Raw genomic sequence first — 72,089 nt, 5'->3', positions numbered from 1 at the left:
GAACCCACCTCCCTCTCACACGAGTGAAGCAGATAAGTATTATCTCAATTTCACAAATGGGTAAACTGAGGCACAGGGAGGCAAATTGTCCTGCCCAGCAAGTAGGTGGCACAGCTGGGAATAGAACTTAGGAATCCAGACTCCCATTTCCTTATTCATCAGGAACAAAGGTTTGAAGTCTAGAAACTAGTTTGTCAGAGCACAATTAGTCATTGCAGAATAAACATTGGGCTTGAAGATGTGATTAATTATCAGTGTCAAGGGATTAAATAATTCTCTAATGATCCCATTGTAATTTAGAAGTACTCTGTGTCATGCTGGACCTAAATACTGCAGCAAGCCCTTGGATTCTGTAGCTGCCTGATGTAGCAGACTGGAAATCTCGGGGCCATGCCATTTAAATTAATAAGTAGAGGGGTTGTAATGCATTAAATGTTACAGTGAATCACACAGTCAGTTAAGTAGCCCCCTATGTTATGTACTTTGATGGCAAATGACATTTGTTTTACTCTTCCCCCAGGATTTTGTATTGACCACACAGAACTGCGTTGTAGACATTATTAAGGGGGAAGTTGGAGGTTTTAGCAGCTCAGCTTGGGGGGTCTGGTATGTAGGGAGTATGTCTACACTGCCTTTGGGAGTGAGCTTCCCAACCCAAGACCACAGCCCCATGCTAGCAGAGCTCATGCTAAACGCACTAAAACTAGCTGAGTAGGGGTTGCAGCTCAGCCTAGAGGTCACACCAGGCTTGAGCGCCTGAGCTATTTTGAGTGTGCTAGCACAAGTGTGCAGACCCAGGCTAGGGGGCTCGCTGTCAGATACAGTGTAGACATGCCAGGGGAGGCAGGTTGGGATTGCTTGTGAGATAACACATTGGTTGACTGATTCTGCTAAAATGATTAGCAGTGAAATAGTTAATGTCCACATTTAATCTGCCATCTTCAAGATTTCAGAGACACTGCCCCATTGAGACAAATGGGGCAATTCCTATCTCTCAGAGCTTTTGTTTCCAGTACTCTGCTGCCCCAGGAAGACATCAGGGCCTTGGTTTGTACTTGGTTCATAAGGGTTATACATGTATTTTGTTTAAAGGAAAGCTTAGATTCTGGAGTACGGTGCTCTAGCAAGGGGCTGATTCTGTGTCAGATTCCACTACTGCAGATTCACAGAACTCATGAAGTATTTCCTACCAGGAACAATGTCCTCTGAGTAGGGGGTCTTAATGTGGTCTTCAGGCAGCACGAGCTGCAAAAGCTGTCAGAAGCATATGCATGCATGTAAAGGGATCTATCCCCCCTCCTGGTGAGGAAAAAAAGGGGGAGCAGGTGGAGGGAGGCCTGATGCCAATTTTTTTTTTTACAATAGTTTATCCTCTATGCAAGTTTTAGCAGCCCCTGAAAGGAGCACAGAAAAATTCTTCAGCAGACTAATTATCTGGGAAGCTATTTTTCTTATTGCAGACAAATGTGCGCTGGTGGCGAAAAGAGTCTGATGAGACAGCAGAAATGTATGGCTCCTAATGAAGATGAAAGCCCCTCTTCCAGTTACCATGCCTGGAAAACATGTGAAGAGGGGAAGGGAGGGGAGAAAAAGACAAAGCTACAGCTGCTCAGAGATATTTTAGAGTCTCAACTGGATTTGCAAAAAAAATCTTTTGTTTCACTGGTCTGATTCTACAGGCCCATTCCTCATACCTGATGCTGCTGATTCTGCATGTAAAGGGTTTATTTTAATTAATGTATTGATTAAAAGGGTTTATTTTATTTTATTTTATTTTATTTTACATAGATAGACACATAGGTTCTCTGAGAGGAGACATGAAGGGCTGTTCAGCTTCTAAGATTGAAAATTTCCACTGATCCTAAAGACCTTGAACACTGCAAAGCTTTTACAGATTGTCAGTTCATCGCTGCAATCTCCACTCCACTTGTTATTTTATTTGTGGAGAACAAACAGTCTATCACCTGATAAGGTTTATGACTAATGCTGAGCAGCTACTCTTAGGAATTGTACAAGAGACTCTCTTGGAACTTGCACCAGGAAGCATCCTGGCTTTACTAAAAGAGATCTGTTACAGGATAGTAAGACATTAATATACTAGCCTTTTCCTCTGGAGACCTGACTTCAAGATTGGATTTCTTGTCACTAGTGAAATGAGTTTGTCAGTTTGTCTTCACTCAGTCCATCATAGTCTCTTGGGGATGTCACATGCATGTCAAGATTGAGGCTATTGGACAGTTTCATGGGGAGCCAAGACTGGAATTGCAGGAGCTGTTTCATATCAGGTGTGCGGTGCATTGATAGAGTTACATGGGAAATCTGGCAGTGTACTGTCTCTGGTGCTACAGATCAAGACAGACATTTATAAGAGCCCCAAATCTCCAGAAATGTATTTTATACACACACACACACACACACACACTGTACATCATGGGACTCAAAGGACCCAATAAATCAGTTGTTTAATGGACATGGTATTGTGCCTAATGATGGTGAAGGAAAATTATAACCAACGAGTGAAATTCTCCTGTCAGCTATAATGATGAAACTCATAGTTTCATAGATACTAAGGTCAGAAGGGACCATTATGATCATCTAATCCGACCTCCTGCACAACGCAGACCACAGAATCTCACCCACCCACTCCTGCGAAAAACCTCTCACCTATGTCTGAGCCATTGAAGTCCTCAAATCGTGGTTTAAAGACTTCAAGGAGCAGAGAATCCTCCAGTAAGTGACCCGTGCCCCATGCTACAGAGGAAGGCGTAAAACCTCCAGGGCCTCTTCCAATCTGCCCTGGAGGAAAATTCCTTCCCAACCCCAAATATGGTGATCAGCTAAACCCTGAGCATATGGGCAAGATTCACCAGCCAAATACTACAGAAAATTCTTTCCTGGGTAACTCAGATCCCACCCCATCTAACATCCCATCACAGGCCATTGGGCCTATTTACCATGAATATTTAAAGATCAATTAATTACCAAAATCATGTTATCCCATCATACCATCTCCTCCATAAACTTATCGAGTTTAATCTTAAAGCCAGATAGATCTTTTGCCCCCACTGCTTCCCTTGGAAGGCTATTCCAAAACTTCACTCCTCTGATGGTTAGAAGTCTAAACTTCACAATGACCAGTTTATATCCATTTGTTCTTGTGTCCACATTGGTACTGAGGTTAAATAATTCCTCTCCCTCACTCATATTTATCCCTCTCATATATTTATAGAGAGCTATCATATCTCCCCTCAATCTTCTTTTAGTTAGGCTAAACAAGCCAAGCTCCTTGAATGTCCTTCCATAAGACAAGTTTTCCATTCCTGAAATCATCCTAGTAGCCCTTCTCTGTACCTGTTCCAGTTTGAATTCATCCTTCTTAAACATGGGAGACCGGAACTGCACACAGTATTCCAGGTGAGGTCTCACCAGTGCCTTGTATAACGGTACTAAAACCTCCTTATCTCTACTGGAAATACCTCGCCTGATTTCCATGCTCAGTGTTTAGCGGTCCCACTTCTTCTTTCTTTGTCTTCTTATTATTTATATGGCTATAGAACCTTTTACTATTGGTTTTAATTCCCTTTGCAAGGTCCAACTCTACTTGACTTTTAGCCTGTCTCACTTTATCCCTACATGTTCTGACCTCAATAAGGTAGCTTTCCTTGCTGATCCTTCCCATCTTCCACTCCCTGTATGCTTTCTGCTTTTTCTTAATCACCTTTCTGAGATGCTTGCTCATCCAGCTTGGTCTACAACTCCTGCCTATGAATTTTTCCCCTTTCTTGGGATGCAGGCTTCCGATAGCTTCTGCAGCTTTGATTTAAAGTAATCCCAGGCCTCCTCTACCTTTAGATCCATAAGTTCTTCAGTCCAATCCACTTCCCTAACTAATTTCTGTGGAGTTATACTGGATTGAAACACTGCAATTGAGAGCACAATTTGACCCAATACGTTGGGGGATATTTGAGGGTGGAAAGAAATCCTCTAAAGGTCTAAGTTTTCTCAAAAGGATGATTGCTGGTACTGTCATGTATTATTTGCATTGTGGGATTGCCTAGGAGCACAAGTCATAGCCCACGTCCCCCATGTGCTAGGTGCTATACAAACACAAAACAAAAGGGAGGTTACTACTCTAAAGAACTTACAGTTGAAGTACCGGTCTCTGACAGGGCGCTATCTATAGCACCCTGGACACAGAGGTTGCTGCAGCACTAGGAAGATTGCAGCTTAATTGAAGTCAATTAACCAGTTTCCCTTGGGGATTACTGACACTTGGGTGACAGTTGCTGGGCTAATGAGGCAGTTGGCTCAGTAATTAGGAGGATAAATATTTGGGAGGAACAGGAACTACAGGGGAACTCAGAGAGTGAGCCTGGGAAAGGCGAGTGGGGAAGTCTCCTCTCGTTGTACGCCTGTGGTATGTTCTGTTATGCTTTGAAATGTGGTGAAAAAGAAACAGCCTGCGTGTGCTTGTGGCTAGGAGACCACAAGAACAGGCTAGGCAGCTTTACTCGCAGGGACATCTTGTGACAAGGTCATTCTGTCTATCAAACACTGAGCGCTCACTCAAGCACTGGTAACGTATAGGCCACATTCCTTTATTCTGAACAGGCAGGATACTTTCTGGCTAGGAACATTCACTTGCTAAGAAGAGTGTCCTGGAGAAGCCTGTTTAAAAAGCACAGCCTTCCAGTCACATCTCCTGCTCAAGTAGTTTACTGCCATTAAAGTAAGCAAAGAGCACTACACAGCAACCTCTTGCCCTCTTCCCTGGAAGCTGGCCTTTGAGCTGTGGAGCGTGGCTAGAAGAATCATTAGAGAGTGATAAATCAACCTGGAGCAGGGATAACAGAAGCCCTGAGCTGCACACAGCAGGGAAACAGGCTCAGAAAGAGGTCATGATGGAGAGGTGAGGGGGCAGGACAGCATCCCGCTAACATTTAAAAGGGAATTAGATTAAAAAAAAAGGGGGGGAGAGGAAAAAATGCTCGGAGATGTGGTGGGGGGCAGTGGAAAGCAAAGACTTTAATTTGAAATAGAAGCTATGATTTCCTTACGGCTTTATATGCCAGTGCTAATACACACAGTTCTGTCACTTCCAGGCACAGCCATCCCTGAGTGTGGAGGCAAGAAGCATGCTTCTTCCAAGCTACATGCCTTTGTTTCCCTCACCCCCTGAACCGTTGTTGGCACTAGGAGGCTACAGGGTTGAGTATCGGGTAAGTGCACAGATACACAGATGAACAGTATGTGCAAGGCTGTTGCATTGGGTGTGACTTTTTATGACTGTCCTCTATTGAGTTTATGGACTTACAGGATGTTAATGAAACATTTAAAAAAAAATCCTAGTTAAAATTTAGGGCTGCCAGTTAATCGCAATTAACTCATATGATTAACTCAAAAAAATAATTGTGATTAAAAAAATTAATGATGATTAATCGCAGTTTTAATCGCAAAGTTAAATAATAGAATACCAATTGAAATTTATTAAATATTTTGGATGTTTTTCTACATTTTCATATATATTGTATTGTGTGCTGTAATTGAAATCAAAGTGTATATTATTTTTATTACAAATATTTGCACTGTAAAAATAATAAACAAAAGAAATAGTATTTTTCAATTCACTTCATACAAGTACTGGAGTGCAATCTCTTTGTCGTGAAAGTGCAACTTACAAATGTAGAATTTTTTTGTTACATAACTGCACTCAAAACCAAAACAATGTAAAACTTCAGAGTCTACAAATCCACCCAGTCCTACTTCTTATTCAGCCAATCGCTAAGACAAACAAGTTTGTTTACATTTACAGGAGATAATGCTGCCTTGCTTCTTATTTACAATGTCACCAGAAAGTGAAAACAGACATGGCACTTTTGTAGCCAGCATTGTAAGGTATTTACATGCCACATATACTAAACATTCGAATGCCCCTTCATGCTTCAGCCACCATTCCAGAGGACATGCTTCCATGCTGATGACGCTTATTAAAAAAATAATACGTTAATTAAATTTGTGACTGAACTCCTTGGGAGAGAATTGTATGTCACCTGCTCTGTTTTACCTGTATTCTGTCATATATTTCATGTTATAGCAGTCTTCGATGATGACCCAGCACATGTTGTTCCTTATAAGAACACTTTCACTGCAGATTTCACAAAATGCATAGAAGGTACCAAAGTGAGTTTTCTGAAGATAGCTACAGCACTCGGCCCAAGGTTTAAGAATCTGAAGTGCCTTCCAAAATTTGAGAAAGACCAGGTGTGGAACATGCTTTCAGAAACCTTAAAAAAGCAATACTCTGATGCGGAAACTACAGAACCTGAACCACCAAAAAAGAAAATCAACCTTCTGCTGGTGACATTGGACTCAGATAATGAAAATGAACATGCATCGGTCTGCACTGCTTTGGATTGTTATCAAGCAGAACCCATCATCAGCATGGATTCATGTCCCCTGGAATGATGGTTGAAGCATGAATGGACTTCTGAATCTCTAGCGCATCTGGCATATAAATATCTTGTGATGCCGGCTACAACAGTGCCATGAGAGCACCTGTTCTCACTTTCAGGAAACATTGTAAAAAGAAGCGGGCAGCATTATCTCCTGCAAATGTAAACAAACTTCTTTCTCTGAGCAATTGGCTGAACAAGAAGTAGGACTGAGTGGACTTGCAGGCTCTAAAGTTTTACATTGTTTTATTTTTGAATGCAGTTGAGATTTTTACATAATTCTACATTTGTACGTTCAACTTTCATGATAAAAAGACTGCACTACACTACTTGTATGAGGTGAATTGAAAAATATTTTTTTTGTTTTTTCAGTGCAAATACTTGTAATCAAAAATAAATATAAAGTGAGCACGGTACCCTTTGTATTCTGTGTTGTAATTGAAATCAATATATTTGAACATGTAGAAAACATCCAAAAATATTCAAATAAATGGTAATCTATTATCGTTTAACAGTGCAATTGATCGCACTATTAATCGCAATTAATTTATTTAATCACTTGACAGCCCTATAAAATTAAAATACCCCTAGTTAAAGTAAAAAACAGGTTAGGTAAATTGCTTCCAATATCGGCTTAGAAGCCAGAGAAAATAATGCTGAAAGTAAGCTTACAATTACATTTATATATACATACATATTTTAAATATAGCCTGGAATATTGATTTCAAATATTGCAGATATTGAAAAACTTTTGAAATGATTTACATGAGTTCTGTTAAAAGCAAAAAACTGTTTCAATCCCATGCTTAGCCAGATGGGCTGACAACATATATTCAAAGGCCCTCTCTGAGAATTTGGCAGTAGGAATAGAAATCTAAGTAGACTAGGGCGTACAGCAAAGAGGAGGCTCCTACGGTCTAAGCCTTGCTGTGCCCATGAGTCACTGAATGTCCTCTCATGAGTCACTTGACCTCTTTTTGTGCCTCTGTCAAGATCTAGCTGGAGCGTGGTTAGATGCTGTTTGTGAATCACACTTTCCTAGGGGATGAAGAAATTACAAAAAGAACAAGACGACAGTGGTGACAAATAGAACAAATCCTGACATTTGCTTGAGAGCAGATGCCTTTTTTTCAGAGAGTTGCAAGGAAACCAAACACCAAAAGTGGAAGTCCCCAAAAGGGAAATATTTTCTGTTGCAAAATGTGGATGCACCTATTACTTGTGCAAAACAGGTATGTCCCCCTACATGCACCCTCTTGCACATGTAAATTGTGTTTTTCACACTCAGTGGGGCACATGCATTTTTGGCATAACTTAAGCTCCAGTGTGGGAGAGATTCTCATTGACTTCAATGGAGTCAGGATTTCACCCTTCAACTTTTTGCTCTTTCACCTTGGGCCTGAGGAATAAAATGAAGGCCTATTGTGTGGCTATTCAGAGGACACCAGGCTCCAAGGGCTCCCAACCCACATATACTGTTTCAAATGTTTTAAAACATATATTACATAAGATGTACATATCATTCCATATTTGTTTTCATTATCACTTTTTCATGTGGATTTATTGCTCCTGAAATAGACTGAATGAATATCCTTGGAGACTGAACTCCCCTTAATAATCCACAAAAGAGATACCGGCATGCAGTAGCAACGCAAACTTTTCCTACAGCTCTCCATAACAGAGCCTCCATTCTGATCTGGAAGCACAACTGACTCCAGGACATATTTAGTCTCTGGTCTGTCTCCTGAGAGGACTGACAAAGAGGCTAGTTACTGACACTTGCAGTGGTGAAGGTTTTCTGTGTGTGATGTAGGAATTGGATTGATATTTTACATAGGCATCAACTGATAATCCACTGAATGTTTATGACTACTAACCAGTATGGGGTGGCCAGCTGCTCCATATTACGTGGTAGGACAATATCAGCACTGAGGATATTTGTAGCCAAATCTACCATCTGCCTTCATCAGCATTGGTTCAGTTTTGGCAGCTTTCTTGACATGAACTTATTATTAAAACGGAAGACCAAGAATTATGAGGAGTGTTTACCAAAAAATGCCACTTCACAGCCATCCATCACCTGGGTGCCAAATGCTTCAGTAGTATGATAAGACCGCCAGGGATGGACATAGACTAAACATCCAGCCAGACTATCTGAAAGACCTAGCTAGAGATCGATCTGAGTGGTGCCTGATCTGTAAGGAGGCTACATCCCTTTAGGATTTGCCATTGTGATGATGAGTAAGGGGTGGACATGAACCAACCTAGAGATAAAACTGTCTGACCACACTTAGCGTCTGATGGATCTCTCAACAAAGGGTCTATATCCTATTACCAATACCTCCATGAAATCTACAGCTGGTAGAAAAATTTTGAAATTGGCAATTTCAACAGTATTGTCCATTGGAACAGTGAATGTCAATGAAAAAATGGGATGATGTTTTTCACAAACATCTTTACTAAAATTTCTTCTCATATTTTGATCAGCTGTCTTGAAATCCTGCCTTCCTTTTCACCTTATTGCTAGAAATTGCCAAGATACTTGACTACGAAAAGATGCTTATGGTATTCTTTTCTTTTCTTTTCTTTTCTTTAAATTGAATCCTTACAGAGATTTTAACAAAGAACATGGAACATAACACAGATTGTTTTCTTTCTTTCTTTTTTATCCTTACTAAAATACAGGAAAGAAAAAAAAGAAAAGGGAGAAGAAATGTTTCAGTCATTCTTATATCAGAATGGATGGGCCTGTGTGCACCTGCCTAAGCCATTTGGTGGTCTGAATATTTTCCCTGTGTATTTGCACATTTCTCATCACATAAATCAGAAATTCACGCTTGCATTTGACTGGATTCCTCTATTTCATTCTCTTCCCCACATATTGTTTTTCATAATATGTCATCCTCTAAATATCCGAGAGTCATTCCATCATTGCTGGCTCTGATATCTCCTTTTGCTGTCTCAGAATAATTTCTTATGCCACCACTAAATGAAATGTCCTTTTAAATCCACTGCCCCTTTGGTCTGACTCGCTCAGTGGTGTCACAGTGGATGTCTTTGTGATGTGCATTGGGGATGAATTGTGATGCCATAAACATTGGGATTCTGACAGCCAACCCCAGAACACCCCAGAATCTCTTACTTTCTCTCTCTATCTTTCTCATGCTCTTTCACCTAAGACAAAGGAACCAGGCCTTTGACTTTAGGGAGGGTGGGAGCCTGTCTTAAGATTTTGGTCAGCAATGTTGCTGGGGAGCAGGTGGTAAGGACTTTACCTTGATACTTGAAGTCCAGTTTGTTAAGTTTTAGCTACCAGAAATCATCTTATCTTTATTTCTCTTGTAACCATTTCTGACTTTCATGCCTTATACTTGTACTCACTTAAAACCTATCTCTTTGTAGTTAAATAAACTTGTTTTATTTTTTTAATCAAAACTAATCCAGGAAATGTAAAACAAATCTCCTTAAACCAAACTGCTTGATAACTCCAATTAAAGTAGCAAACTGTTGCATATTAACCCTTTACAGGGTCTATGGACCTCTAATATCTGAACTATCCAGGATAGGGCTGGACAGTGCAGAACACAGGTTCTGGGAGGAAATTCAGGACTGAGAGTGATCTGGGGTCACCCTGCAAGTAGTTACCAAAGCTGATGGAAGCCAGAGTGTTGCTGACAGGCTGGTGGGGTCAGGGTTGCTAGACGAGGACTGCGGTTATACACAGACATGGTTATGAGTGATTCCAGGTTGGGAGCTGCAAAAGTAAAGCATTGTGAGGCACCCAAGATTATGAGGCAGGTGGTGACACAACCTCTCACTAGTCTGGGCAGAAGGGGTTAAAAGGTGATAGCGCTGCTATGCGATACTTAAACTTCTGAAAGGTGTGTGACTTTGTTACCACACAACATTTTGATTCAAAAACTACAATAACATAAAATTAACATGTTATACATTAAATGGATTAAAAGCTGGCTAACTGATAAGGTCTCAAGATGTAATTGTAAGCAGGGAATCATCATTGAATGAGTGTGTTTCTAGTAGGGTCTGGGAGGAATCTGTTCTTGGTCCTGTGTTACATAATTTTTTTGTCAATGATGTGGAAGAAAACATAAAATCATCACTGATAAAATTTGCTGATAACACATAATTGGGGGGAGTGGTACATAGTGAAGAGGACAGGACGCTGATACAAAGCAATCTGGATTGCTTGGCAAGCTGGGTGCCAGCAAACAATATGCATTTTAATATGGCAAAATGGAAACATCTGATGTTCCACTGACATCAGAATAATCAGCATCATAATAGTAGGATGCACAGAGTACATGATGGTTTAAGGAGTCTATCATGGTGGCTTCTTGGCCAACTGGGATGGTTCTCACATTGGTTGTGAGAGCTCTCAGAGAGACATCATGAATCATGTGTACGTTTTCAGATATCACAGGGATGGGTGCAGTATAAATACAGAATAAAATAAAATAGAAGATCTTATAGGACCTGCCCCAAAGCCACCTGAAACCTATGGGAATCTTGCCATTGAAATCAATGGGCTTTGGATCAGACCCATAAAGAGATCTCAGTGAACTTGCTTTGCCTAATTTTGAAAGCTGGAGAGGCAAGGCCCTTCCATTTCTATACCCAATATGGACTCCACTTTAATTAGAAGAACATGTTGGATTTATTTTTTTCATGTATCACCCTGGAAAAAATATGGACAAAGAAAAGTTTTGCAAGCTCAAACCAGTTTACAAACTCAGAACAATGGTTCATGAATCTTGCAAACCTCCAAGTTTTCTGAAAGGAGGGCAGCTGGTCTTTGGTGCTGTCATATACCTAAAGAAAAGCCCAAAGCCATTATAAGTAAAACCACCTGCTAGTCAACAGGTGGTGATGAGAGAAAAGATGCATAAATAATCCAACAAATGGAATTCCCTGGTGGCATGCTCATGCTCCTCTGAAATCCACCACATGAGTTAAACCAGTATCTCCTTGTAGCATAGACTATGGGTGCCACCTCTTATTCTGACCCAGACATGACATCAGTCTTTATAGTTTCATAGCCATGGGCAAAATGCTTAAGAAAATCCACACTGGAGCTTTGTCAATGGAATGAAAGAAGCACTGCTTCTGTATGGCATTGTAGCTTGGTTTGTGGTTCCTGGATCCCTGTTCCTAGAGGTCATCATCTGCCCTAGATAAAATGTTATTAATAAAGACCTGCTGTAAATGTGATTTTCACCACTGACCTTAATTGCACAGGTCAGAAATGAAAGCAGTACACCATATGCCAGACATTAAGGTCTTGAGCAATTCCACTGCAAATGTTACACTCCCTGGATTGGATTGGATCCCAGCCAGATTGTGCTCACTGAAAATTATAAATTGCCTTTTTCTTGCTGGCAATGTGAAAAAAAAAAAGGTAAAAGGGACATTGCTTTGTTGATGAAGATGCACAAGGCAGAGTTCACGCCGATGCAGTGGATTTAGCACAGATTATGAGAAATATTTTAATAGGCTCCACAGCTTCTTTGAGCAGCCTTGAAGAAATCGCTGTTCCTGAAAGCTGAGGTGACATTAAAGGAAAGGGGTCTTTGCTCACTCACTCTGGACATCTGAATTGTGCAGCTCTTTCTAACATGCCCGTGAACGGTGAGGTGCAAAACAGGATCTATGGCAGTTTATAGAGGGTGGCACTGTGGTAAGCTATGATTGTCTTTTAGAGTCCTTTTCTTCTGAAGTATTTATGATCTCTACACGCCCCCTGGCTACAATCCCTGCCCAGGCTCTATTTCAATCCACTGTCCATCCAAGCCTCATTTGATCAGGTTTTCTCATCTCTAGCTATAATGACGATTGAGTGATGTTAATCTGAGAGCTGCAGGGAGTTGGCGGTTAGAGAGTTGAACTTCAATGAACATTAACCCTTGTGGGCTCTCTTAACATTTAGATCCAGACTTTGAAATGAAAACGAAAATCATTCTAGTGCTTTTGTCATCTGTGGGGAATTCAGTCATAGAAATTAAAGATGGAAAAGACCTTTTAGATCAGTGTGTCCCTCTGTCATTGTGTCAGTATCTACAAGGTTATACTATTTCTCTTGGAAAAATTAGGGAATTATTATACTCCAAGGTTGTTGTTTTTCTCTTAGACTATTGTGGGGGGTGCCAAAAGGTGCTAGATACTTTCCAAACACAGAGAGAGACAGATTCTCTGCCTGAAAGAGTGCATAGGGATAAAGAGAGACAAAGAACAGAGGAAAGAGGTGCAACATACAAACAAAGTGATCAGGATTCTGTGAACATGGCTTATTAGTAGATCTGGGTGAAAAATATACTTTATTTTCCACTACAAATTGTTTGTTTTTGGACGGGAGTGAGGAATTGTTGTTTGTTTTAGTTGAACATATAGGGCCAGATCTTCAGCTGGTGTAAATAAGCATAGAGCCATTGATTTCAATTACATCTTTGACTTCAATGGAGCTATGCTAATTTACACCAATTGTAAAGATACTTTCCCTGTCCTTCTTTCATCATTCATACCTCCTGTCTTCTCCTCACAGCAATTCCCAGCTTCATTTCCACTATCCTTAAACCCCCTTCCCTTTCAACATTTGACCCCTTCCCTTCACATAAATAAGCAGTTCACTTAGGCTATGAGATCAGTCCCTTCTCTGAGACAATCCACCAGTGCAAGATAAAGCATCCTGAAGGATGTTGTAATTTACACTGACGCCATCACCTCCAAGGTTGCAATATGGCAGCCTGTTATTTTCTGGGCATAGGGATGCCTCTGCACCAGTGGCAGGAGGTAGAAGGTATAGGAGCTGCTATGGTGGCTCTCTGCTATCCAAGGATCTTGTATAGGAGATCACACAGGGCTGGAGCTGGCTTTAGGGCAGCTTTATACCAGCAAAACACTGCTGCACTACCCAAGCAAACCACTCCAGCTCTGCCTAGCATTCCGTGGCTGCATCTGAAGAGTTGGCCCATTCCTTATTATCTGAACAACACCAACCACATTCTAGCATTTTCAGGCAGGTGCAAAGATAAGACTCCTGTTCCAAGGAGCTTACAATCTAAATACACAATATATATCAGGTTTAGGCCTGGGCGTGTGATATAAAGCATTGTGACTGAGCAGTAAAGACAGCATGGGGTCTAATTACAGTTTTACTCTGATTTTGCTGAGTGTAGAGTTTTGCTGAGTGTAGAGTTTTGTTGATCAGTCATCGGATTAGCTGCCACTTCTCTGGGACTAGAGATTATAGGGACGAGACTCATTGTAAGGAAGAATTTGGAAGGGGAGAGAATCAAGGTTTGGCTGTCTGGGTTAGGGAAGGGGTTCCAGGTGTCTGAAGCTGCATGGAATAAAGTCCTGAGGTGAGAGTGGGAGAAGGACACAGGGCCAGTTAATTGATTCTTGATTATTGGTCATTCTCAGCCCTCTGCAGGGCTTTTTTGCTGGTGCTCTTGTTCATCCATATCTGTATCAGCCATTCATAGCCCCGTTGAAGAAAGAAGGCTTCTTCATCACTGCTTCTGTCCATCCATTTAGATCAGTGGTTCTCAAATTTTTGTATTGGTGGCCCCTTTCACATAGCAAGCCTCTGAGTGCGACCCCGCCCTTTATAAATTAAAAACACTTTTTAATGTATTTAATGCTGGAGGCAAAGCGGGGTTTGGGGTGGAGGCTGACAGCTTGCAACCCCCCATGTAATAACCTCATGACCCCCTCAGGGGTCTCAACCCCCAGTTTGAGAACCCCTGATCTAGACCAACTGTTCTCCATCATGGCGATGGCTTTTGTTCAGAATCTCAAGGTCCTTGGAGCATGGAGAGGGATATGAAGATGCTGTCACACTAGACTTGCTCTCTCTCTCTCCAGTGATCTTAGGTTGAGTCTGCAAGGGATTGATGTTTGTGGTGGCCTCACTAAGGGGTATACAAGGTACTACATTGCAAAAGATCCTTTTCCCTTGTCATTTTAAAGGAAGTTTCAGCATTCAGAGATTGATGCCCGCCAGGCTACCATGACCAAAGTAGGACTCTGGGATCACTGCACACCTATACTAGCTCCCTTCATCACCCACGCTAGCCAACAGGTCTGGCTTTGGGAATTTGAGGCTTTTCTATATAGAGTGGCGTTGCAGGGCTTGCCCTTTAAGGGGAGTCAGATGCCCAGCTTGTGACAAGCTACTGAAGGGAATGAGCCAACCCAGGTCCACCTGGGCATAGCTAACTACCTCAGCAGCTGGAAAGCAGTTAAATAAGTAAGCAACACTTAGGCCTAATAAAAGGCTTAGGAGAGCTCAGTTGGGGAAGCACCTGAGGAGAAAGGGAGCTCTGGAGGAAGGGAAGTTTCCTAGGCATCTGAACTAGGCAGAAATGCTGCTCCTACAGCAGAAAGAAAAGCAATTACAGACCTCTCCTGACAGGAAGGCCTGGGAGAGACCGTGCCCAGAAAAGACCTGCAGATCTCTCCAGGCAGCAGGGTCATCTGAGGCCTTATAGCAGGAGGAAATGCTGCTACTGCTGGAGCCCAGGGACTTCTGGTTTAGGACTTTTATGTTTTATCTAAGGTAAGAGCCTTTAAACTGTCATACAAATGCTCCTTAGATACACTGCTATAGAATGTTTGGCTTCTCCTTGACTGGGCTGTTAAAGGGACCTCATTGTTACCTCAGAGAGGGGGAAACTGGGGCAGTATACAGCAGAACCGTACTCCACCACAAAAGCGTGCTCGGGGTGGAGTGGGGGTGATGCCCTTTTTGCAGGCAGGGTATCTTTTCAAACACACCTCTTCTTCGTCTTCTGTTCAATGAACTCTCACAGCGACAGGGTTTATAGTCCCACCGTAAATCTGCATCTCACCTAAAAACTGGGGCCCCTCTATGAATCAGACACAGTTTTGGGGGAGGATCCCAAGAATCATCCCTGCCAGCCATCCTACTCTAGACTGTGGAAGAATGGCACCTATCAGCCCTTCGATATTAGGGTGATGGATGCTTTAACAGTGCAATGGATGGATGAGAGGAATTCTTCCCCAGGCTGAAGGAATACAGCATCCGATTTTCTGAAAGGCTAGAGGCACGCTCATAGCATTGAAAAGAAGCCCTCCATGGACACACACTGACATAGTACCAGTGGACAATTAGCTAGCTTCAAAAGGGCTTCCTACACAAAGGAACTCAAACTTGCTCAAAAGGCTGAGATCTCTCTGGCTGTACTGGGTCCACTCACTTTGTCATGCTGTGTCTTTGCAACTTGCTTTATAGTTTCCCAGTCTCTCAGCCCCCTTTTCACTCACCTCACAATCTAAACCACAGCACCATTTTTCACAGCCAGCTCTCCTCCTTCTTCTCCCCACCCATGCTCACCGCACAAGTCTTGATGCGTTACCTATGAAAGGAACCTCCTCCCCAAATTTCTTTTATGTTCCTGAAGCATCTGAGAAGAGCGAGAGAGAGTGAGCAACATCCAGGTTGTACATGGATCATCTTTTGAAAGTAAAAATAATTTAAAAAAAGATTTCATTTGAACATAACCGTTAACTGGCTTCTTCACCTAATTAGATGTGGAAAAGTTGCCAGATGGACACAGATTTTAATGATGGCTTCATTCAAAGTCTTAGAGGATGGGCTGGATGTAAGAGATAATTACCTTGACTTTTAGATGGAAAAGGCTTCTATTTTATTCTGCTTCTCTTCCCCTTCTCCCCCCAACCCCACTTCCTCAGTTCATTTTTAATGAAAGAGAGGAACAGTGAAATTCAAAACATCAAATAAGAAAGGAAGGTTCATTTAATCTCTGCTCAGCGCCAGCCCAGAGTGACACTTCTGAGAATTAATTTGATGGGGAACTTGTTTGTTCATAAATTGTCAAAAAATGGCATTCAGAATGTAACTGGCCCCTTATCCCCGCACTGTACAGTGGGGAGAAACTTCAGGAATCAGATTAAATGCTACAGGGGCAAAAAAATGAATTTCCTGACAGAATTAGAAATAAGGAGTGGAAATGCCTCTCACATAGACTGAGTCTCTCTCTCTTTCTCTCCTGTTCTCTCACATATAATTATAACATGGTGTATCCAGAAGGGGCACAGATGCATGTGCACAAAAGCATGCTTACCTGCATGCCTATACTATACAGGGTGAAGTAGAGGAGGGAGCTACACAACAGCCCACTAGCGGGTGTAATGTCAGACAAAGTTGAATGTGATCATGTCTCCCTCTAGAGGTTAGATGCCCACATGGGATATAGGCTTCAGCACCACTAGAGCCAATGGGGTTCTCCTTTAGCTCAAGCAAGTGAGCCTGTGTTTTCAGGGCAGGAGGGTCTATGCTCTGTCCTCACAAGTGGTATGAGTGAGTGAGCACTGCCTGATCCAGCCTGTCACCCCCTGCCTACTGTAGTGATAATACTTTGGCATTTATAGAATTCCTTCCATGTGGGAAGGTATTTTCACCTTCTTGTCAGGTAGAGCTCTATTCATATGCCATTCTGCAGGAAGAAGAACATAAGCTACTGAACAGTTTTGGGACTTACCCAGAGTCACAGGGTGAGTCAAGAACAAAGCTACGAATTGAACCAAGGCACTCCCCGTCCTATCTGCATTAGCCACAAAACCATCTTCCCTAGTTTTACCATCAGTGTTTTCTCTCCTACGTTTCCCTCTGCCCAACATCTCCTTGGTTCTCCACCATTGTCTCCTTCTTTGCACACCGCCTCCATTTCCCCAGTTCTTCTACCTGTAATGGTCCAGTCTCCTCCCCATAACTCTGCCTCTCACTCCTTTCACTCCCTTGCATTTCATCATTACCTGTTCATCAGCTCCTGGCTCCTCCCCATGTCCTGTCCTCTTCCCCTGCCCTGTGCTAGGAATGCAATGTGTGGCTGTTGCTGAGGGACAGGTGGCAAGTGAGTGTGAGGCAAGCCACGCTAGCCCCTGCCTCCTTCCTCAGATTGTCTGCACTAAGAAATATAGTTGATGGGTGGGGGAGGGGGACCAGCATTGGGAGTGATCAGAAAGGGGGGATGAAGCTGTGGCTGCTTGCACAGCAGCCCACAGAGAAGTTCTTGTTAGATGGAGGAGAAAACCTTGCTTCCTTCCTTGCAGCTTGTTTTCTGAGGGACTCTCCAGTAGAGCTGAATGAATGCGCTGACGGCCGGAGCAAAGCTCTGACTGTCACCCCCCCTTTGGTGACACTGGGCACGGATGTGCACAGCAGAAAAGCTTGCAAAAAAAAGGCTTAAATAGTGTGAGGACAGAAAATAGTTCTAATGAATCAAGATTGTATGGTTTAAACTGAATGTTGTGTACAGCTCTATTGCATATTCGAACACACACTTTAAGTCATATTTCCTTCAATTCAATTGGACCCTTGTGACTGACACTTAAAAACACATTTCAATTAAAGCCTGTTAGCAGCATGCACACTTAGGCCTTTAACAGGTCAAACGCCTATAAATATATCAAGCAAAGCAATTTCTGTCTTCTAATCTCATTTTCTTGAAAGAAGCCTGACTCTTTGCCAACAAACGCCACCCCGTCTCCTCCTGTGAAATCTGAGCATCCAATGGAAAAGCAAGAGCATGCACGAGAAGTATAGCTTAGCAGAGCTGCTCTGTACAGACTTATTTCATAACCTTTGTGGTGATTCAACAGATTTGTGATCAAGGGGGTAAGGGGTATTCAGATACTGCTGGTGATAGGCAAACTATATACACTCCAAAGATTCTGTATGGGAAAGGACCCAAAATTTTACTATTAGACATCATAGTATATCATGGTAATGGGCATTTTAGTAACACATCGGATAGATGAGATGTATGGAAAAATTAAAGGGTGAATAGGTTCAGCATAAGAACTCACCATGTGGTATCTGAGTGACTATACTAGGAGACAGATGTTACAATGCCATTATCTAAATAATTGAGACCTACTGTGTCTGCTAAAGGAAACTGGCAACAACTTCAGAACAATCTTTCTAAAGATTTCAGCACCTATTTCAGCTAGAAATCCCATGAAACTAGGTTTCAGAGTGGTAGCCGTGTTAGTCTGTATCGGCAAAAACAATGAGGAGTCCTTGTGGCACCTTAGAGACTAACACATTTATTTGGGCATAAGTTTTCATGGGCTATAACCCACTTCATCAGATGAAACTAGGCTTTCTCATGAAGTTTCAGTAATTCTAGTGCTAGTTCCAAGTAGAACTACAGAAGAAGGTTTACCTAAATGAATGCTAATGGGGGTAATGTAAGGAAACATCTCTGAACTTTCACAGTTGTACCCCTTCAGGTCATTTCTAGAAACAGAGGAAAGAATTCAAAAAGGGGGATTGTTGTTTTTCCCCTTGTTCACCTATTTTGTTTTGGAATGAAGTCCTGAGATATTCAGGGCCCAATCCTTGTGGCTGTAACCCAATATAGCTCTGATTTCAGTGGAACAACACCAATTAAACCAGCTGAGCCTTTGACCCTTTGTCTTGAGAAGAAATGGTTACGACTTGGTAGATCCAGGTTCAATCCCTAGCTCTGCCGCAGACTGCCAATGTGACCTTGGACAAGTCACTTAGTCTGCCTGTGTCTCAGTTCTCCAAACTGGACTGTGGTTTTACAAATAGGATAATAGCCCTGACCTACCTCACAAGGGTGTTGTGAGGGAAAATACCTTAAAGACTGCCAGGCGCTCAGATTCTATGATAATGGGGGGCCATATAAGTACCTCAGACAAAAAGCATCTTGACTTTGTCTTTTTCTGTACTCACTAGAGACATGGGCCCATACCACAATGTTCAGAGACACATCACTGTCCAAAGTTTATCTAGGTTTGTTCTTTTCATTATACTGGGAGGGGCCAGTCACAACATCCTGATCCATATAAAGTCTGAGGGGTTTTGGCACAACCTCTAAAACTGAAGTGAGAAGGGCTGAGGTCCTAGCTCATTCGCTGTTGAGTAATGATCAGGCATTCCCTGCTCACCATGTCTGAAACATTGCTAGCAGGTTTGATATATCTTTCCCTGTAGAGTGAATCTGTGCTTTTGTACAGAGGGCCCACAATTGGATCGTCTTTGCAAAGCAGCATGGTTATTATTAGTCACTGCCAGAGCCTACCTGTTCCCAGTTGCCTTGAGAGTGTTCAGCATTTCGTATGAGCCATGTGGCCAGGGGCAGAGTGCCAGAATTGTTGACAGAGCCTTTCATTGTGTAAAAGGGACCTGTAATGAAACTGAGCCGCTCTGTCACTGCAGAGATCCAACCCACCACTGAATGTCTGCTTGACAAAAACCTCAGCACGGTCAAAGGGTAGCCAGGGCAGTCAGTTATTAGAGAGACTAGTGAGTTGTGCCCACAGGAGAGACTGGCACATAAGTACTCAACTCAGCCAGCTGCCTGGGAATGGCAACTGAGTTTCCCTCTTCCTCCTGGGAAGTCTGAAGCTGAGGTTGAAATAGGAAGAGTTAAGTCAGAACCATCTGCCCAGGCTCCTGCGTAACGATAATGACTAAGATTTGTAAAAGTTCTTTCAAATGTTACAAAGGGTATATGTAGGACTTGCTGTGAGTGCTAGTGAAAAGCAGCAACCTCTGGTGTGGTACACCAGAACTGTTTAAAAGCGCCCAGGAAAACTGCACAACAGTTTGGGACTGGATCAAATTGAAATTTCAGGAGGGATTTAGGAAGGCAGAATGTAGTCTGGAGGTTGGGCAGATGTGACAGGGCTGCAAAACACTATCTGTAGCACCTGGGCACTGAGGTTACTACAGCACTGGGAAGATTGCAGGCTTAATTGAAGTCAATTAACCAGTTTCTGCTGGGGATTACTGACAGTTGGGTGACAATTGCAGTGCTAATGAGGCAATTGGCTCAGGATTGGGGAGCATATGTTTGGGAGGAAGTGGGAAGCAAAGAAAGGGGCTCAAAATGAGCTAGGAAGAGGAGAGAAAGCTGTGTGAAAGTCTCCTCCTGCTCAATACCTGTCATTCCTTCTGTTGTGCTTTGCCCACGTGGTGAAAGGGAAACAGCCTGCATGTGTTTGTGGCTAGGCAATCACAAGAACAGGCTAGGCAGCAGTACTCACAGTGTAGGTGAAGGGCCACATTGTGACAACTGGGCACTGTGGTTAACACCCCTACTCCTGTGAAAAGTGCTATGTGAATGTTAACAATCGTGAGTGGAGAAAACCTCTGTCAGCACACTACTCCCCAGTGCCCTGCTGGGGATTGACTAGGCACTGGTTCAAAACCACTCCAGGCATCATGCTGGGGCACTGACTCAACATTGACTTAGAGCACTCCCCCTTGAGTGATCAGCATCACTTCTATAGGGACTTTACTAAAGTATCCAGATCCATTCTCGGGCTCAGAGAAAACAGGGTAGTTATTTCGTGGAATCATAGAACTAGAAGGGACCTCGAGAGGTTATCTAGTCCAGTCCCCTGCACTCATGGCAGGACTAATTATCTAGACCATCCCTGACAGGTGTTTGTCTAACCTGCTCTTAAAAATCTCCACTGATGGAGATTCCACAACCTCCCTAGGCAATTTATTCCAGTGTTTAGCCACCCTGACAGGAAGTTTTTCCTAATGTCCAACCTAAACCGCCCTTTCTTCAATTTAAGCCCATTACTTCTTGACTTATCCTCAGAGGTTAAGAAAAATAATTTTTCTTCCTCCTCCTTGTAACAACCTTTTACATACTTGAAAACTGTTATCATGTCCCCTCTCAGTCTTCTCTTTTCCTGACTAAGCAAACCCAATTTTTTCACTCTTCCCTCAGGTCATGTTTTGTAGACCTTTAATCATATTTGTTGCTCTTCTCTGGACTCTCTCCAATTTGTCCACATCCTTCCTGAAATGTGGCGCCCAGAACTGGACACAACTCCAGTGGAGGCGTAATCAGCACTGAGTAGAGTGGAAAAATTACTTCTCGTGTCTTGCTTACAACACTCCTGCTAATACATCCCAGAATGATGTTCGCTTTTTTTTGCAACAGTATTACACTGTTGACTCGTATTTAGCTTGTGGTCCACTATGACCCCCAGATGCCTTTCCGCAGTACTCTTTCCTAGGCAGTCACTTCCCATTTTGTATGTGTGCAGCTGATCATTCCGTCCTAAATGGAGTACTTTGCATTTGTCATAATTGAATTTCATCCTATTTACTTCAGACCACTTCTCCAGTTTGTCCAGATCATTTTGAATTTTAATCCTATCCTCCAAAGCACTTGCAACCCCTCCCAGCTTGGTATCGCAAATTTTATAAGTGTACTCTGTATGCCATTATCTAAATCATTGATGAAGATATTGAACAGAACCAGACCCAGAACTGATCCCTGTGGGACCCCACTCATTATGCCCTTCCAGCATGACTGTGAACCATTGATAATTACTCTCTGGGAACTGTTTTCAACCAGTTTGGCACCCACCTTATAGTAGCTCCATCTAGGTTGCATTTCCCTAGTTTATTTATGAGAAGGTCATGGGAGACCATATCCAAAGCTTTACTAAATCAAGATATACCACGTCTATTGCTTCCCCCCCATCCACAAGGCTTGTTACCCTGTCAACAAAAGCTATCAGGTTGGTTTGACAGTTTGTTTTTGACAAATCCATGATGACTGTTACTTATCACTTTATTATCTTCTAGATGTTCGCAAATTGATGCTTAATTATTTGCTCCATTATCTTTCGGGTACAGAAATTAATCTGACTGGTCTGTAATTCCTCGGGTTGTCCTTATTTCCCTTTTTATAGATGGGCACTATATTTTCCCTTTTCCAGTCTTCTGGAATCTCTCCCGCCTTCCATAACTTTTCAAAGAAAATCGCTAATGGCTCAGATATCTCCTCAGTCAGCTCCTTGAGTATTCTAGGTTGCATTTCATCAGGCCCCAGAGATTTGAAGACCTCTAATTTGTCCAAGTAATTTTTAACTTGTTCTTTTCCTATTTATCCTGCTGGACTGCAGTTCCTGAAACCCAGCCATTGCATGCCATGTCCTTCCAAAATCTACACCCCAACTACACTGCATGCCACAAAAATCCCTCTCTCAAAATCTTTAGCTGGCAGAGATGTGTTTTATGTATTTCACTTCCTTAATAAAAGGAGGTGGGTGGAGAAGTCCCAAGGATGTTAAGTTTCACTTTATTTGTTTAAGTGACTCTTAGATGTACAACTTAACACTTGTGGACTCTAAATGTGCTTGAAAAGGGAAAAAAACACTCAGGGTATGTCTTCACTAGCCTCTGGATCAGCAGGCAACAATCAATTTATCACGTCTAGTCTAGACGCGATAAATCAACCCCCCCCCAAGCGCTTTCCTGTCAACTCCTGTACTCCAGCACCGCGAGAGGCACAGGCAGAGCCGATGGGGGAGCAGCAGCAGTCGACTCACCGCGGTGAAAACACCACGGTGAGTAGATCTAAGTATGTCGACTTCAGCTATGTTCTTCACATAGCTGAAGTTGTGTAATTTAGATGGATCCCATCCCCCTAGTGTAGACCAGGGTGATTCTCTGGGCCCTTTTCTCCTAAGAACTGAGCCTCTCCTGAGTGAGTTCCCTGAGCTCACATTAAAGCCAAGGGAACCAAGAGTACTCAGCACCTTGTATGATCTAACCAGGAATCAGAACTGCAATGGTCAGACAAAGACTGGCATGGTTGCATGAGGTGACAGCTATGTTATTAGTGATGTTGCTCAGAGAGGGTGATTCCTTGTGTGCTGTGGCTTCTGTCCTCGGCATAATGACCATATTTCTGCTCTCTAATTATTTATTTATTTATTTACTTATTTGCTTTGAGCTAGGCCATCAGAGTGACAAGCCGAGTCAACGAGATGGTTCATCATCTTCCTATCTCTGCAATTTTAATTCAGCAGATTGCTGCCTTGCATGTGCGTGTGTGTCAGCACCTCTTGCGCTTCTCTGACACATCACCTTTCAGGGAGCTATCATTTTTCATCTGAGATTATGGACAGGCATTTGGGAGAGTGGCCTCGACCAGTGAGGCAAGGAGAAGTCTGATCATTTTTATGAACTGAGGGGTAGAGTGAGCCATAAAATATGTCAAATTACAGCCAATACTTCCCTGTAAGAAATACACCTGTAAGAAATTAATGGGTTTGGATTTAATAGAGCGGAAGATTTACCAGCCTTTAAAAGCTTAATACCAGCAGCGGGTGTTGGGTGAAATCATCTGTCAGTGGCTAAGAGGTATGAGCTTTCTTATTCTCCTCATCCTCATGCAAATGGCAACAATCACAGATTTAGAGATCCACTGATGTTTGCTGCAGCTTGTTAAGATAGTCATAGCCGGGATGGGGGGAGGGATGCCTTCTGTGTTGGGATCTGTAAAGATAAAACCAGCCCATGAAAAGAGCATCTCTCTGCAGCATTGACTTGCTCTCACTGACAGTGGAAATATTAGATTGGAAGGGGGAGTTCCAGTGATCATCTCTGTTAATTACCAGGTCACTTGTTTGGATTTGCTGCCTGCTTCTTCCTCTTCCCATTCTTCTGAAGTAAATATTGCTTTTGAAAGCTTTTCCTTTCTGTTTCTGTCCCCACGGTCAGCCATCATGGCTCAGGTGGACTAGAAATGCACCTTTTAATTCTTTAAGCAGAACTACTCTGGCTCCAAAATGTTGTGTAAACACAGCAGAGGTCATCATGCAGGTTTAGAAATATTGGGGGAACACCCACCTCCTGGGAATACCCACCTCCGCTCTGATAGAATGCATGTTAGACACCACCAATTTGCTGTCAGTGCATTTGATCCTGCAAGGTGTTGAATTGCTTTCACCTCCCAATGTCTTCAGAACTTCACAGCAGGGAGCTGGACAGTGTATTTACTATCCTGGGCCTGTCAGGGTTTATTTTAATAACTCCCTTTTGTGCAGTAAAGCCCTCAATACATTTTAAGCCTTTTTTTTTTTCTTTTTTTTTTTTTGTTCATCTGTGAGTCAAGCATCTTCTCCCTTCACATTCCCTCTGGAAACCTCACCCAAGAAAACTGGCTTCAGGACTTGATCTCTACCATTTACAAACAAATTGGGCTATCCTCAAAGATTATTTCAGGAGAATTTTAAAGGTTATGTGGAGGGAAGCATGCATGTGATTTATCTGCTGATATACTTTCAGCAACAGATTGTAGGGAGCTAAAAAAAAAAACCCCACCCAAACAAACAAGCAGAATGTAAATAGGATAAAATAAACTCCTGGAACCTTGGGATTCCCCCTGTCTTGCAGAAAGGGATTGCCTGTTTTAAAAGGAGTTGGTGTTCTTCAGTGGAATTCACCCTGCAGAGCAAGATAGAATCGTAAGGCTCCAAGACTGTTGGAGCTGTCCATAAATTACATAATACATTTTTTGGTGATTTTTCAAGACCTACCTATCCCCTTGTAATACTTTGTAACACTGAAATAAACATGTAGAACTAAGGCTCCACCCACTCCATAACACTTTTTGTAATTTTTGGACAGTTCTGTATAGAAGTTAAAGAAAATAAAATCAAGCTCATAAAGAGACATGTGGTGTTATTTTAACGACACAGAGCTTGAGGAGGCCCTATCTTGGGGCTCTCCTATCAGGTAAAAGGTGGTCTTTACCATAAAGAGTTCACAAAGAACTCAATCAAAGAAAAGGCCAGAGGTGAATTCAGGCACCTGCAAAAACATCTGTTCAGGTAAATCTCTACCCAATATCAATCAAAGTCCAGATCTACAACACCACTGTACAGAAGAGAATGCAGGATATTAAGAGTCAATAATGATAGTTTATGGCTGTAGTCAATAGAGATATCTCAAGAGACTTACTGAGGTCTCATTGGAGAGTGAAGATACATTAGACATCATCTTCCCAGCTCACTGATCAAAAAGGGATCTCTTCTGGGAAAGTCCTACAGATTTTCATGGAGATAGGGACAATAGAATTCTATTTAATTCCCAGTGAATTAAATGAAGTATGGTAATCTTTCTGTAGATTTTTTTTGAGCCATAATTTAGTACTCTATATTAGGGATATAACTTTTAAGATTGCATTCCTCAAAAAAACTTCAGAAAATTTTATAATTTTCTAATGAATTTTATAGGACTTTTCTATAAGGGATAATTTACAAAAAGAGTGTACTTTTTATTATGAAGTTGTAATTTTATTTTATTGCTATTTTAATGATGTAGTGAGCTCTGGCTTGGGAAACACTCAGAAAAATAATTATGGTTATTTATTATTATTATTATTGTTTTAATATTTATTATTAACATAGGAGTGCTTTCACTGAGTGATTCCTTGTTCTTGTATTATGGGACAGGATAAATAGGAGTCAAATTAGTCTTCTTTACATCATTTTATTTATTTCTTATAAGTATCCCTACTACATTTCTTCTTGGTCTTTCGAAATGAACCTTAATACAGATGATTGGTTCATCTATTTTGTACGCAGAGAAGCGCAATTCTGCCAGAACTGACTGGTGCCTGGTAAAAAGAGACAAATGTTACAGAGGACAGAGACTTTAATGAACTCTCAGCAGCATTCTCAAGACCAGAATTGAACCATACAAAGCATGAACCGAAATGAGATGTGTATCTAATGACAGGCAAATATTCACTGGACTAACAGAATGGTCTGATGTGAAATGATGAGAATGTAACAGAGCTGGCTGAGGACACTGCTGATATTATTGGATGGCACCAATTGTACCATATGGTCCTTCTATCCCATTCTCTTCCACCGCTGAGTGAACTGCTATAAGAGACCCTCATCTTTCAAGTACTGTGCCACATTCCTTGTTGAGGATGTTGCCCTTGAATACAGCCAGTTTAGGAGTAAAGCTGCCCCAACCACTTTTTACGTTGTTAAACAAAATTGTGCTTGGATGGAAATCTCATCCCCCAGGCTTATTCACTGGAACAAAACAAGACAGCCACAACTCGAGGCAGAATTTAATTCTGTGATAACAAAGCTGGAAAGTGCTTGACCATCTTGTCTAGGCTTTGACATACCAATGTAAACTTTCTCCACCTTCAGTGCCACTCCAGTAACTGTGACATGCTCGCAGGTCTGCTATAACAGCTCTTCTCCAAAAGTTCCAGTGTCAATCAGGTCTCTCATCAGTACTTTCCATCTGCCTGTCCCTCTAGGGCAGCAGTTGGCAGGATTGTGGTATGGACAGAATTGCTGAACTAAGTGGATAGTCTGCTTGAAGGAAAGGAACACTGAGTGGATTGATGCCAGTTCATGCCCCTACTGAAAGAGTGATAGTAGGATTACAGTACAGTAAAGCTAATGAAATCCAAAGGCTGTGCCCACAGAGAAGAAGCTGAATGAAGGGAATGGTGCTGATCTACTGGGTGGAGGTGTGAGGCTGGAGTGAAGGATAGTTAGCAAATATCATGAATAACAATGGCCAAATGTTTTGTTAGCCACAATTTCAACTGAAAAGGCTATGGTATGCAAATCACCATGCAAATCAGGCTGGCAAAGGCCAAACAAGCACCAGGAGTTGCCAAAGGGCTTGACAACAGCTGAGGCAACATGTTTCGCCATGCCAAACAGTGCCAGAAAAGGGGCAGACAAATGGTCCTGGAGGCGACTTCACCCTCCGTGAAGTGAAACATGGAACTGGTCATTTGGCAGCACTTTGGTCTGGGCTCCACGTGGGTAGCTGGACTTGATTTGCAGGGCTCATCTGCATTAGGTGCACCCACAATGTGCGTTTTCCCTAATAGACCAGAACCTAAAAACGTGTCAGCATGAAGCACAGATAAAAATGTGTCCTAGTCCTAACTTACTGGAAGACAGTAATAGGTATAGATGTGACATGTAAGTTGGATGAAAATTGCATTCCATAGCTTTTTGATACAATTTATTTATACTTAAAAAAGGGAGACTTCATAAACACAGGGTGAAAGGTTACTTTTTAATTTATGCTTGAATAGCCATCACTTCCTCTCGTCTGGAGCAGTGAGTGTACTTCAAAAGGTTCAAACCTTTGTGCGAGGCGCACTGGGTCTAAAACCGGGGTTTGCAGGTTCCCGGGGTGGAACCCACCTCCATGCTGTCATCTAACAGCTTTGGTAAGAGAAACACTCAGCACGTTATGAGTCCTCGGGGTTCACCCAGACCCCACAGGATATGCCACCCCTGGAAGTCCTGATTGACAGGCCATTCCCAATTCCTTATTGGGCCATACATCCTATTTAAACCTGGGGAGGATACAGGAAGTTTGTCTGTTCAGCTAAGCAGAACCTGAGCTAGCTGCTGCTACAAACCTTCTTTCTTGTACTGCTCCTGGTTCCTGAGCTTCACTTCGCCTCATGGCTCTGATACCCAGTTACCGATTCGGCCTGGTCCTCTGTTTCTGACTCCTGGTTCCTGACTCTGGCACTCATCTCCTGGCTCCAAGACCTGGTTTCTGACTTGGCCTTGTTTCCACCTCTGAGTTCTGAGTCCTGACCCCCAGATTGAGAAACAACTCGGATTCCTGACATCTGGCCTTAGTTTTAGTCAGTAGGCTGGCCACCCTTGGCTTGGCTCAGATGTGTAAACTGCAATGGCCTAGAAATTGCGTTGAAGTAGAAGTTGGACTTGCTGAATTTCACATGCCCCTGGAGCTCAGCTCTGAGTGATGGTGAACCAAGCACTGAGGGAATTTAGGATGAGATTTGACTGAGCCTGGGCCAAGCTTTGAGCACTTCTGAGACTTGAGGAAGGATTGTCTTCTGGAACTAAAACATCTGTGTTCTGTTTCCAGCTGTGCCTCAGGCTCCTTGTGTCTGTGGACAAGTCATTTAATCACAAAAGAAATGGGATACTTACTGCCCCCTACCTTTCAGAGGAGTTGGAAAGTTGTGAGAATAAACTACATAATGTGTCTGAGGTGCTCAGGTACTACTGTGATGGGGACTATATAAGTACCTAGATTACAGAGGGTGGAAAAATTGGAATTTCCATCCTGTAGGAAATTCTGATATTTCAACATTTTGTTATCCCAAATGAGGACAAAAAAAATCTATCTTTTTTGATAGAATGGAAAGTTCAAAAACATTCAATTAGGACAGTGGCTCCCAAACTTGTTCCACTGCTTGTGCAGGGAAAGCCCCTGGCAGGCTGGGCCAGGCCAGTTTGTTTACCTGCCATGTCCACAGGTTTGGCTGATCGCAGCTCCCAGTAGCCGTGGTTCGCTGCTCCAGGCCAATGGGGGCTGCTGGAAGCAGCAGCCAGTACGTCCCTCATCCCATGCCACTTCCAGCAGCTCCCATCAGCCTGGAGCAGTGAACTGCTGCCACTGGAAGGACGCAGCAGGTAAACAAACCGACCCAGCCCACCAGGGGCTTTCCCCGCACAAGCGGCAGAACAAGTTTGGGAACCACTGAATTAGGAAATGTCAATGTTTCATTTTGTTTTGGTTTGATGATGAACAGCATCTACCTGAGCTACTACAATGACTCACGGGAGCAGTAGTTCATGTACCTCATCCCCCATTACCTTTTATGAGCTGGCCTCTCCTGTCGGACTACCTCTCCCATGATGCACCATAGTCATGGGATTCTCATGATACATTGTGGTGGTTCAGCCACAGGTAAGAACATGGTGCATCCAGGAAGTTGTATTTCAGCTACAGAGCCTGGACTATGCAGTATGAGGCACCTGAACTTCAACTCCCATGAGACACTGCAGCACTTCAGCCACAATTCTTTGTTGAGCTTCTTGATTTTGTTCCACAAAACAAAATGATTTGGTTTGGGTCGACCTGACCCACAGCAAAATAATCCATTTCAATTTTCCCAACGAAATATTGAAGCATTCAGCAATATCAAAATTTTCCCATTTCTATTTTGCAGATGCCACATTTTCCGTTGTAAAAACATGTTGATGTAAAATTCCCAGCCAATACTACCAGATAGGGCCTAATTCCCATTTAGGCTAATGCCCCTTAAGTGTGTGTAGATTAAAGTACTAACCGCTAGACTTTGGCATGAACCTAAGATGGTTTACAATTTCATATAAAACATGAAATGTGGGACTTTTCCTGATTGTGACTCTAAAGCAGGCAAAATTTGCTAATTCAGATGAGCGTCCCTTTGACTCGGTAGATTAGTCCGAATTCCAAAAATTGAAGCAAAACACACAGCATATAAACCCACAGGAATTAAAATTCAAAAGTTTTGATCAAAATTCCAGCAAACCAAAATTGCCCAGACATTGTGGTGAGGCCCAGGCAAAACTGGAGCATAATGATAATTGCATTTTCTTTTGAACCTTCAAAGAAGGCTGAAGTTTGACAAATGTGGTGGGTTCATATTATTGGAACTATTTCTCTCTTCCATGGGGAAAAAAGAGTTGGGGTTGCTATATTATATTTCAGATGAGAGTGGAACCAATCCTCCCTCTCCAGAATGCACTTGGCCAACTGTGGTGCAGCACAGGGGAAGGCAAGGAATTGCTTCCTCTTCTTTGGAGCACATTTCCAGAGCACGCTGCTCTTAAGACATTAGTCTCATCTGCAGGCTCACCCCAATAAGGGATGTAGACACTAGGCTTTGTGGTTCACAGCTGGGGTTTTATTTTCCTTGCTCACAGTTCAGAATCTCCAGCAAATGCCTGAATAAGGGATAATAATTCATCCCATCTTCAAGAGCACTAATTTATATAGCTGGCAGTTCTGCTTTGGAACTCGAGGCTTTCACCACCCTACCAACCTGAAAAAGAGACCCCCGTCTAATCCCTTCTCACTCCAGTGGCTGTGCCAAGAGCAACATCAGCATCTCTGATTATCATCACATCTGTATCTTCCACAGCTGACACACTGACTTTTCCTCCCTCCACAAAGTAGCCAAGTGAGGGGAGGGGCAGCGCTTCAAAATTCCCTTTGAAATCTTGCCTTTGAGGCATGGATTTATCAAAGCAATGAAACATGCTGTTTGTGTGTGTGTATGCATCATCCTTCCACTAGATCAAAGAGGTGAACAAGAGGGAGTTCCAAAGGGGCGACTTTGCTACACATACACACTTATTCACGTTTCCTCCTCTCAGAAACTAATGTAGTTCTGCCATGGCTGCTTCATATCTTGTTAAACTCTCTGCTGCTGTGAGGGAGTGCACAATCCTTCATTCCAGCTGCACAGTCTGTCTCGTCTAGTCAAGGGATTGAACAAGTAAAGCATGGTACTGATTTCTTTCTATCCACCAAATGCTAACAAGACTATCGTAACCTATGGCAGCAGTTGGCTTGTAAATACACCAGTAAAGTGCCAGGTGCTCCTACAATATGATGATTGCTCCTTGGCCAAAAGGAAAAAAGATGCATATATTCTGAATGAGTGACAACTGATCAAACAGGCTTTCTCCTGCTTTGCACTTACTTAGCACCTTTAATCTTGCTGCCAAAGCCCGATACACATATTCAGTTACTAAGCCCGCACAATACCCCTGTGACATATTTCAGGATGATTATCCCCATTTTACAGATGTGGGAACTGAGTCACTCAGAGTAGCTCAATATCAGGGTGACAAAATGAAATAGTGGCAGAGCTGGGGGTAGAAAATTCCTTCCCGACCCCAATATGGCGATCGGCTAAATCCTGAGCATGTGGGCAAAACTCACCAGCCAGACACCCCAGAAAGAATTATCTGTAGTAACTCAAATCCCACCCCATCTAACATCCCATTATAGGCCATTGGGCATATCTACCATGAGTAGTCGAAGATCAATTAATTCCAAAATTAGGCTATCCCATCAGATCATCTCCTCCATAAATTTATCAAGTATTGTCTTGAAGCCAGATATGTCTCTTGCCCCCACTGCTTCCCTTGGAAGGCTGTTCCAGAAGTTTAATTGCTTCTATCCTGGGCGAAGGGGGGCCATGATGCCCACCAGCTTCCACCAGATTTCACTCAACTCCCAGCATAACATTCTTCTAAATTATTTAATGACATTTTTCACCAAGCTCACTCATCCAATGGATTTGCTTAGTTGCGATTAGTCATCAGTCAGGTGGTTTTATTTCTTTTCCTGGAACAAGTGAGTGTAACTCTAAGAACGTTTCTGGTGCAAATACCCATGGAAGGGGAATATAAAACTCTGCTCCTGCAAGTATTCAAACCCATGAGCTTCACATTTGCTTTCCACAAGCATTCGTGCTAGTGAAACTTGGCTCTGAATGCTCACTGAAAGAGACTACAAAAGGGGCAGGAGTGAACACGGCCAATGCAAGTGATTGACTGTTTTCAATAGATAGTCTGAGAATGTTTTTGCAGCATTACTCCAATTCTAGCTTTCAGTCTTTGGATGAAACCTTGTGAAGTGTCCAGAAAAAGATCTATGCACCACTTAAGTCCTCAAATCAGGACTTGCATAGGGTGTGTAGTACTGTAGTGCCAGTTTGCACTAGGGTGACCAGACGTCCCGATTTTATAGGGACAGTCCTGATTTTTGGGGTCTTTTTTTTTTTTTTTTTTTATATATATATATATAGGCTCCTGTTACCCCCTCGCCCTGCCCCCGTCCTGATTTTTCACATTTGCTGTCTGGTCACCCTACCTTTTGCACAGAGGTGAGTTCCACCTTTATTGAATTAATGTCTGCAAAGAGCTGTGAGAACCTTGGGTGAACCTTAACTTCTACCAAGTATCAGTTAGTAATATATGGGCACTCAGCCTGGGTGTGTGACCCCCAGAGTGTCACCAACAGGTGTGAGAGGGTCATGACAACCCTCCACTTCTCCTATTACTAAATGGGAGCAAGTTCTGGCTAATGGGAGGAGGCCCCTGTGCATGCCTCAGTGTGATAGAAATGGGAGTCCTGGTAGGGGAAAGATTGAGAACCACTGCATTTATTATATAATAATGTACCGATGTATTTGTTTCCTTTTAGGACCCAATGTTTTAAATCTCCCTAGTGTTCTTTTACTTAGCTTCTTTTGAGTCTATTATCCTCCGAAAAACACACCTATCTGAAAATGCTCTTTTTCTTTTCACTCTCATTTTTCTTCCAGATCATGGACATCTTTCGTTAAACTTACAGCACCTCTCCTCAGACCTAGGTTTCCTAACTAAGATTATTTATTGATGATCTTTTTTTTTTTCCCCCTCCATGACCCATCAATTAACTGGAGAGTGTATTGATCAGCAATTGTGTCAGGTTCCCAAAAGCTTTCTGGGAAATGTTACTGCTGCTTCGAGTGATTGTATACACTCTCCTTATTCACAGAGCAGAGCTAGGGAGCAGTTTTGCTCAAATGAGGCTTAAATGAGCTGTGCACTCACCATTTACCCTTAGGAGGGTATTATTTGCAGTGCCTGCTAGCTATGTATTTGACATTAAAAAAGAAAACCCAGAACCCTAACAATTAATTCCCACTAAGCCAAAAGAAATGTTAAATTAGGGTCTGTGGCAAATGCTTCCCTATAGCATTAGACTATCTGGGGGTATATTTGTTTCTGGCAAATCAAGATTACAGTCAGGAAAGTGATTTGTATTATGGCTTCATTTTGGTCATCCTCCATGAAAGGCTCCCTAAATTAAACTTGCGATCTCGGCATTCTGTGTGGTACAACTGCTAGCGTAATCCCAACTGGGTCTCCCAAGTGCTTGCACAGCTCTTTAGGACCTAAATATGGGATTTATTTGCTTAAAGGAATCAGCTATTGATTAATAAGGCCTTTTTTCCCCTTTCCCTTCACCTAGATGATGGATAATTTTGTGATATCCAGCCACGAAATTCCAATGCTGCAAGGTGTTCATGTAGGGCTGTTAAAGCTCTGTATGTGTGCGCACTCACCTCCTTTCCCATGCTGAATAGCTGTTGATTTTAGGTAAGGAGTAAATGTCATTTCCATGGCCTTTAGGATGATTTACATTGCCTTACAACTGACAAGACATCTCCAGCTCAAGAACTACAGTATCCGTTTAATTGACAAACTCCAGCACGTATGTTAAAAAGCAGCTAAAGTGAGTGGGAGTGGAGACAGCTGCATTAACCTATCAGCAAGCAGTGGGCACTATATGTTATACTGGGTAAGAGAGTCACTTTACTTATTTGAATATGGTAAATATTTTACAAGTACATTGCTCCTGGTATGAAGTTAAAATCTCCCCTGTTTATATCTTCTGACAAATTCACATCAGGCAGATGGTTGCCAGCTGTGATCTCCTCACATCTTAGACTCTGTGCAGGGTTGGGTGCGGTGAATAGTTGAATGGAAGATCCCCAAGGGAAGTAAGATGCTGTAGGGAATCGTGTTAGCTATAAGTGTCACTCTTCTTACTGAGTGAATAATGAGGCAATGCTCCAGCCTGACGTTGGGAGGTGCTGCCTTTTGGATGTGAAGCAAAAGGCGTGACCACTTGTAGTTATTAATGATCCCCTTTCAATGGGACTGTTAATAGTGTAAGGTACCATTCAATGTAAATGTGCAGAACAGGGCCCTTAGCAACTTTTGTAAAAAAAAAAAAAAAAAAAAAAAAAGCTGAGTGTCATTTGCATGAAACATGCTATCGATGATGTAAATCATTTTCGTTAAGGCGTAGATTGTGGCTTAGACTACATGGCAGTGCAAGGATGTGAGAGGAATAAGATGTCCTCTAAGTGCATTACACAGAAGATGGGACAGGGTGTGTAGGCTACATTTTTCCTATGTGATGCTTGTTTGTGTTATATAGATATGCATCAAAATGTAAGTTGGCCCAAAAATGTATTGCCTAAAAATAGGCTTGACAATAGTCAAGCAAGGCCTGATAAAACTATGAGACAAGTGAAGAGAGACAGCTCAGAGGCAAGTTAGAGCTACGTTAGCGCATACGTAACTTATGTTGTAAACATGTTCAGTTCTCACTGGTTTTAACAAGAGTTTTAGATGAAATATGAATGTTTTAGAGGAATGCGATCTCTAGTGATAGTTATTGGAATGGCATTTACACAGGTGCTAATTAAAGATGTTTAATATTAAATAGCCAATGTTTTTAATTATGGTAGATATGGTAAGAGGCGGGCTTAATGCTAATTAATTGTAGGGGGTTATTGTGAATAAGTATAAAAAGGTCAGTATGCTGATTTTAGAGAGGTGTGCCCATCCACCATCAGGGTACCATTAGAAATAGGATTATATACCCATCATTCTCAAGCAGGGACTGATCACCCCTGAATACATCATTCCATCTTAGAATGTGAGTATCAATGCAGTGTATGGTTCTATAGGAATGCCTGTTTGCTTAACTAGCTATTTGATTTTAAATAAAACTTTAATTCTATCACTCATTGCATCATTCAGTCCTCCACTGAATTAAATTATGTGTAACTTCCCTGGATGTAAAGAGCCTTAAAGAATCCATTTTGTTTTTTATTCCTTATCTTAAAATTACTAATTGGGAACACATCAGTCAAAGATTCCAGGAAGCAGGTGCTCCATACCTGCTCATTCCCCTCCCAGAGCAGATGGGCAAGGAGTGAGTGGGGAGAGAAAGAGAATGGATATCGCTTTGGCTCTCCCCTCCCTGCTCCAAGACAATGACTGGCACTGCTGAACTGGCAAAGATGGTGGCATAATTTTCTGTTGCTTTAGGCCAGTAGGACAGGACTGTACTCCAGAGCAAGGAGGGAAGGGAGCAGTGGAGAATTTTGACACAGAGATGTGTCTCTAAGGCACACTGCCTGCCCGGGCTGCTCATGGGGTGGTGCAGTTTATGCATTACCCCTTGCTCAGAAATAGCCCTGGTTTTGTAAACTATCATAATAATAAAAAGCTTGGTGATGAGATTTGTTTTTATAATGCCCTCCCACGTGGATGCCCATGTTTCTTACTGCTCACAGTTGTTATACCCTGTAGATCTTTACTCGGTAGATTTTTTTTCTTAATATTTGTACATTTACCTACTCTAGTTGCAGCATCAGTTTGAAGCCATGCGTGTTGAGTCTCTTACAGAGCTGTTGTACGCATGTACCCATACGGATTATACAGGCACCAGATCTTTTTCACAATTCCCTTGCTGTGACTGGCACTAGTTCAGGTGAGTTGAACTGGAAAGCAATGGCTTTCTCCCATCACATCACTACATGAAAATCTTCATCGGGTTGGTGGTGTTCCAGCATATCATACTAGTGTTGGGTTTTTTCCTAATCTGTTAGCTCAGGGGTTCTCAAACTGGGGGTTGGGATCCCTCAGGGGGTTGTGAGGTTATTACATGGGGGGGTCGCAAGCTGTCAGCCTCCACCCCAAACCCTGCTTGCCTCAAGCATTTATAATGGTGTTAAATATATTTAAAAGTGTGTTTTAATGTATTAGGGGGATCGCACTCAGAGGCTTGCTGTGTGAAAGGGGTTGCCAATAAAAAAGTGAGACCCACTGGCTCAACAGATTATTAGTCAGTTAATGCCTCCATGTATCACAGAGGATCTTTTTATTAGGGTTATTCTTACAGGGTGGCTGGCCCTTTAAAGGGAGATGGATCTCACCTGACTTGTGACACAGCCAACTCTCCTCCCCAGGTGGGGATAATGTGACTGAGTCATATGACTCAATCAGGGCTCCAGAATAGACAAGGGAGACACCTGGGTAATGAGATATTGGGATTGGGACTTCAGAAGAGATCCAAAAGGCTCCTGCAGGAGATCCTGAGATATGAGAGAGCAACATCTGAAGAGAAGTCCCAAGCTAGGTAGGCCTGGGACTGGCCTGCCAAGGTAGGAAAGACTCCAGCAAGGAAGGCCTGGGTGTGGATTGATGAATATATAAACTTTAAAATGTATGATGTTTTGATTTGAACTTGGAGGACCTTATTTTGGAACTAGATAGTTTGTGATTAGATACCAGCCTGAGTCTGGGTGTTGTTGGCTCTGAGAGAACCTTTGTGAAATTATTGAGAAGCCATGAAGAGAGGAAAACAGAGGCAGGGATACTCTAGGGTCACCCTGTGCCATAAAGGGGTGCTCCAGAAGTGGTGGCTCTGTTACATAAATCTGTTACATAAATTCCTTTGCATGAGAGGAGTCAGTGTGTGAATTCTCTAGCCTCTTACATGGATGGCACCTTCTGTAACTACACTTCTTGTTCTGCCAATTCCCTTGAATCCTGACCTGCAGCGCCCCTTTCTGCTCCAGCCCTGGTGACCTTCATGCTGATTTAGAAAAGCACCTGACTTCAGAGCTCAAGACATCCTCCTGTTCCAGACCTGAATCTATTTTAGCAGATACTGCCAGGAGAGCAGCAATTTTGTAATGTGAGCAAACATGCACTCTGGACTATGTGAAGATGCCAAACTAATGTGGGATTTTCTGATCTGAGGTTTTTGTTTGGGCTGGCCTAGATACAGGAATCAACCACAAATCTTGGACTGGGAACTAGGTTCAGATTGAATTTCCCAAACTACAGTTTTCTTCAGATAACACAAGGTCCATACCATGGTTTTGTAAGTCACAACAGATGAGTTAGAGTATGCTCATAATGAGCCCATTTAAAATTTCAGACTCAAGAACAAATGTGTATCCACATTAAAGAATTAATGTGAAGAAACGATTTTATTTCCTCTTAGCATCCCCACATGTGTGGTGAAAAACATTTCCTCCCCGTCACTCATCCTAAGGAGCATATTTGCCTAAAGCAGTTGTGAATGAGTGATGTAATGAAATCACCCTCAATAGCCAGGCTGGGGATTCATCAAAAGATCCAAAGATCATCTTAAAAACGTATCATTGCCTGTTGAGTTGTGGAGCCTAATGGAAGTAAAATTGGTCGACAAAGTCAGTTTTATTTTCCCAGAGTTATGGATTTCAGTGTATTTCCAATACCCTGGTAAACGAAGCTCTGAACCTGTCTCTTGTTCAATTCAAAGCATTTAATAACTGCATAAAAAAAAAAAACAGGCTGTTGAAATTTATATCCATAAGTTGTCATGTCTGCCTTATTTTCAGTTTTCCTGTGAAGTTATTAAAACATTATGTGATTGTACTATATTTACAGAACAGTGGGAAATGAGGTGTGAATCTGACTGAAAGCACAATGAGTCTGATAAGATCTAGATCGCAAATACCACTAACATCTAAAGGGGAACACACACACACACACACACATTCCATACTGGTGTCAGAGTAGCAGCCGTGTTAGTCTGTATTCGCAAAAAGAAAAGGAGTACTGGTGGCACCTTAGAGACTAACAAATTTATTAGAGCATAAGCTTTCGTGAGCTACAGCTCACTTGTGGCTCTTCTCCTCCCAGCTGCCATAAATATTAATGGGAACTGCAGGCATCAAAATCTGCTCAACAAGTTGAACTTAAAACCTCTAATGTTTTTGAATTGCTGCCTGTTCTCTTTCTGCATTTGGCATTATGAAAGATTGAAATATTGGCGTGAACTTGATGGTGATGTTATTCAGCTCACAAGTATTAAGTCCATTAGCATTTTCCCAAGCTTATCTTAAGTCAGAAAAAAAAGACAATTACCTGGTGCAAGTGCCTGTATAGAATTCTCTTTTCTTCCAATATAGCATCCATAACTGTGGTAAGTGGACTTCTGGCCTGATCCCCAGTTGGCAGTACAGTACAGAAGAGCAAACTATACATTTTTTTAAGAAGGACATTAAGGCCTGGATCCACAAAGGTGTTGCAATGCTCAGCATAGCATAAAAGTTAGGTGTCTAGAAAATTACAGGGACATCACTGTCATCCTGAAAGCCTGGGTTAGGCACCAGGGCTCCCTACACAATGAATGTGGAGAGAGAGGCACCTAAGAATGTGATCCACAAAAGCCAGCATGCTCAATGAGGAACCATCTAAGCTAGCCAATGGGAGATGCCAAGGACAGGGGTGTGTACTAAGCCCCGCCCTCCCTCAGAGATAGGTGCATCCCTGCAGCCCAGAATGCACTTATCTTTTTTTTTTTTTTGCAATCCACAAATGGGAACCTGTCTCCTGGAGTCAGGCAGCTCAAAATCCTGTTCAAGTCATTTTCCCCTCTGCTCTGGCAGAGAGGGGAATCGAATCCAGGTCTCCCACATCCCAGGCTAGTGATCTAATTGATAGGCTAAAAGCTATAAACACCTATCTTCCTCTGGTTTATGAAACATTCTGGGGTTTAGGCAGGAGATAGGCATCCAGACTCCTAGAGGGAAGCAGAAGTGTGCATGCTCAGAGGTGGAAACAGGTACCTAGGGAACTTTTATCTCAGAAACTTAGGTGCCAAGTAAGATAGGTGCCTACAGGGTCCCACAGGAGTTTTGTGTATCACACTGGAGCTGAAACTGGGACATAGGTGCCTAAGGCTGTGGTTTAGGTACCTAAATGGCTATGTGGATCTGGGCCTAAGTGCTTAGTCTGTAAATTCTTTGGGGGGAAGGGACCATCTTTTTGTTCTGTGTTTGTGTGACACTGACAGACCCTGTTCGTCGGTGGGCGGGATCAAACCTGGGACCTCTGGAGCTAAACGCATGAGCCTCTACTGCATGAGCTAAAAGCCAAATAGCCCTTAATGGAGGCACATTGGAAAGTTGGCACCCATAGCTCCAGCCTCGGACTCGGTGCCTATACAAGGAGCCGCATATTAACTTCTGAAGAGCCGCATGTGGCCCTGGAGCCACAGGTTGGCCACCCCTGCACTAATCTCTAAGTGATTTCACTGCCACTCGAGGGGACAGAGCACCACACTGAGGAGTTGTGTGGGTTACATTTGCACAGCACCTAGCATCCTGGGGTCCTGCTCCTTGACTTGGGGTCCTAGGCAATACTGCAACAGAAGTAATAAATAATCATAAAGGTACCCAGTGCTGATACCACACACTCTTCTGTGTCCTCTGCCTGTGTGACTGGACTTCTAGTGCAGCCATCACCCTGATAGGTAGGGTCCATATGGTGCCTATGCATGGTAAAATGTCTGTGACTGACAAAAATACTGGCTCACACCTGCTGAGGAACTGGCCCATCAAATTTATGTCACACCAATGTGTCTTATATGAAACATATGTTTAAAATATATTTCTGAGACATTAGGTACTAAAAGTAATACAAAGCCTTGCAAGAAATTTGCAAATGAAGCATTTCTGACACTGTCACATATGTTTTTCATGCACTTGTGCAATCTAGTGGGAGTCATAGGTCACAAATATTGAATGAGCTTTTCAGACATGCTCAGCGCTGGCCTAACTCTGCTGCCACTGAAGTCAATGGTCCTATAGACTTTAATGGGAGCAAGACCAGGTCAAGGCCAAGCACTTGTGAAATTCCTACCCGTTGGCGGCTTTGGAACTGTCATGTTTGTTTGTGTCCTTCATCTCGGGCAGCCTAGTTTCACATGGTAGTTTCAGTGACAAATGAAAACAAGTTGACTGATTTCAGCCTAATTCCTGTCCCTGTGCCTAGCATACCATACCCTCTGCTCAACGCAGCATGACTGGTAGTTTCTGCTCAGGACAGGCCACAGGCCTGGAATAGCAGGAGTGCAGGATGGCCTGTGGGCTCAAGGCTGGAATAACAGGGGTTGTTGAAAGGCAGGACTGAGGAATGCTTGCAGAGCTGTGTCCCAGTGCCAGGGCTGAAAGAAGAGGAGTGTTACAGATCGGGAATGAAGTGCCTTGGCAGATCTCTGTGGGGAATCCTGTAAAACATCTGCCTGAGTGGTTCCTGGCTGAAATCAATGCTATTAATCTCCTCTCTCTTATGAGCACTAAATACACTCCTAAAACATTTTTAATTAAAAAGAGGTATGGGAAAATATATGGGGATATTTTCCCCCTGTAGGTGCACCCCACCACCATGAACTCCAGGTGTTTATATCTAAAAAGCTTTTCAAAGGCAGAGGCTGAGTGCCCAGGCACAAAGCGGTGAACACGTTCCAGTTGCTGCAGTCAGTGCATTTCCTGTGTTTTGAGGGATCTTTTTCCATTGCTAATTTTTCTTTGACAAGAAGCAGGGGGCCCAGTATGTAGCTCTCTGCATGGACTGTATTGAATGGGCAGGACAGATATGCAGTCCCATTTGCTGGCACTTGAAAGAAACTCCAAGGTTTAGTTACATTAGGAGTATTTAAGATGCCTCTGAGAGTCCCTCTTATATTCAGCTTTATTCCTGCTGATTCTGACTGTATAATGCTAGAGCAGAACCCAGGCCCAGCATGGTGGTAGGAGCGGGGTTTCATTATTTTCATTCTTAATTTTCATTTCAGCCTGGTTGGTGATGTGTATTGCTGTTGCTAGTAGGAAGGGGAGGGGATGAGGAGGAAAGATGTTGCTTAGTAGATTTAACTGTGTTTATTTGCATTCTTTAGAAGGGAATTTTGTGCTAGTAAAGGATGTCAGATTGACAATCCACCAAGATGAAGCCCCTTTATGAATCTACATAGCAGGATGAGTGTGCAGAAATTTGAGTTGTTTGGACACTGGCCCTAAGGAGCCTCAGTCTTAATTACAGGGATAAGAGGGGGGCTCAGTCTTCATGGCCTATTCAGTTCTTAGCCTGTCTGCTGAGAATTCCAAGAAGGGGCCCAACAAATGCCTGATGAAGGTTCCTGTCTTATGGGAAATTCTCCATTCGGAACTGGGCTGAGACCACCCGCCCATTCCACACAGGTCACCAAAGAGTCTTCAAGGTGGCAGTGGTCACTTGTGGTCATTACCCTGCTGGCTGAGTTCAAACCTGTGATCCAGTGGTGAAAGGGCTTGGTCATTGTGATGGGGTGTCCCAGGCATTTGCAGCTCTCTACCAGAGGCCCCACTGCCTTTTGGAAGAGAAGAATAGTGAGTATGGACCCCAAGGGATTGCCTAGAGAGGCCTTCCAGGATCCAGGGGCTAGAAGGTCCGGGAGCAGGCAGAGGCCAATCGGGACCCAGCAGGTCAGATCAAAAGGACTGTCTGCTTCACTCAAGGAGCCCCTTCTGGACAAGGCTCCATCAGGGAAAGGCATCTCTGTCTTAACCCGAGAAACTGGGCCTGCTCAGGGGCTTAACTCGGGCAGTATTTTAGTTAGATCAGCAAAAGACTATTGTTTTATGTTGGGATTTTAAATTCCCCAGTGACCATTTTGAGTTAATTATTAATTTATTTTTTGTTAAATTAAGGAGAGCCAGATCTGTGGGATGCCCTGGTTCAGGTAAGCCCTGATCGTATTACCAACCCTGCTGCCATTGGTAACATCATGTTTGCTGCTCTGAGCGGATAGCAGGAAATAAAAGCATTGACATTAAGGTGTGGGTGAATTGTTTCAAGAAAATTCCAAATTTGCCCATCTGGGAGCCATTTAAATATTCCCCACAGAGTTAACTTGTGGGACACAGCTCCAGATATACAAACCAGAAGGAAAGGAATACTTGTGGCACCTTAGAGACTAACAAATTTATTTGAGCATAAGCTTTCGTGAGCTACAGCTCACTTCATTGGATGCATTTTGAAATGAGCTGTAGCTCACAAAAGCTTATGCTCAAATAAATTTGTGAGTCTCTAAGGTGTAACAAATTTAGGTTTGTTTTTCATTTCCAGAGCAGAGTACCTATTTTCTTATTGGGTTGGATTATCCTTGAAGAGTTTGTTGAACCATTCTCAGTGATTTGGTTATCACAAAATAATAACTTAAGTACATAGCATGCCTTTCACTCCAAAGCACTTTGCAGACTGTATACTTACTGCAGCAATCACTTCACCCACTCCAGCAGCTCCAATAGTGCTGAGACAGGAGAGTGGCAGCTGGCATACTGCCTGGCTTTGGGCAGGGGAGAGTAATTTTGGCCAAGAACACCAGTAAAACCCTTTTTAGATACAGGCTTCTTAGTCTGTGCAGAGCAGAAAGGGCTTTAGTTCTGAAGTGCTCAATAAGAGCCCATACACATATAACTAAGTTTACCAGCCCAGAAGAATGAGGAGCTGTCTCAGATCTGTCTGGAGATGAGCTTATGCTGTTACAGAATCTCTGTGTTTAAAATGTGGGGGTCACAGCACTAGCTCATCCCCTCTGGGGATAGCTGGAGACATAATCTATTTGTACATTTTCAGTTTAATACAGCATGTTACTGCATATATAATGTGTTGAACTGATATAGTAACAATCCATTCATTATTCTGGAAATATTAGGCAGATTTAGTGCTTTGTTGCAATTTGCTGATCCTCAACTTTTCAATCCATTTGAACCTGTTTCCCTTCAAGTTAAATATCTTTTGAGCAATGTTGGCTCTGGAGGTTTTGATGACCTAAGCAAAGTTTGGAGGTCATTTAAACAGCATAAGTGGTGAAGACTGAGCAAAGTTCCAGTAGCTATTGAACTGAGTCCATAAGCTGCTCATAGTTGTGTCTCCTGGACATCTGGTTTGCTTCCTTAATTGGAAGTGCTAGCCTGACTTTTCAGGATTTTAGCAAAATATGCTACTCAACAGCATCAGTTATATCAGATTTAAAGCATGGATAATGTAACAATAAAAGATACTATAACTGTTAATATTTTAACTTTACAGCTCAGAATGGTATATGGCACTTATGCTTGCTGGGAAGAAATTCTAAAGGCTATTAATCTTCATGCTTCAGGGCATAAAACTGATCATGGGCTGGGCGACAGGAAAAAAGTTCTCTTCTTCCCTCTAAAAAGTTTGAGGTACACCGAATCTAATGCTGGCATTAGGTGCACTGGGAGATATGGACAGAATCATATTCTTGATGATGCTTTCCAGGACTTTCCATAAGCACTGACAAGCAAGTTGATCTTGCAAGGAAATGTTCTGAAGGGGAAACTTTGGGATTCTTTGCTTTAATGGAGTGCAGGTTATTGCATGTTATGCGGTCATACTTGGCAGAGAGGTAGAGGCTAGGGAAGTGTTAAGTTATAGTGTAAATTGAGTTTATTGCTGTCTGGCAGAATATTTTGGCAGCCTTTTGTGATGAGCCTCTGCCACAAACACTTTTTGCATTTGGAACTAGGTCAAACCGTTAATCTGTATGTCTGTCTGCAGGGAAACGCACTGTACTGTAGCAGCTCCTACTATCGGAGGGTAAACATGCCTCCATATTCACACTAAATGCCACTTTCTGGTTGTCTGTAAAATATTGAGCCTGATTCAGCTTTCACTTTCTCTGTGACACTATAGGCAATGGATTTACGCCAGTGTAAAATGGTTGTAAAAATGGGAGAAGAATGACTGACTCAAAAGGTCCTATGTCAAAAGAAAGTTTTATCAAGTTATTTTCTTTGTGTAGTGAAGCACATGGGTTTAAACATCTATTTAAAGCATCTTGGTAGCTAAGCACTTGAGCCAGATTCCAACACCCTCACCTGAGTTAAGCATGGGGTGAAAGTAAGGGGGTATGGGCTGGTACTGTGTACCGGTAAAAGGTAATCCCTGTGTAAGATTTCTAGCTTTGCAGTGATATGGGCAGAATCCACTCTTGTGATTCAAGAAAAAACATTATTCAATCCTATATTACTGGGTACAAACATGCTTCTTTCTGACATGCACAAAGTACCACTGTCCACTAGATCTGGGGCCACGAAAAAAATCATCCCACATGGGACCTTCCTTTCTGGGTTGTTAGATAATTCTTGCTCATTCTACAGAAAAAAAGCAATTAGGGTAGAACAAGTATATCTGACATGATCCCTTCTCTGTAATGTCAGTAGTGGAAGGGAGGGAAAATAGGGAATTAGCGAACTTTCAGCCCTTTCCATTTTCTTTTTTTATGTTCCAATAGCAGTCCCCGTTGAAATGAATGGGATTGGTGTTTGTGTGTGGTGAGGAGTGGAGTTATTTGTCTAAGCTACAGACTGACGGGTTAATTATATGCCTGAATCAGCCTTGGTATTCAAATACTTTCCTAGATAGCTTTGGAATGCTAAGCCTTTGTAGTTTTTTGCGTTTTTTTTAATTAACATTGATCATTGGCTGTACCAATTAATGCAATTACTTGGTGCAAAATAAGGCATCCTATCAGATCTGTATCATACTCTAGCCCTCTCAGAAAAACTGTTTTGGCAGAACAGCCTGGAAAAGGGGATTAGCCAAAGAAAACATTTCTGTTAAAATAAATTACTACTTTTTCTGAAGAAATTGTACATGGCCTGCATGCAGAGTCCTAACCCATGTACTTTTCAATAGGAACTAAATCGTATTAATAACCAGGCTGTCATATTAACTATCTTTGGGTTTTTTATCTTTGGGTTATTTTAAAAATACAAGGGAAATAAATGTTAAAATCTAAGAAATTGGCTCAATATTGGATCTTCCTCTTGGAATACCACTAATATTGTAAGTTACATTGGCAATGATGGGAGGGGGATGCTGTATGTATAGGTCTGGTTTTTTTCCCCCAATTAATTTCAATGACCAGTGAAATTTACAGGCATTAAGTCAGTTTCACAGCTAGTGGACATAAGGATAATCAGAGATGTGCACTGAGCACAGCCTCTAATCTGTACTACAACACCAAGCACTAAAGGGCAGAAAGTGGACTTGAACCTCCAGATCTGAATGTGGCCCTATCATTTTGGTTCTTAAATTGGAACCAAAATAGGAAGGCGCCCTATTTTCCAGATCCACTTTGGGTATGAAAGTTGGTGGAAACATCAACAGACCAGCTGGTGAGAGTTGGCTGTCGAATTTGAACCAGAACCTTTGTTCTGGATCAGCCTGGAACTCAATCCTAGTTCTGATTCTGATCTAGATCCAAGTATCACTTCCCTGACCTGTCTTGTGTTTTATGGTTAGAGGGCTCCAGTGAGATTTGCTGTCGATCTTATGCTGTGCGTCCTCTTTGTACCCACAGACATTAAATCTGAATAAGCAGCAAAAGATGCCATCTCACTGGACCTTAGTGGGGCAGATCTTTATCCCCTGCTCTATACTCTTACAGAGTCTCCGCTGTGACCATATGAGGAAGATAATCCATCTTGGTAATGAAAAACAGACTTCCTCTGAGAGTGCTCAGAAAATGCAGTGGAACAAAAGCTGGAAGAAAGGACTTCTTAGAGCAGATTTACAGCAGTGCCCGGTTAGGGAGAAGGAACTACCCAAACTCACCTCCGGTGTTTTACGGGCTCTGGATCTGTGAGTTATAGCAGGCAGGGATATGACAATGATAGATCAGGCCGGATTGTGCCAAGTGCACAGATAAATTATTTCCCTGGCATGCCTCTGCCGCTATACCACACACAAATAGAAGTGCTCCTCTGGCACAATAAACAGGTGCAAAACTCTTCTTTTTCTGTGCCCCACAGGAAAGAACATAATAGTCTCACTTCTGCTGTTACTTGGCTATTACTGGTAAGGACCTGGCATCTTTACTTGACTTTGCCAGTGACAATGCACTTTGCTGCAATTTTTCCCTTGGGTGGTATGGCTGTATGACATGCTTATCCCTGTATACAGAATGCATGAGAGAGAGATGCATTGAGCTTGAAAGGGGTAGTTGCCAAAAGTGGAGCTAACGTCGTTACATGGAGTCCGCAGTTGTAGGTCATATTGTCCAGGGAAATGTCACACAATTTACCTCCAAGAAAGAAATCTGATTCTTAAGAGGGAAGGGAAGGATTTGGGGGTGTGTATAGGGGGTGTAGCGGGCTGAGCACCCACTCCAGCCTTGAAGAGGTTGGAAAAGCCCTACAGAGGGCTGGGGCTGGGAAAAGGGAGCAAAACCCTGGCTGATTGGGGGAAGTGGCAGCAACTGGAGGCCATGTCAGTCAGGGCCTAGCTGGCTCTATAAAGGCTTTAAGCCAGAAGTTCCAGTAGAGACTCTCTAGCTTGGAGAGAAAGGGACCTGGCTGCAAGGACTGAGAAAGTTCCTAGATTGGGAGCAGGGCTGGGGAAGGCCAAGGGAGCCAGGGAGCTTGGGCCTAGGAAAGCCCCAGGCTGCAGGCCTAGGAAGGTATTAGGTATGGAGGTTGCAGGGTCAGCCACTGGTAAGCAGAGGCAGCAGGTCCAAACCCTCTTGCCTGTGATGAGTGGCTTATACTGCAGTCTTCCCCAGGGAGAGGGGGCTAGTTGGTGACTGGCAGTAGCCTAAGACTGAGGTGAGGTGGGGATAGTGGGTGGGGGTTCCCCTGGGAGGGGGAGACCCAGAACTGTGGGGGTACTGCCAGGAGGCAGCACCCAAGGCAAGGGCACCGGGGTCTAGGAGGGACACGGGGGCCAGGGAGGTGAGACACCATCCTGAAGGAAGCACTCCAGAGGCTGGATGCTAATTCCCTGAGATGACCAGCAGAAGGTGCTGCTGGGTGAGTCTGCGCCCCGTGACGTGGGGGTACAGAGAGCAATTCAACTCCTGTCCGTGTGGTGATCATAAGTGGCACAGATGGTCATGGTCCTAGAGGAGAGAGAATGGAAACCACCATTGATGCACCTGGGAGCATTAATGCCAAACAGAAAGGGAGTGGGATTGATTCAGCTGAGCTAGAAATCTTTTGAATTGTCTGACAGGAGTTGCAACACCTTGTACTGATCCATACACTGATCATTTCTCACCCCAAGAAGAAAAGGAGTACTTGTGGCACCTTAGAGACTAACAAATTTATTAGAGCATGTTAGTCTCTAAGGTGCCACAAGTACTCCTTTTCTTTTTGCAAATACAGACTAACACGGCTGCTACTCTGAAACCACCCCAAGAACTGTAAGCTGGGACTTTCAAAAGCACCAGCTTCCCAAAGCCCATGGAAATTCAGTGGGACGTGAGTGTTTAATTCCTCTGAAAGCTCCAGGCATACAGCGTTAGAACCTGCAAGGCTGGAACTTGGGATCATGGGGATTCAGGCCTACTGACATCAACTCATTGCCAAAGGAGGCTTAGGAAGGGCTCCAACAGGAGGATCCTGTAAGGCTGGGCTTGGCAGGAATACCCAGCAGAACCTGATTGGTGGTCCCTCACAGCCCCCTGATGACCGATACCAGTACTTAAACCAGGAAACCATGAAAGGGAGCTGTCTGAGCAACAATATAGACAGTCTGACTGTCTCTGCTCCAGACACTGCTTGTGATGGACCCTGCACTCTGGCTTCTGATCCTGGTTTGTCCTCAACTTTGCTATTTGATTGCCATCTGTAACCTGGTGCACAGCCCTGATCGCTTGGTAACCTGACCCTGTCTTTTATTTTATTTAAGGTGAGTTTTGTAATGTTGTAGTACGCCACTGTCGGTTCGGCTTTGGTGGCTACATTTTCAAGCTCAACAGAGTGAAAGTCACCTCTGTTATTTGCTTCGGATTTAGGCCATGTCTACACTTACAAACTTAGAGCATCTCCCGCCGACATAGCGCTTTGCACACGAGCGCTTATGCCACAAAATTTATGTTGCTCAGGGAGGTGTTTATTCACCCCCCCCTGAATGACAGAAGTTTTGCCGACAAGTGCTAGTATAGACATGGCCTTACAGCATCTAGGAACACAAAAAGACCAAGAATAGGGACTACACATACATTTTCAAGTACAAGGTCTAGTCTGTTTTATTAACTATTAAAGTTACAATTAATGTTATGATTACCCATGCATAAAGAAATCCTATAAAGACCTATGCACAAGTTACAAATATAGATATACTCACATCCTTAACAATATTCTTAAGGTTTGATGGATATCTTGCCAATTGATCATCAGTAGATTACTGCTCGAGTTTTCTCATAGGGACCTCATTTTACCCAGTCTGGGAGCCCTCTTTTATCTTCTGATTCTGATTACTCCTAACACTCTGTGTTTTTCCTTATTAGTATTGGGGTACCCTGTTTTTCATAGGTTAGTTATAGTTCCTTTCATTCTCATTAGTATTTAGACACAACGTATAACCTGGGGTTAGGGCATGTGTTAGAACAATGTGACTACGGGGTATCACACCACAGAGACGCTAACCCAGGAACCAATCCCTGTAACAAACCCCGTTGCCTTCTCTGTCCCCATATCTGCTCTAGCAACATCATCATAGGACCCAACCACACCAGCCTTACCATCAGGGGCTCATTCACCTGCACATCTAATAATGTGATATATGCCATCATGTGCCAGCAATGCCCCTCTGCCATGTACATTGGCCAAACCGGACAGTCTCTACATAAAAGGATAAATGGACACAAATCAGACATCAGGAATGGTAACATACAAAAACCAGTAGGAAAACACCTTAATCTCCCTGGACATTCAATTACAGATTTAAAAGTAGCCATTCTTCAACCAAAAAACCTACAAAAACTGACTTCAAAGAGAAACTGCAGAGCCACAATTCATTTGATAACTTAACACCATCTATTTGGGCTTGAATAGGGACTGGGAGTGGCTGGCTCACTACAAAAGCAGTTTTTCCTCTTTTGGTATTGACACCTCTTCATCAATTATTGGGAGTGGACCACATCCACCGTGCCTGAATTGGGCTTCAACATTGGTTCTCTCTTCATGTGCCAATATATATTTATGCCTGTATCTGTAATTTTCACTCCATGCATCTGAAGAGGTGGGTTTTTTACCCATGAAAGCTTATGCCCAAATAAATCTGTCTAGTCTTTAAGGTGCCACCAGACTCTTTGTTGTTTTTGTAGATACAGCCTAACACGACTACCCGTCTGATACTTGTAGTTAAAATTACTCTTAGGGTTAATTTTTTGCAATGCCACCCATTAGCAAATCTTTTTTTGTAAATTTGTGGCATTGGGACATTCTTTGGTCACTAACTTATGTCAAGCATTTCTTAAGCCTATGGCCTAGTATGTCTAAGCTGATATTTTACAGACCTCAGCCTGAAGGCTATGCATTTCAGCGCTACTTACTTAAGGTATACTTATCCTTTCTGACTACTGATCAATCAGATACTTCTATAATCCTACAATTTAACTTTATTCCACATACAGTGATTATATATGACATGACATATTAGTTAATCATAATATCACACAACAAATAAATGACAAAATGAACTAATTGTCTGCACTCCTGATGCCTGATTCTTGATTTGCCTTTCAGCCTGTCTTGGACTCTAATCTACCAGTAACCTGACCCTGCCTGACTCATGCTCTGACTACTAGGTATGACCACCCTTGTCCCAGTTGTGACATATGGTCTCCGAAAGCAGAGATCTAGATTTAATGGCTAGGAACTCTCCATCCTCTTGACCAGGTTTTACTACCCCCATTTGGGAGTCAGTTGCTGAAGTGCATGTCACCATTGGGCTAGGGTTGCCAATCTCCATACCTGTATTACAAAATAAAAGAGAGTTAAAAGTAGGTCACATATCCCAGTAGTGCAAACTCTTCCTTCTGAGGTGCATCAAGGCATTATTTCATGTGTTCCTAAGCCAAGGGCCAACGATCCCAGCACATGCTGAGCACCAGTGGCCAATCTTCCGTTTTATCTCTTTGTGTGAATTTTGAGAACCAGGAGTACAATGTATTCAGAACACAGCAGTGGCAACAGGCAGAAGAGTCTAAGCAGAGATATTAGTGACCCTGACCTAATGTGGTGGTCACTTTCAGTAGCAAATTTCATTTGTCACTAATACAAGTATATGTGTAAAGCAAAAGAATGTTGTCTTTGCTTATAGCACTGAGAGCAGCGGCACTATGGCGAGGATATGCAAGTATTAGGACAGGGGTTCTCAGACTTTTGTACTGGTGACCCCTTTCACACTGCAAGCCTCTGAGTGCAACCTCACCCTTGTATATTAAAAACACTTTTTTATATATTTAACACCATTATAAATGCTGGAGGCAAAGCAGGGTTTCGGGTGGAGGCTGACAGCTTAGTGACCCTCCATGTAATAATGTTGCGACCCTCTGAGGGGTCCCGACCCTCAGTTTGAGAACCCCTGTATTAGGAGCTCAGGAAATATAATATTGGGATTTGTTTTCACTATTTTAAAAATTGTTTTTACATCTAGGTAACTATACCCCACCTAAGGCTTAACTAGGCTATTTTACCTTATGGTAAAACAAAAGTGCTTGTCTTCACTTGGGTTTTTAACTCAGTGTAGCTCATGTCCCTTAGTTACCTTGGAGTAAATATGCATCTTTCATTAAGAGTGAAGACAAGGCCAAAAATGGATTTACTTTGTATAGTGAGATTAACCAGAAACTTTACAGACAATAGATGGGCAGTGATCTTTGTATGTCAGAAGATACAAGAAAATCACAAGGCTCACTTGATTGTTTTTTGAGACCGAAGGCAAGGACACCAGAGAAATTACTTGTGTCCTTTCCTTGAAGAAATGAGTTCCTCATCTCATATACTTACACACACACACACAAAGAGGGTAGATGAGTGCTACAAGCTAGGACTTATCCTTGTCCTCAATCTTGACATCCCAGCCAATTGCTTTGAAAGTTACTAGGGCCGCAGGATGTCCCTTGCCTGAGGCATGGAAATCTGATCACTATCTATGTTGATTTGCTGTGCATTTACAGTGCAGTACTGAAACTGGCAGCATTACTACATCATTTAATGACAGTGCTGGTTTAGAGAATTTAATCAAAAGAGAAGGCACGTTTTGTTTACTGCTTCAAACAGTAGCTAATGCATAGCTCTGGCTGGTAGAAAATTTTCCATCAAAACTCTTTTTAAACTGAAAATTGGGCTATTGACTAAACAAAACTTCCATAGACATTGTCTGATTTTTTATTATTTTTTTTTTTGCAAACCACTTCAATTTTTCAAATCCAAAACCTGAGAGTCAAAAATATTTCTTCAAAATTGCCCAGTTTTGGAGTTTAAGATTTTTGACTGAAAGTCAGAATTTTCTGACCATCTCTACTAATGATACTTCGCTCTCTTCAAATATTTTCTATCCACAGATCCCAAGGTGCGTTAAGTGTTATCATCTCCTTTTTACAGATGGGGAAACTGAGGCACAGAGACCAAAGCTCTCACAGCAGGTCAGTGGCAGAGATGGGAATAGAATCTAGGTCTCTGGATCCCCAGTCAAGGATGCTGTCCACTAGACTATGCTACCAGGCAAAAACCTTCAGCCAACCTATGCTGTATCATTCCTCCCATTCACAAATACAGTAGATACTGCAGCGGTGATTGTTAGCACACTGGCATGTAATGTTTGTGCTATACATAGGGAATTATACCCAGAGCTCACATTAACGCTTGCAAGAGCTATGTTCTTATTTCCCCAGATACAGTATCACATTGATCATTTACCACTTGTGTGTGTCTTTGTGTCAGCCTAGGTGGCAGACGGATAACCCTAAATGAGAGTTTCTTTACTGATCTACTGGTACAGCACGGGCACTGAAAGCACTAGCTTTCATTCACCACCCTATTTAAGTGCCTTAATCCAGACAGAGTGGATAGTTCTCTTTCCAGGTCCATTCATTCTTAGCCTCTCTCTGAGACTGACAATGAGCATGCTAATTAGTGATAATTGTGATGATGCTTTTGAGTCAGAGGTGAAACCTCCCTGCCTGCTATGTACTGGGCAGAGATCATGAACTCATTTCATAGGGGCTCCTTGAGCTGGGCAATCATGCACACAAAAGTTCTGAGTGGGCAGGCGTTTTGCATTGTGATAAAACATGCTCCTGAACAGTCTGTTCTGCCGCAGTGCTCCCATGCTGTGGGAAGGATGGGACTGCAATTTCTAGGAATATTTCCAGGAAACTTCGAGTTTTTTTTGAAAATACATCATAAAGTTTAGGGCCTGTTTATTTTTTTAATTAGGTGCCCTACTTTGTGCCCTAATTTTCACTTGCAATTGCCGATCGCATGTACAACAGGTAGCATGTGCAAATGAATCCAATTAATCATGCAAAATAAGTAACCCAATTTGCATATTCAACTGCGTGCAGTAATTAGGCATACCTCTTTCATTAATGAGGGGTGAATTCCTGACTCCTATTGAAATCAGTGGCAAAACTCCCATTGACTTCAACAAAGCCTTCATTTCACCCAAAGTCTTTAATTTTTTTTGCATGCTCTGCTATTATTTTGTAGATTTTTTCTGACCATGTAGAAATGTTCTCCAAATAAGATAAATGAACACAATGCCCATCCCATAACTCAAAGGTAAATATTCACTGACATCCAAGCAGTTTGAGTGGGATTCTCCTGTTACTTCTCTGATAGGCCAGTTCTACTGCAGGTGTAGAACACCTGGCAGGATTCTCCTAGTGACTGCACACTGAAGGAAGGAGGGAGGCGTATGCTTATAGCTACCTGCCTCTTTATATTATAGAAAGCATTGAGAATGGAATGTAGCCCATAAGATTATAGCAATAGCATTCCTGGCTAATTGAATTTCTCCATTATAGGCAATAAATGTTGGATTATTTATTTTACATTATAACTGCCTTTCCCACAACCCCCCACATACCTCTCTCTATCTCTCTCTGTGGTAGGGAAAGGAGCATATGATAAGCGTGATATAGTACAGTTGAATATTAATCTCTTCTGTTCAGTCAGTACATGCATTTAGTTATATGGATGATTTGCTAGTTTTGTTTGAATACACATACATATTTAAACAGCAAGGTTTATTAATCAAAAAGTCATCAAATTAAGTCTTTTAAAAGATTCCAATACTATTGGCAAGAAATGCATTTTGTTTCTTTGTAAATGCGCTGCTTGCTCAGACATTCATTTCTTAGGAAATCCAGTACTTTTCCAAATGCAGAGATACTGGTGATGAGCAACTGTCATTCCCGCATTAACAAGCAAAACCCAAGCTTGATCTTCCTATGGCAGATTAGGAAAAGAGAAAAAAATGAGACGAAAACCTCAAATGTCTGTTCCACTAGGTTCAAGGCATTCTTTCAGTTTTAGTTCCGCACTCTGCCTCTTTAATTCCCGCTGGCTCAAATGCCAATTTTCTGCTATGCTGGCATGACTGCCGAAGAATTGCTTCTGTTAATAAACTGCACAAAATAGCTGAGCAATTAGGCAATTAAACTGTTTTAAATTTAATTTAAAACCCTGGCATTTTGCTAGGAGCTTTTGGGGGTTTTTTTTTCCGCCTTCTCCTTTCCTTTTTATTGTTGCTAGGTGGAAGGCAAGTCAAAACAGTAGAAATGCAGTGGGGCTAGGGAAAGGACTCTTCTGTGATCAGAATTCACCTTCACTTTCATTCCAGACCTGCACAGAGATTGATTGTTAGGGGGAGCACATTTTGTTGCTTGCAGCATATTGGAACAAGTCATTTTTTCCCAAACATTTAACACACAAACAAGCTTAATCTGATTTCTGTCCTGATCCCATATGGGAATCAGGGCATGTAAGCATATGATTGCAGAAGCAGCCTACCTGATCTCCGCTGCTAAAGCCAATTAAAGTGGGAAGGAAAGCACAGGTAGTATGACATATGGGCTTGAGCCACCTGCCATGCTCATCCTCATGAGTTCCCATTATCTTAAAGGGGTTTCCCCGGATCTATGAGATATATGCGAGTTTATCTACTCAGTACTGAAATAGTTTCCTTTTTGACTGTATAGGATACCTCTCCTGTTACCTTTTATACACGTTTTCTTTTGTTTTTGATCATTGACATGAGAGATGGAAAGGCTTCCTTCACCGTGCTCCTTCCAGTACAGCTCTGTCCTGACCTGCCATGTTTCCGCCACTTCTTTCCAACCCTAGGCCCTTATTCAGCTCTGCCAGTGCAGCTCGTTTGGGACCCAGAGTACACACTGCTATTCCAATCTTGGGCTGCCTTATGGTTCTGCCACGGTGAAAGCACACCTGCTATTTCTGTGCTGACCTCCATACAGCTCTGCCATTGTACCTCAATCCAGAGGCACAGTCCTATCCATGACTAGTGCAGCCCTGGTGCTGTTTATTCACCTCAGTTTTGATCCACACAGAGGTGATGCGTGAGTGGGATGCAGGGTCACATGCCTCCCTCCCCTCCCCTTATTTCAGCCAGGGTTTATATGCGCTGCCCTGAATTGTACTACATACTACCAGAACCTTTAAATTGTGCTCCCCATTATCAACAATTATGCGTCATCTCTGCAGCCACACCTCCTTCTATTCTTGTCTGGACTCAAATCAAGTTGCACCGCTGCACTTCAATCCTGGACTGCAACTCCCAGCACAATTACTTTCCAATGCTCCAAAAATGCTCTTCCAAGATGCCTCAGTCCTGGTCTACTGCATATTTTGTTATTTCGACCCGTGGTCTACCCATCCACCACTCTGCCAATGTACCTCATCTGACCCTTAGGACCATCTGCTGTTCCGTTCATAGGTCACTGCAGAGCAAACAGTTATCTATATAATTTTCACAGGCTTTTAATCTCATTTCTTACCACAGTTACTGGGAAGAATGTAACTTTCTCCCTAGTGCCCTTCCAAACTTCCCACAGTGAAGACTAGTTAATCAAGCTAGCTACACTCAGCTGAATGATGCCATAGCAAAGCAAAATATAGCACATCCTGCAGTGTTGATGTGTCTGGCTGCCTCTTCTGAGACAAAACAGAGAAGTTCATATTTCCATGGCCACAAAATGGCTATATTTATTGAAACAGTCATTTTAGCTATTTTCCCCAGTCTTTAAAAAAAAATCATTCAAAAATGTTGCAAGTCACGTATTTGTTGCAAAATTCTAAATGAAACTTCTTCCTGCTGTGTTAACTTGAGAATATCAACATTTATAATATTCATGTCATCATTACAATCAGAGACACATTATCATTGCAACTTAATACACCATAGGGAACAATCCTATGCTGGTTGAGGAATATATACGATGATCTAATCAGTTTTCCATATGATGGTATGATTAATCTAGATTTCCTGTTCCACACAATGAACTCATCTGTTACCTTCAGAATAGTCTTGGTGTAAACTAATCCCAGGAAAGTTGCATGCTTCATATCTGGCTACTTCCTAATAAAGAACTATGAATAAAATATGCTCCTGTGATGATAATTAGAGCTGGTCAGAAATTTTCTGATGGAATGTTCTTCAGTGGGAATATGCCTATCTGTCAAAAGCTAAATGTTTTGCAGAAACAAGTCAATTTCAACAAACTTCAAAATTTCTGGTTTTCTTCTGATTTGGAATGAAACAAATTTCTAAATCTCAGAATTTCCTGTGATATGAAAATCTGGTTCCTGCCCAGCTCTAATTAGCAGTCACCAAAGGAGTAATATAATGCTTTGCATGTGTATATCACATGTCCTCTGAGATACTCAAAGAGGCTAGTGATACAACTGACTGCTTAGATCGGGGTAGTCCGTAGGAGAACCACAGGCCAAACCCAGACCGCCAGATGCTTTAGAACAGACCCCGAAATCTTTTTATTTACTTATTATCATTGTTGTTATTTTCTCTGGAGTCTGGACCTTGACTATACCTTGACCAAGAACTTTGGACCTTGACAAAAAAATAATTGAGTTCCATTGGCATAGATCTTCTAGTCCATGTCCCCGGCAGTGCAGAGTTATTCCAGTAGACATCAAATTACATGTAGTTAGCATTTCAGGGCCTGATTTTCAAAATGTATATGCAGTTGCTCCCCTAATTCAGCCTACGGTTACTCCAGTAGTGTCTGCATATTGGGTATGGGAGGGGTTTGCCCTTTAGCATTTGCAGTTTACCTGGGTGGCCTTTCATGTGTGCATTGTGCCTTTTCCCCCTCTACCCTTTGTCTGTCTTGTCCATTTAGATGGCAAGCTCTTCAGAGCAGAGGCTGTGACTATGCATTGGTACAGTGCCTAAAACAATGGGGCACTGATTTCAGGTTAGGCCTCCAGCTGCTATGATAATAGTAATAACAATATTACATCTTTAAGTCATCTGTCTTTTTAACATGTAACATCCTTCCTAGTAAGAAAGAGATATTAAGCACATGCCCTAATATCAAGTAGATGACATGTAATTCCAGATCATCCTTTGAGTGCCATATATATCCTATCTGACACAATCCTGCCATAGAGAGGCATAATTATTATAATGAGCTAGCTAGTGGGTTTGTGCATCACTGCGCAACTGTGATGGACTTAAAACTACTCAGCTGTGTATCATAGTCCTTATATTACAGACAGCTACTGCGGATTCTTCATTAGCTCATATGGTAGGGACTTCTGCTTTCAGAACAAGAGGATCCAGATTTTATCTTTGTTACTGTTATGAAGTTCTCAATAACTGTGATGTACAGCACAGCAACAGCCATGAAGTCCCAGGAAGTCATGCATTTATTATAGTACTTATAAACTCCAAAAGAGCTCACTTTGAAATGTGAAATAAACATGCAGATAAAAAATAGTCACAGTGGCACTGATTGTCAAAATGACTTCACCAATAAATATACAATCACTTTATAATACATTAAATTTGTATATTTTAAACCCTCTAATTGATAAAGGCATGAAAGCATTAAATTAGCTCATAGCGAGACCACTATAGCAAGCTACACGTCTATTAACATACATGTCAATCAGTATTTTACCAATTAATGGCTATCTAATTATCTTGCTATAACAAGCTTGTTAAATGCCAATTAAGCTGCAAGATGTTTGAATGCATTAATAAGAATGTAATTACACAGTTATTGGTGACATAATTTTCACTTCATTAACTGGCAACTTATATACTTATTAAACTCAATAAGGCCTCTTTTTTTAACATTCCATTGATCACGAATCAGGATACAATAGCTGGCTTGTTACTTCCAAATGAGATGGCTTTAATTATTGAGAATATTTGTTTGAAAAGCTTCAGGTCTCAAATGTTATGAATAAACAATAACTAAAAAAGGAAGACTGAAGGTGTAACATGCACAATGCCATAGGCGCCAACTTCTCCTGGTGTCGGTGGGTGCTCCACCACCTCCACCCCTGCCCCGCCCCCATTCCAACCCCTTCCCCAAAGTCTCCGTCCTGGCCCTGCCTCTTCCCCACCTCCTCCCTGAGCGTACTGTGTTCCTGCTCCTCCCCTCTCCCTCCCACAGCTTGTTATGCCATGAAACAGCTGTTTCGCTGCGGCAAGCACTGGGAGGAGAAGCAGAGATGCAGCGCACTCAGGGGAGGAGGCGGAGGTGAGCTGGGGTGGGGTGAGGAGCTTGGCTGCCAGTGGGTGCAGAACATCCACCAATTTTTCCCCATGGTGCTCCAGCTCCAGTGCACCCACAGAGTCGGTGCTGTGCACAATGCACAATAATATGTTTGATTAGAGATGCCTGGTCATCTTTGAAATGATTGTACAGCTGGCGAGCGGTGCCGGGCTTGTTACCCAGGTGGACCACAGTCTTTATTCACAGAACAGCATAGATGGCGGCCCGTCAAGTTTCCCACACCAGGCATTGTCCCCTGCCTGTGTGCCTCACCTTTTCTGCAAATGGACACCAGGGCTAAGAAGAGAGTCCAGTCTGTACAGCCCATTCACTTCTTGGCCTCTCTGCTCAGGCTGCTAATAAGGGGAAGGAAGGATGGTCTAGTGCAGAGGCTTTCAACTTGAGGGTCACAACACACCAGGGAGTTATGAACAGGGGTCATGCCTCCCTGCCCTTCCTATATTGCTAAATGGGAGAGGGATCCCAGCTATATAGCAGGGGGACTGAGGAGTGGGTCCTGAATGAACAAATGGGTTGCAGCTTAGAAACAGCTGAGAACCTTGGGTTTAATGAATAGGTTGCTGACCTGGGACTCAGGAGACCTTGGATTCATTCCCACCTCCGCCTACTGTGAGACCTTGGACAAGTCAGCTCATCTCCCCTGTGCCTCAGTTCTCCATCTGTAACATGGGGATAATGTTCCCTACCTCACAGGGATGTTGTGAAGATAAAACCCATTGTTGATGGTGACGTGTTCAGACACTATGCCAGTGAGGGCTGTATGAATTCACAGGTAGGGGCTCATTGTAGAGCTGATATTAGAGCTATCCAAAGCTGGCCTTGAGGAATGGGATTGAGATCTCCATTTCACATCACAGCCACCAGAGGTAATGACATGCTTAATAAAAACTGGCCTTTTTTGTACCCTGAATCCTCTATTTATGAATAGCCCAAAAAGCACCAGAGATATTTCTAACACCAGAGGAAGCTATTTAATGAAATTAGTGTACATGAGCCATTGCAAGTATGTAAATAGTTCAATGTAAATCTTTTTCCTCCTCCTCCTCAAGTTTTTGTAAATTACTTGGTTCATACTGTATCTACTCTATTTAAACTGAAGAAAGCGAGTGATTATTAGGTACTGAATTCGGCACTGTATTGAGTTATGTATTCAACTGACTCAGCCTTCCTACTCAATGACTTAACGAGCATTTGGTGGCTTCAACACCTATTCATTATCCTTGATAAATGCCTCTCTGATCCTAACACAGTACAGTATGTCCCAATAAAAAGTCCCCTAAGTTATATGCTTGGGACTGTATCTATGGCTATTATATGTACACCTGGAAACTCCTGTGCCACACAGTCTTTAATGGAATCTTGCAGAGAATATAGCATAGACTCCAGGAGACAACAATGTACAAAGCCTCTCAGCAAAAAGGTACCAACTCAGCAGAGCACATGCTTAAGTGCCACTGGCTTTAATGGTTAAAGTTAAGCATGTGCTTAAATGCTTTGCTGAATTTGGGTCAAAGGCACTTCCTCATCTTTTCCCAGGATCTAATATCCCCCTAAAGAACCCTCTTCTAAAGTTTTTCTTTCTTGATCTCATCAGATACCAGCAAGGTTTGCAGAGCTTCTTTGCTGCATGCTCCATCTCCATCCATATGCAGAGGGAAGCATATTGTTCCTATATTTGACAAGCCAGATGGGCAAGCACATATGTGTATCTCAGACTAACATCACCTTCTATTGATTTTCACTGATCTAATCACATTGGAATGTAATTTGTTGGTTTAAAGAACTGTTTTCAGTGGATATTTGTCAGGTTCTTCCTCTCCCCCATTTTCATCTCCTTGGGAGAGACAAGGTTTTGTATGAAAACACTAAGCAGCTTTACTTTTCCTCTATTAAAAAAAAAAACTCCTCACCCACGTATGGCTTTTGTTTTTCTCCTAGAAAACTATATGAAATTTCACTGCGGAGGTGCATTAATAAATAGCAGTGACTACTGTAATGATGTGTCTGTCGTACTGAAATTCCTGGCAGCAAAATCATGACCTGCTCCCCACACGTATCAAAGTCACTAATTACCCGTCGTGCACACAAGATCGGCTGATAGTGTGTTGTTCAGTCATGGAGAGTCTTTTTCAAGTTCCTGCACTATTTTCTTTGTTAGAACAAAGAATGCATCACTACCATCAATGTATTTCCTTTCAGTCATCAGGCTTTGCACCATGCTGGCAGGCAATGCTTCAGACCCCATCAAAGTTGAGGAACCTGCACACTCAGCAGCAGCAGCAGACCCCAATGACTTTTGGAAATTATTTGGTACTAGAGCATGGATGAACCACTAGATGTCCACATTCTGCTGCTGTCCACCATGTTCAGTGAAGCTAAAGAGCCTGGACCTGGACTTGGCCACTTCCTCCCAGTCACACTGTAGGGATGGAGCCCAAAGCCAGGCTCTTCCTGACCTTCTGCTTCCCCAAGTGAGTAGAGGTTCCAAACAAAAGCTTTGTTACCTGCTACTTTCCTCATGGCTAGTCTAGACTGAGTTGGATTTGTAGGGTTCAGTTCAGGTGGGCTAGAGGTAGAGATGAGGCCTAGCTGCTAAACTCAGATCCCGCTCTGGATCCAAAGGTCACTAGCTGACCAGATCTGAGGTTCTGATTTGGGTCCATCGCTATCTGAGATTTACAGCTGACTCATTCTGTAAGCCCTTTTGATTCCAGGGTGGTATTTGGCCAGGGGTGTGTGTGTGTGTGGTGCTCCTGGTTCTGACAGGAGCTGTGCAGGAGGTCAGACTAGATGATCAGAATGGTCCCTTCTGACCTTAGTATCTATGAATCTATGACCGTAGAATTCCAACGCTGCTTGGAATCTCTCCCTCCACCCTCACACAAAGCCCAGACAATGCTGAATTTCCAGAGAGAATATGGAATTCCCAAGCAGGCTCAAACTCCCTTTAGACCTTGTGCATCCTCAGCAGGTGATACAGGGAGCTCAAAAGGAGGAGCTTCCTCATTTCATAAAAATCAATCTTGAAAATCTCTTCCTCTTCCTTCTCTCTACTCTGTATCTACTGTCAAGAATTCTGGAGAACAACCCCCCACCCCCATATGGTTTGGAAACCTAGAGATTAGATGCTTTGGACCTGAGACGCTCTATCTGAAGCCACACTACATTTTGGGAGTGTTCAGACCTGGACCTGAACTTAGTGACTTGGGCCCATCTCTAAGCAGCTCACTTTGCAATAGGAAGGAAAATATCAGTGCAATGGCTCAGGGACTATACCACTGGATCCATTCTTCTCCTGCTGCTCAATCTTAGCCCTCCCAAGAAAGCTGGGTAGAGTTGAGTCATGTATCATTTAACAGTTTCCTTGTTTCCAATCCAGTTTGACACTGTAGATTCTCTGCATACATTTGCTGTGAGTGCAGAAAGTGAAGGTCAAGAAAGATAGGTACATTTTTGATTATAAATTAACTGAATGATTTATCTGTGTACACATTTATGAATATACGATACCATATATGTGACCAGCATCTACCTGGCCCTATTTCCCATACTTTGTATGCCCCACCTATAGGATGTGCAGCTAAGTAAATATTATGATTTCATTGCCTGCTGTCTGCAGAAGACAGCTGCCATTTGTAAGTTAGAAGGGATGCAGCATGTCACCAGGGAGATGTACACACTGTGCTCTCTCACAGCCACTTTACTTTAGTTCTTTCTTGTTTTGATGTTTTCCCTTCATTAAAAATAAAAGCTGTTCAGGGCAAAGGTACATAGTTTCACTCTGTATGTGGGGGGAAAAAATAACATTGCCTCTGCATTTAAATCAGTGTGGAATAAAAGGCTTGGCCCTGGCCAGGTGCAGCTACAGCATATAAGGGGGAATAGTTATTGAAATATTGGGAAGCAGTGTTGTTTGTAGGTCTGTGACAAAAGGAGATTATATATATATTAATTATAATTTAAAAACTTCCTAACTGTCAGGAAGTTAAGCTCTGGAATAAATTGCATAGGGAGGTTGTGAAATCTCCATCATTGGAGATTTTTAAGAGCAGGTTAGACAAACACCTGTCAGGGATGGTCTAGATAATACTTAGTCCTGCCATGAGTGCACAGCACTTGAGGTCTCATCCAGTCCTACGATTAATTTGCTAACCTAGGACAGGTGTAATCAAGCATCTCATTCCGCACCCCCAAGTTCATCCAGCTTCTCCCAGGTCCATACTGACCAGAGCCAGCTCCCTTGTCACACCTCAAGTCATAACTACTTTCCTGCTTCCATTTCCATTCAGACCAGAAGCCAGTTTCCTCTCTAACACATTTAACAGTGGTTGCCACAACTTAAAAACCACCATATCCATTTTTGCTTCTCAAAATAAAAGCAATGTACATTGGTCATGGGATGAGAAAACTGCAAACAAAAATAAATGTTACAAAGACCATAAGCACAGCTAAATTAATCACTATGAAAAGCCTGGCTAGTTAGGCTCAGAAATCAGATACATAGGGGACTAGCCATCTTAACAATCTGAATACCAAAATCTCTTCCTTAGAAAATTTCACAAAGACACTGAAGTTACTGGTATGTCTTCCTCTAACCTGAAGCATCTAGCTTTGACTACTGTTTGAAATAGAATACCCAACTAGATGAACATTAGTCTGCTCAGAGTGGCAATTTCCATGTTGCATATAGAAGATATTTATAGATCCACAAATGCATGGTGCTCTGGGGCTGTGAAGGAACTTAGATACTATGATATTGAGCACCATACAAGAGCTAGACAGACAGAAAAAAGAAATGAGGGAAACGACATCTTCTCTTTTTGAGACCATTGTCTGTTTTCAGTCCTTTTCTGTCAGGGGCGACCTGGCACTGTGATTATTATCTGCGTGTATGTAAAACATTTTTGAAAAGCCAAGAGAATTCCATTATGTCTAAGCTGCTTAAAACTGTGGATCATTTAAGGTTATTACATTGCTGCTTTGGGTTATTTTTGTTTAATTCAAACTCTGCAGTGGCTGAGAGCCAATTTCTCTTTAAACAATCACTTCAGTGCCTTATTGCCATAGTAATCTTATGTATCTACAAAATATGCAGCGTGTGAGAGTAATATAGGCCTCCACACAAATAAATAAATAAATACACACACACACACACACACACACACACACACACACACACACACACACACACACACCCCTCTCAACGTCTTTCCGGGGGCAGTTTGTTTTCTATTAATTAAGGAAATGTCTTTTCTTCTGCGTAAGGTGAATGATATTGACAGGTGTTGTCGAGCACCAACAAATTAACTCTTTCTGTATTCTTGGACTTAAACCAAGGAATACATTTGCAGTGGCACAGCCCCCCATTTTGGGGGCATGGTTTGAACCCACAAAAAATTCACCTGACAAAGTAGGGCTCAGGTAAAACCTTATCCCTATACAAGATCCCCTTTGATGTGCTCCACCTAAGGACAGGAAGTAACATACTTACCCCTAGTCCTTGTAAACTGTTCCACATGGATAGCACCATCGATTAAATTACCCACCAGAGCAAGGTGAGCTGGATTTGGCCTGTAATTTTGCCCCAGCCCATAGGAGAATACAGATTGGTAAATACTGGACTAGTTGTGCTAAAGCCTGAATTCCTGTCGGGAAGGGTATGTGAGGATACCAGTCTGATAGAATCCAGTCTGACCAGCTGTAGGAAACACTGCAAAATCTTCCTCTTCATAAAGGCTAGTCCGCCATTAGAATGACAGTCACAACATTGCCATCCCCTTCCACCTAAAAACCCAAACCACTAAACCAAACTAATAATAATCATCCTAATTAATAATACAAAGTTAAAATGAATTAACCTTAGAAATAAATTAATATTTTTTAAAACTGCATCTCTACCCCACATAGAGTTTTTACTTTAAAAAAGGGAGGAGTGCCAGAAATTCCATGGATATTTCATTGACACTATTGTTTTAAGTGGAAAGTGCTCAGATCCTTCAGGGATGGGCAGCAGACTAGAACCCTAAGATAGATCAGTCTTTTTGCCCAACAGAGCCAGCTAAATATACTATATTGCACTATTATGGCACTATATACAAATGTCATCCAATAACAAGGTTGCCATTTGAGATCTGCCCCAGGACTGAGAAAGATGGACCAGAGGGCGCCAACTAGTTGTCAAATGGTAACAGTCTTCTATTGCTGCTTATCTATGCAACCTAGCAAGGAGTCTTATCATTACTTTGAATGGAGTTTGGTGCCTATCCTGCTTAGGCACTTTTGTAAATTCTAATAGGCATCTATTTACATCTGGGTGCCTCTATGCCTTTGTAAATCTGGACCAAGATGACTAGCACATCTCCCAAGAGAAAAGATAACCACACACATATCACCACCTACACATAAGCACACTCTCAAAAATGAAAGCAAAGTACCATTTATCTTAGAAGGAATGGCTCATATTCTCATTCTTGTGCAATCCTTACTCAGGCAAAACCTTACTGTTGTCTGTGACAGTTTTGCCTAAGGACTGAGTAAAAATTGAGTGTGGACTTCAAAATTTGGCCCAGTGATATTGATGATCTTGCAATTATGTAGCTCCCTTCATCCCAATGGGTCCCAAAACTTATGTTAGGTAGGGGAGCCAGAATTTACTGGGGGTTTATCTGTAAAGCTTATTTGAAGTGAGCTCAGATTTAACCTGTGCATCCAAGAGTCTCCTCCCTAATTGAGACATATTTTATTTAGAAATTTGCATTTCTCTAGGTTTGATTTCGCATGTGTGCATGGGCGTGTGTTTCTTGTTTCTCCATCGTTATAATGAGGGACAAGGGAGCCATGAAAAAAGGATTTGGGGTTCAGTAGACGTGTGTGTCTGTATGTGTGGTTATTTAGAATTTAATCCAAAGCCCACTGAAGTCATTTGAAAGACTCCCATTAACTTCAAGCTGTGAGTCCCTGGGGAAGGTGTGCTCATCATCTTGCTGAGTTTGGATAACTTCCTGGATCGGTGAGACTCCTAAATAATCCTGTGCAAAAACACAGCAGTTTGGGTTCATGATGGAGTTTGCAGCAAAGTCATAAAACTGTCTTTCTTCTAATACAATTCCTTGGTCAGTAGTAGAAGACAGTGACTCTTTCTGTGGTGACAGGTTTCAGAGTAGCAGCCGTGTTAGTCTGTATTCGCAAAAAGAAAAGGAGTACTTGTGGCACCTTAGAGACTAACAAATTTATTAGAGCATAAGCTTTCGTGAGCTACAGCTCACTTCATCGGATGCATTTGGTGGGGAAAAAAAATCTTTTTTTTTTTCCACCAAATGCATCTGATGAAATGAGCTGTAGCTCACGAAAGCTTATGCTCTATAGCTCACGAAAGCTTATGCTCTAATAAATTTGTTAGTCTCTAAGGTGCCACAAGTACTCCTTTTCTTTCTTGGTGGTTTTCCATCATCACATGACAGTTTTGGGGTTTGTTCCCATGAATTCATAGTGGCTGAATTCCACTTTGAACTTAAGGTAAATCATCAAACCTCCAGGAAAAACTATACCCAAATTATCATCAGTTCTGCTGCTTTTAGATTTCGTTACACAAGGTTTGTACAGCTCTGTCAGGATCATGATAATTCAGCTTCTCGTTACCAGAGCATGTCTTTATTCCTGTAATTCTACAACTGTTTCTTCTGGCCTCTCTTCTATCTGAGGAAGGTAAATGACTGCTGGCTGTGAAACCATATAAATACCTCTCTCTCTGTGTGTGTGCATATCTTCAAATTAAAGAGGAAGTGAGAAAGTTTAATTGTGCCCCCCATTCTGTGCTCCTCCTCACAGATTGGTGAAACTGTGTTAGGAGTAAATTGCAAGTACATTTTAATTCTGCCTCATATAAGCTTATCACAAGCTTGGTAGCTCATTACGCCCTCTGCTTTTTCTCCAGAGATGCTATAGAAATACAACAGTGTAACTAACACTTTTCCTCATTTAGAACCACAGGTGGTGGGAGTATGTGTGAGCTGATTGTCTTTACTAGGTAATTATAGGTTTGTGCCTATTCCCATTGTCTCTGCAGGGTACTTGTACAGTACATGTGGTTGAGTCTTTTCAGGGCGGTTATAAAGTGGATTAACATGGAATATTGTCTTGCTAGAAAATGGTACACATTGATATATCTATGATCTCGTTGTGTCGATGGGATGGTTGAAGCTGGGGCATGGTTAGCCTCATCTATAGAATGGTTGCTGTACTTCTGCGATCTGAAATAGAATGACTGTAGGTATAGCCTAGAGGTAGACGGAGTGTAGGTGGATCTCATATATCTATAGGGTGGGTGTAGACACATCAGTGACCCCTTTTTTCTGTGTGGAATAGGTATGTGGGTTTTATCATATATCTAAAGTGTAGTTGTAGATACATATAAGTTCATGAGTGTATGGGGAATGGTTTATCTATATATCAGTGTACTCCTGGCATTTTCCATCTAATTTAATTAACTTTCTTGTGTACTGAATTTGTTTTTCCAATATAAAAATGTCTGAGGATGCTGTATGGTGATGATTTATCGGTGTGAAGGTGACTGGATTGACATTTCCTCTGGTTTAATGCACATTCCAAGTCCATTTAAAGATGTAAATATTATTATCCTTTGATTTCAACTTCTGATTCTTCCAGACGTTTGTGGCTGATAAGCCAGTCTCCCTTCAGGTTCTACCTACGTTCATCAGTGTGTATTATGTTTATCAGACAGAAATCAATGTACAGCAGGAAAGGATCATACATAGAACATCCAGCAGAAGCGTCAGTATGTTAACTTTATGTTAATACAGCACATTAATGTTAACCTTTGAAAAGCACACTAGCTGAAGTTGACTCTGCTGCTGACAGAGCAGATCTTTTCTGAATTTCTCTTCCCCTTTTCTAAGTAGGTCAGGATAATTGCATGAAGACCTAGGATCCTATCTTTCTACCATTAAAGTCAATGACATATCTCACATTGACTTCAGCAGGAGCAGGGACGAAAGCCCCAATTCAGCACCTAAGTATATGGCTAAAGTTAAGCATGTGCTTAAGTCCCATTGAAGCCAATGAAACTTAACCACACTTGAAGTTACTCTTAAGTTTAGCTGCTTTGCTGAACAGGGATGGGATTACATTTGAAGTGACCCAAATTCCGGCTTCCTAAGAGTCCTATTTACCTGCTGCCTGTTTGCTACCTGAAGTCATAATTTTCCCCATGTGACATCACAATCATTTCCATGGCAACCAGACATGATGATGTTGCTGAAGATAACAGCTTCATGCGAGGAATGGAGAAGCCACAGGACTAGATGGGATCATGAGAAATAAGAGCAGTGCTTAATTTGTGCCAGGGATTGCCAGGCTGAGCCCTGGCACCTCTAGGTTTAGGCAGTTCATAGCCCCGGCACTGCTGGACTTGCCGCGTCAGATATGAAAGTGAAACAATTGCTTGAGCCCCAGCACCTCTTTTGTTACAAATGAAACACTGAATAAGAGTCCTGTTATCATTTCTCCAGTTGTTCCTGCTTATTCAAAATGGCCAAATGCCATGGAGAGCAGAGCTATCAGTGTAGACACCTGAGCTGTAGTTTTGCAATTTTTTGGGCCCTGAGCAATAAAGCTACCATTGGGGCTTCCAAAATCACAGGTCCTTCCCCCATTGGAGCTGCTGCTGGAGGCAAGAAATGAACATATATGATGGATGCTACTTTGGGGCCCTCAGAATAGTGAGGACTCTGACTCCAGTCCTTCTCAAGCTATGAGCTGCTGAGGCTCAATGAGATCCGCAAAAGCATGGGTTTCAACGTATGCATTTGTGCTTAAGCTTGGCCCTGGGATTACTGACAAGGCCTGGGTGTTGTTGCTGATCTTGGCTATGTTATACTGGTATGTTAAATGGCAGAGATGGTCAAAAGTTAAAGTTGGGGGTCTGAAAACACCTGTACTATGGGGGTATTGGAAATCTGAATCTGGATCCACATTTTGTCAACAGCTTTTATCTGTGTACTGGGATGGCCCACAAACACAGATCCAGACACCCCAAAGTGTCCAGAATCCAGGTGCATATCCAAATATTGCTACTTAGGCCCCTCTATTAAATATGGAAACCTGATCAGTGGCTAATAGACTGAGTTAGTCAGTAGGGAAGAAACAGCTGTACTAAATGTTGCCCACACAGATTACTAGGACTGTCAAATGATTAAAAAAAAAATTGCAATTAATCGCACTGTTAAACAATAATAGAATACCATTTGTTTAAATATTTTTGGATGTTTTCTACATTTTCAAATACCGGAATATTGATTTCAATTACAGCACAGAATACGAAGGGTACAGTGCTCACTTTATTTTTGATTACAAGTATTTGCACTGTAAAAAAACAAAAGAATAGTATTTTTCAATTCACCTAATACAAGTACTGTAGTGCAATCTCTTTATCATGAAAGTTGAACTTACAAATGTAGAATTATGTAAACAAAAAAAAACAAAAAAAAAACCTGCATTCAAAAATAAAACAATGTAAAGTTTTAGAGCCTGCAAGTCCACTCAGTCTTACTTCTTGTTCAGCCAATCACTCAGACAAAGAAGTTTGTTTACATTTACAGGAGATAATGCTGCCCGCTTCTTGTTTACAATGTCACCTGAAAGTGAGAACAGACGTTCTCATGAGTCTGTTGTAGCTACTATCGCAAGATATTTATGTGCCAGGTGTGCTAAAGATTCATATGTCCCTTCATGCTTCAGCCACCATTCCAGAGGACATGCGTCCATGCTGATGACTGGTTCTGCTCGATAACAATCCAAAGCAGTGCGGACCAATGCATGTTCATTTTCATTATCTGAGTCAGATGCCACCAGCAGAAGGTTGATTTTCTTTTTTTGGTGATTCGGGTTCTGTAGTTTCCGCATCAGTATTGCTCTTTTAAGACTTCTGAAAGCATGCTCCACACTTTGTCCCTCTCAGATTTTGGAAGGCACTTCAGATTCTAAACTATCTTTAGTTTAGATCTATCTATCTAGATAGTTTAGAACTATCTAAGCTATCTTTAGAAATCTCACATTGATACCTTCTTTGCATTTTTTGTCAAATCTGCTGTGAAAATGTTCTTAAAATGAACATGTGCTGGGTCATCATCTGAGATTGCTATAACATGAAATATACGGCAGAATGCAGGTGAAACAGAGCAGGGGACATACAATTCTCGCCAAGGAGTTCAGTCACAAATTTAATTAATGTATTATTTTTTTTAATGAGCGTCATCAGCATGGAAGCATGTCCTCTGGAATGGTGGCTGAAGCATGAAGGGGCATACGAATGCTTAGCATATCTGTCATGCAAATACCTTGCAATGCGGACATAAAAGTGCCATGCAAATGCCTGTTCTCACTTTCTGGTGACATTGTAAATAAAAAGTTGGCAGCATTATCTCCTGTAAATGTAAACAAACTTGTTTGTCTTAGCGATTGGCTGAACAAGAAGTAGAACTGAGTGGAGTTGGAGGCTCTGAAGTTTTACATTGTTTTGTTTTTGAGTGCAGTTATGTAACAGAAAAAAAATCTACATTTGTAAATTGCACTTTCACAACAAAGAGATTGCACTACAGTACTGGTATGAGGGGAATTGAAAAACACTTTTCTTTTATCATTTTTACAGTGCAAATATTTGTAATAAAAATATGCACTTTGACTTCAATTACAGCACAGAATACAATATATATGAAAATGTAGAAAAACATCCAAAATATTTAATAAATTTCAATTGGTATTTTGTTGTTTAACAGTGTGATTAATCACGATTAATATTTTTAATCATGATTCGTTTTTTTTAGTTAATCGTGTGAGAAATTACCACTTTGGGTTATTTGTAATTTTTAATCTTGCTCTCTCTCCATCTCCCCTTATACCCAGCTCCCTCAGGAATGGTTTCTGGGCTGATCTTCAGGCTGTCTTGGGGCCAGCATTGACTAACATGAGGCTCTGGTTTGGGCAAAATCTTACTTTGCTCTCAGCTAACTGCCTAAAATTCAGTCATAATTGTCAGCTCAGCTTTGTCTTTCCCACCTGAAGAAACCTTGGTAGAAAGAATACCTGAGACTCAAAAGCTTTTGTATGACTAAGACCTGTTCCTAAGAGGCTCTGAGCAGCCCCAACTCCTGTTCAAGTCAAAGGGACTCGCAGGAGACTCCCAGACTAATGACGGGCTCATGAACAATATTTAGATGCAAAGGACATTTAGCATCTCTACAGCACATGGAATAACATGAAAATGCATTTAACTATTCAGAATATGTATAAGAAAGAAATGTTTACCTCTTACCTTTGCAAAGCAGTCCCTGGGAGCTTATCTGCAGGAGACCCATAAAACATAATGAACATCAAACAATGAAAATCCAGGCGAGGTTTTGACAAGGTAGGCGATGTGCCTGCAAAGGAACAATTAGAGGCAGGAGTTGGACTCTTCATAGAGATGGTTAAAAAGGTCTGAGAGGCTGCCTGGCTCAGGGGGACTGGCACTGACCTAAGGCCATTCATCTCCACATCACCAGACCAAAAGGGTCCTAGACTGAGAGTGACTGAAAATCACCACCTTCTGACAGCTGTTAATGGGCTAGGCGAAATGAGTAGGGGATCTCAGTTCAGTCCCTCCAAATAATTTGCATCCTTGTCTATACTGGTTAATTAGCATCCTTATTAACAGTATAATCAAGAGAACCCAAGGGATGAATGGGACATGGGGACAGAACTCCTCCTTTCATTGCTAGATATCATCACAGCAGGACAGTGTAGTGGGCAAAATTTGGCCATATTCTGCCATTTGCATTTGTATTTGCATGATAAATCATGCAAAAAAGACACAAAGAACCACTATCTTCTTTCTTTTCTTCATAGTAATGTAGGAATTGCCATACCTAATCAAACAGATGGTCTATCTAGTCCTCTGTCCTATCTCCAACAGTGGCTAGTATGTGATAGACTGGTCTTATAACTATTTTCTTCTCTTCTGTATGGGCTTATGTGCCTTTTTTCCCCTATACATATACTCCTTTTTAAATATAACCATAAAAAAAACACACACACACATGGGAAGGTGCCCTTGAGAAATATTAAAGGTCTGCAATATAATTAGTTTGAATATGGAACTTTATGTACCTTTGGAAAGAGTTCACAAGATGTAAGCAAAATGTTGTAATGTTAAAGTATTACTGGCCTACTTTTTTTTTTTTTTTAAGAAAAATGCAACTTCATTTGTAAGTGCAAAAATGCACATATTTTTGTGTGAATAACTTGCACATGCAATTACAAAAAACATGCATGCAAATTAGACCTGAAAATAATAACTTCTGTATAAGAGAGAGGTATTTTCATCTACAGATCGCAAATGCACTGTTCAAGATAGCATATACTTAACTTTAAGCATATCCTTAAATCCATTTGAACCATGTGCTTAAGTGCTTTCTTGAATGAGGGCCTAAAAAGAAAACATGGCAACATTTTTATTGGTCTTAAATTTTGTTTAAAAAAATATTTTCTCAAAATCTAAATATGGGTCCAAATTTGAGCTGACAGTACTCCTCTAATGTCAGTAAGAGTTTTGCATGAAAATGGGATGCAGAATTGGACTCTGTGTGTGTCTGTCTGTGTGTTGTTCCTCATTAGTTCTTGGAACTATATCTGGATGCATAGGGATAATCTTAGCACAAATCTTTAGCTTGCTTTTGTGCATTTGACAATTAAATGGCATATGAATATGCTTTCCAAAGACATATGTGTTTTTGTGTCCATGCATGCATTATTATATTTAAAATATCTGGGAGAAAAATGGAGGGGTTTTCCACAAATATTTTCAATTGAAAAAACAATTTGGGGTTTTTTTGATTTTCCAACAAAAAGTCCATTTTTTTCGTGGTAAGCAGACATTTTCTATGAAAATGTTCATTTAGTTGAAATCCCAATTTTTCATTGAAAACCCCTGTCTTTGGAGGAGCGGCCATGCCAAATTTGAGTGAGTGGCATTGTGGCTTGGAGCATAGGGTAGCAATGCAGAGGAGCATTTAGGTGGAACAGGAGGAGAGGTCAGTTGTCCCACCCCCGCTGTGCTTCATCCTAGCTCAAGCCAGGCTAACCTATCTTCTGCCATAATATACATGTCCCTACTTCCAACTCCCAAGCCATGTGTAAACTGGGCTCACCTCCAAGAGTTACAACTTTAAGAAGTAGAAGTAATCACACCATTACCCTTTTTAGTGTTTTTTTTTCTTCAGCCTTCTCTGTTCGTTTATCGTACATGTGGTCTAATTAAAGCTTCCTGCAGGACATTTCATCCAGAATAAATAATCACATTGCTTAGAAGGGCTCTAGATTACTTTTTCTTCTCTTCCAGCAGTGCTGAAAGGGAGGTTGCTGTTTAAAAACTGCCTGGCAGAAGAGACAGTTTTTTAATTGCATTTGCAGCCTTCTTTGTATCCTTTTGTATTATCTGCATGTACAGGGATAAACTGGACAGGCCTGTTCGAAAGCAGCCAGGTGGAATTGTCAGAGAGGGAGAGAGGAGATTGAAAGTGAAATAGAAAAAGGAAATTAAAAAAATATGAAGAGGTAGCTCTCAGAATAACAGCCCTAGGAAGTAGAGTTAACCGCAGGATAACAATTCTGTTTCAAAGCAACTGGCCTGGGATGTAGGAGACCCAGAT

General features: G+C 42.0%; 1 long non-coding RNA gene across 1 annotated transcript; it reads left to right on the top strand.

Moving 5' to 3' along the window:
* The first annotated feature begins 14,762 nt into the window (after positions 1 to 14,762).
* LOC119859236 lies at positions 14,763 to 37,393 on the top strand. The gene is made up of 4 exons (XR_005294150.2): positions 14,763 to 15,027; positions 33,297 to 33,465; positions 35,327 to 35,454; positions 36,527 to 37,393. It is a non-coding gene; the product is annotated as an uncharacterized LOC119859236 (long non-coding RNA).
* The last annotated feature ends 34,696 nt before the right edge of the window (positions 37,394 to 72,089 follow it).

This window comes from Dermochelys coriacea, chromosome 7 (genome assembly GCF_009764565.3).
Source record: "Dermochelys coriacea isolate rDerCor1 chromosome 7, rDerCor1.pri.v4, whole genome shotgun sequence".
Classification (NCBI taxonomy): domain Eukaryota; kingdom Metazoa; phylum Chordata; order Testudines; family Dermochelyidae; genus Dermochelys; species Dermochelys coriacea.
Note: the sequence above shows the minus strand (reverse complement) of the source record. Positions and strands in the feature narration are given on the sequence as shown.